Source organism: Melanotaenia boesemani, chromosome 24 (genome assembly GCF_017639745.1).
Source record: "Melanotaenia boesemani isolate fMelBoe1 chromosome 24, fMelBoe1.pri, whole genome shotgun sequence".
In the NCBI taxonomy this organism is placed as follows: domain Eukaryota; kingdom Metazoa; phylum Chordata; class Actinopteri; order Atheriniformes; family Melanotaeniidae; genus Melanotaenia; species Melanotaenia boesemani.
This window is the reverse complement of record NC_055705.1, coordinates 11,278,664-11,350,752: the sequence shown is the minus strand read 5'-3', so window position 1 is coordinate 11,350,752 and position 72,089 is coordinate 11,278,664. Positions and strand designations below refer to the sequence as shown.

Below are 72,089 nucleotides of genomic sequence, written 5' to 3'. Positions count from 1 at the left end.
CACTAACTTTGTTCTGCAGACAAATTCTAATTGGGTATTTATGATGGTCAACATCTCATTATTAGTCAAAATGGTAAATACAAGATAACTTTGAATTCTGTAAGGCCTTACATGGAAACAACTTTTACTTGTGGGGCTACAAAATAATGTACTGGGCTAATATAGCTTGTACCAGATTTGGCTGCCAAACACATTGTTGACACTTTTACATGGTTCAATAAAATTTGTGGAAGAGTTCATTTTTAAAAACCTGAGGTCCTCCAATCATTGTAAAGCACTCTGAGTGTCTAGAAAAGCGCTATAGAAATGTAAGGAATTATTATTAATTATTAATTATTAAATTACCATAAACAGTTAACATGACTGGTCCTGGCTCTGACCTTTCTCTTTCATCATCTTCCTCCTCATCCTTCTTGCTGCTTGATGGCTTCATCTAGGCCAGCAGAAAGCTACAGAGCTGTCCGGTGTAGCTCCTTTAATTTCTGTTTTCTTAATCTCTCTTTTTTTAGGCATGCTGCAATTGATAAAAGCCGAGACCAACAGTGTTATAGCTTAGAATAATGGTGCTTGGAATAAAGAAAAAAACTATTATTCAAATTATCAAAACCTGCAACAAAAGAGATGGACAACTTGAGAACGCTGTGCAACGTAGTTTATGAATACGTGGTGAAAACTTCACGGAAGAAAAAGTTGCGTTTGTAGTGACCACTTAGCCTAACATTTGGCAAGGTACCGCTGATTATGGCTAGTGCCAAGCTCAATAATTCGGCTAATTTAGACTCAGACGTTTAGCCTGTAATGAGACAGACAGGCTACTTTACAACAGGGACGAACAGTTTGGTATCAGGCTTAGTTTAGGAGCAAAAGGTGCCCTCAAAATAGTTCAGCGTTACCTGAGTAGTGGCAGGTGGCGTGGTGGGAGGTAACTTCGTGGACGGTCCAACTGCTGCAATGCACATGCTTATTATGTGCCTTGTTGGCACCCACTTTGCATGATCATGTTGCCAAAGAAACAACGGGAATGAAATGGGTGTACGCGTGCATGCGCATTTGTGAACGGGGTGTGTAATCGCATCTATATGAGGCCTCACAGCTCAAAGCTAAAAGAAACTGGATTTTCTGATCTGTTGAAACAAAGAATTTACATTTTGGCCTCAGTTTTAAGTGTTATGTGTGGGGGGAAATTAGAGACTGCTAATCACCTGTCCAATACATTCTCAACAGTGAAGCATGGTGGTGGTAGCATCATGATGTGGGGGATAGGGAAAATCAGAGTTCCTTAAAAAGGAAATTAATATATCTGAATAATTTAAGAATGACTTTATCACTGAATCCATGAATGAAAGTTAAAATTCTACATTGTTTAACTTCTTTTGGTGACTTCTAATTTGTTTACTCAGAAACGAGTGAGCAAGTAGCACTGAGCTTTTAGTTTTAAAGTTAAATGTTGTCAGAAATGAAAGTTCTTGGAAATTCATCAGTGTGTGTTTACACATCTACATTAAGTGATGCTTTTTGATGTAGAAATAGTGACTACATGATGCCATTTTATTGTGATGTTTTCAAAACATTTGCAAAAACCTTTTTCTCTTTTTAATTTGTTAATGCTTTTTTATTTTAGTTTTAGTGTTGATTCATTTCCTGTTTTATTGTTTTCTCAAAGTTTGTGTTTTTAAATGTGAGTCGTTTCTTATTATTATTATTTTCCAGATTTGTTTTTGTGTTTTTTTGTGTCATTGTTTGTTTTCCTGTTTTCATTTCATTTGTATGTGTCTTTACAAATTATGTTTATTTGTTTGTATGTTTTGGAAATGTAATTTTTCTATTGTAATGTTTTCTGTTTTGTTCAGCTCAGCTTTTTCATGTCTCAACAAATTTGTTTTCTTTCCTTTCTCCTATAGTGATGTTCACAAATAACCCATGATATTTACCTACGGTTATCCAGAATCCCTGGTAATCATCAACACCCTTCTTCCTCCCTGTACTGCATGAAAACCATGAGTTCGAACTGCTTTTTGAGCTGGTTCATGCTTGGACATTGCTTGAGCTCCTCATTCAATCACTTCAAATATAGGAATACAAAAATGTTTTTAATGCTGTGCAGGAGCAAAGACATTTTAAACTGAGTTTTCTCTGAAATTATACCTTTTATCTATTAGAAAAATTAGTGAAAAGAATATTTTATGGAAGTAGTTCGTGGATTGCTTTATATGTGTTTTTAGCTGTTTAAAAATTAATCATATTGGTTAATTTCAACATTTTGTTTTTTATTTAAGTAGTGGATTTGTGTGATCCTTGTATTCTAAATTATTCTCATTTTGTTCCCATTCTCTGAAGGTTTTCCTGAGATTTGGCTTTGAGATCTTGGGCTTTACTGAGTTTTGCACCTGAGGGCCACCATAGTATTAATTCTAAATGTCAGATGATAGTACTTGTGTTCCCATGTGTTGTTTTACACAGGATTTGTTTAAGGTTCTCAGGTGTTTTTCTAGTAAAACCTTTATTAACACATCAGAAAGTCAAAGATTTTTCTTTTAAATAAAAGGTTGTTAGAGATAAAAAGCTTTTCTTAGTTCACAGTTTGAAATACTGTTAACACCTGATTGTGGATGGTGGCCCTGCATATTCATGAGCAGTGCATGTGTGAGGGCCCACTGCTCTGTAAACATTACCTCATCGCTGTCATGCTGTGGTGGCCAGGGTCCCCATTGGTCCCCAGGTCTGTGGGAACTGAAGCCCACTCCATTGGCAGGAACAAAGGGCAGCCCTCGCCCCCTTGCCCCAGCCACTGCTGCCCCAGCCACCTCACAACAAAAGGGGCCACGGGGCCTTAATTCCCAGGCAACGATATAAATGGTGGCCCCCAACTCCTGAGGATGAGACAGAGGCTGAAAACCGAACAGGGTTGTTGAGGGGTGCAGGGGAGAGTAGAAAAATGGCAAAGAAGTCATAAAAGAGATGCCCCCAACACCACCTCCTCCAACTCCAAGAGATCCTTTTGTTGAAGGGGGTGAGGGGCCACAAGGGGGGTAAAGGGACCAGGGTGAGAAGAGACAAAGGACAGGTCGGACAGAGTCGTAGGGGTCAAAACCGCCAACCAACCCCTTCATACATCCACTGAAAGTCCCTATCAAACAGATATTCCATCACACACACACATTTCAAATGGTGGCCCCTGGAAGGAGACAAAGCAAGTTTCTCACACATCTGGAGTCAAAATAAAATAAACTCAAAACCAAATGTTTTCACTACAAAAAAATTGAGTGAAACAATCGGAAACTGACAACACAGAGATGATAGCTATGGTAAAAAAATTCTTCAGAAACACAAGACATTCATTTGTCATGCCTTGTTTCTAGTAGTCTGATGGATGTCGAGGTTAAAGCAGGCAGCTTGGATTAAAAGTGCATTTCTTTTAAGCAATGTTGACTTTAATAAAAACTTGTTTTCATCTTATTTCCTGTTGATCCTGAAGCTTAACTGCTTCTTCATAAGTATAAAGTCCCTGATATGTGCAGTGAGCTAAAATCGTGCCTGTGCGTGTTTTTTCTGAAACTATCTTGTAAATAGAGTATCTGGGAGACGAGTTACTGATCAAAGCTGAACAGTACATGATGCAAACATCACAGGAAACCAGAGGTTAGTGTGTGTACACATGGCGACCTCTGTTCCAAATATTGTTCATAAAACTGTTTTTTTGTGGAGCTGCAGACCTCTAGACTTAACCTTTTTAATAGAAGTGCATGGTTTAATTTAGATCTTCACTGCATTGCTGATCAGTTCTTTGATGACGCAAAGATTATTGACAGATGTACTGATTGATTTTGAAAAAAAAAAGTGCTTTTAGGAAATTAAATCTAGTTCAGTAATCTTTTTTTTAAAGAAATTGAACCAAATATTTTATAACAGATGAGAGGTGTGATGCTGTGCATCATATCAATTAAATTTGAAGTGTATTAACACATCACTATCAGTTATTATTTTTTATTTATTCTCTTTCACTGAACCTTTAATTACTCCAGTTAGGTCTATGTATGACAGATTAGAATACAATTGTCAGTGTTCACACAGTTTATCACCAAAAACTTCACAAATGCAGCAGAAAAAAAAAAAATAGAATTAAGATGGCTGAGCATCTTTGGATACAAGCCAACATCATACTTGTCTACTTTCATGAGATTGAAAGGATTTATGTCTTTTCTTTATCTAATTTAGCACAAAGAAAAATCTGGTCAGTTATTGAATAACAATGCTTAAATAAATAAGGATGGAACTCTCCCCCACAGAGGGGGATTTATCCAAGACTACCTCCAGAACTTGGTAGCAGAGAGGATGGAATGACCTGCCATACAGCCCTGATCTCAACCCCACTGAACACTAGTGGGATCAGTTTGGGTGTGCTGTCCATGCCACAGTGACCAGCACAATCACAATGGCTGACTTGTGACAAATGCTAGTTAAAGGACGTCATCCCACAGCAGTGACCAGTATGAGAAAGAGGTGCCAGGCTGTTGTGACTGTCTATGGCTTATTCTACGTGCTACTGAGGTCCCGGTTTATTGGAATAATAGTGTTAAACTGCCAATATGTCTTTTTTTTTTTTCTAACAGCTAACACCAAACAAGACTCCATAGCAGAATAAGCTGTTTTACATTAGAAGAGAAGCTTTAACTAGTGTTTCATGGGCTTGACCCACATACTCAACTCTGCTGCTCATCCCACATTTTCAATTTTCTACAGCAAAAGGCTTTCTAACAGTTTAATTATTACCAAGAAGCAATGTTGCAACAAAAAACTAATGGACCAAACCCAAAGTACATTACCTTACTTTTTGTGCTAAAGTTGTACTAAAAGTGTGTTTTAGCTTATTCTTCCTTATTAAATTTAACACATCCCTTCAACTTAGTGCCATTTCTTCATAATATATTATTGAATTAGTTGCTTACACGTAGCAACACTTCATCCTTCTCTCTGTAGTTTCATGTTTTAGTTGCTCAACATGAAAGGTTCATGTTTAGGAATCACCTTCAACTCAGAAAATTTAGTATTAATTTCTTTCTAATATTTCAGTCACATAAACGCTGATCATCTGCTGATTCTTGGTCTTCATCATATTTGAAACAAAACTAGTTTTTTTTTCCTTTTAAATGTTGACTGCTGTCAAAAAAGTGCAAAAAAGTGCAGCATAAAATCTTATGTTCATCCCTTTTTTTTCTATAACATGTTTTTAAAATTGTGAATTTTTTATTTTCTGCAGACTTTTTTATGTTTTAGCTTGTTTTCTGTTCTAATGTTGGATTTGTTTTTTTCTTTTTGTCTGTTGCATTTTGTAAAAATTGGTCTGATTTGGGTTTTGTTTGTTCTCTGGTTTTAGAAAAAAAAACAGTGTTTTCTGTGTTTTTTGATTTATTTATAGTTTTGTTTTAATTCTTATTTAAATGATGTTTCTGCTTTTGCTTTTTAAATAATTTAATTGTGTTTTGTCTGTTGTTTTTTTTAACTACTGAGGTTTTTTTCTGTTGCTGATATTCTTATACTTGTTCAATTGCATATTTCAGTCTAGAAAACATCTCTAAGCCTTAAACTCAATAAAAAGGATGACAAATTATCTTGAAAATGTCAAATTCTCTTCTAAACCCCCATTTTTTTTTTTTTTTTTTTTTTTTTTTTTTTTTGCATTTTTCTTTTGAATGAAACCATTCCTTTGAACACACACTGTTTTATTGGCTTGTGGTAGAGGTGCGTTCTCCAGGTCAGTGAAGTGGGCGGGCAGAGTGCAGGATAATTGGGGCTGTGTGGAATCTGGTGTCTGTAGCACTTCGGTGCTGCAGGTCAGAGACCCGAAAACACTGGCTCAACAGTTACCAATCATTTCAAACCCCCGGTCAAAGAAAAGCAACGTGGGCCAGCTTTCTCTCAGGGCCACGGCCTGTAGAGAATCAAAGGGACAGTGAAGCTCACAGGCCTGTGTGTGTGTTGTGAGTGTGTGTGGATTCCTTTTGAAGGGAAAGAAGAGCTCAGAGTCTCAAAGCTTCGACAATTGAGCAATTTTACTCCACTCTCGCTACATCCTATCTCTTTCCCTTTCACACACACACACACACTGTTGTCCCTTTCACTCAACAGACAATATATTTAACTTCCAAATAACTCTGATTTTCTCATAAAATTAAAGACAAAGCTCTCCAGAAAATTGTGCAAAATTGAATTTAACGTTGTGGCTCATCTTTAAACTACACATTCTATCAACGCAAATGGCAATAAAGACAATTTCAAAGCCATTTCCTCCCTGTTTGGTGTGTGCGCTCCCAGGCAGGGGTTTACCAAGGACTGAACCCCCCGCCAGCTCCCACACCCCACCCGACTTCTTCTTCTTCCTCTTCAACTGCACAACATTGTGGCCGCAGATTGTGTGGAATGCAATTAGAGCATCTAAATTAAGTAGTAATGGAGAACCTGGTCTCCCTACCAGCGTTGCCCTGGCAACGAGCGCTCACAACACCGCCTCTAGTAGTTTTGCTACTTTATCTGCAAAATGCACAATTGAGCTTTAAACCAGCTCTCTGACTGCAGGAGCTAGGCAGGCAGGGTGGAGGGCTGTGAGGAGGGGAGGATAAAGGATGCAAAGGAGGGGAGAGGATGATTGGGAGCGGTGGTGGTGATGGTGGGGTGGGGGGGTTGAACAGCTGCGTGCTACGAGGTTTCTCTGCATCTTGTGATATTGCCGGCCGTCAAATATTTATTCCACAAACTGTCTAATTCGGCATGATGCGCTCCCGTGTGCGGATGAGGGCCAGATTTCAAAGACCCCCTCAAAGGATGACGTGTGTTCGGCGAGCTTTGATTGCGCGGCTCCCCTCCAGTTGTAGCTCTACGTGACAGAGAGGAGAGAGGCTTCGCTTTGTAAACAGCCTGTAGTCACAGGGCCTTGTTGACTAATGTGACAAAAGCTCTGTGAATTGAAGGCAAGCAGGGGATTTTCATCACAAGCTGCAGATTTTTTTTTTTTCTTTTTTTTTTCCCAGAAATGGGATTAAATTTGAATGAAGCGAAAGGTGCAATCACACCTGCAGACAAAAAGTTTACTCTGTCGCATTCTTATAGTTTACTCGTGTTAAGTTCACACTTCTCAATTTACAAGTGAAGCAAGACTTGTCAAAATCACATGAAGTGCACAGATTTAGACGATTTTGACTGGTAAGGTGAGACATTTTTGTGGCAGGAAAGTTGAAAAACTTTCTTTCTGGCATAATTTCATTTCTCTGGTGTTCAGTTAAAACATACCTGCAGTGACTATGAGATTGGGAAGCATAAATGCATCACATGAACACTGTTGCATTCATTACGCAACGTCAGTTTTATCTTGAACGTAAAATGTTTTTTGCACTTGATAGAGATTCACGTGCTTGGTATTCAAATTGTACATTCCTCAGTGTATATTCGCCTGAATTAGTCAAAACACTTCCACCGGCTCCCCAAAACAGAACAAACTTTTTCCACTATTTTTGCATCACCAGCATGCAGGACTGAACTCTGCATGGTAACAAGGTTTTCTTTTTAGCTTTGGCCTCTAAATAATGCAGACCATCCTGCCACATTCAGTAAACTTAAGCATTCACATTTCAGCCACATTTTGGCTTAATGTAGGCCACTTTTGGCACTTATGACCTTGTTATGGTCCTTATTTGAGCCAAACATTTTCTTGCTGTCTATTCAAAAAAATCAAAAATTTCTAGATGACAGATCCCATTTTTTTTTTCTTCTATATGTCTTGAACTGTATTTTCGGAGCTCCACTAAATAAGTTTACATACATAAAAATGAAGAAATTCTCTTTTTTTTTTTTTTTATACTGCAATGTTCCATCTTAGCTCCCATTTCTTTAAAGTCACTATTATAGTCACTGCTTTGGTTATTGCATGAGTTAATTGTGACTTCAGTGTGACCGATTTCAAGTAATGGTTCGCAATTGACAAAAATGACGCCCCTGCACCAGAAGAGGCTGTAGAGGCAGTAAAATATATACATAAAGCAGTGTAAAAAAAAAAAAAAAAGAAAAAGTATTAAATTGCCATTAGATTTGAGAATTATGTATAATTAAAGTATAATGCGGGCAATTTTGGGCTGTTTCCTCATTACTTAAACAGTTGAAACATTTTACAATATTAGTTATTTAACTTTCTGTTGCCTTTTTATCATCTCTAACCAGTCTGCCCATTCTCCTCTGACTTCAACAAGACATTCTGGTTTAAACAACTGCTGCTCACTGGATATTTTCTCTTTTCAGACCAGTCTCTGTAAACACATATGTTTATCTACATATCTACATGTGTGAAAATCCCAGTAGATCATCAGTTTCTGACATACTCAGACCAACAACTGTGCCATGTTCAAAGTCACTTATGTTCCCTTTCTTCTCCATTCTGATGATCAGTTTGAACTTAAGCAAGATGACTTGACCATGTCTTTAGGATTAAATGCATTGAGCTGCTGCATTGACTGGCTGATTAACTAGTTGTGTTAACAGGCAATTGAACAAGAACACCTAAGAAAGTGGTCAGTGAGTGTATTTCTTACTTGTCATCTTTAAAGTAGAAGTCTGAAACTTCAAACCTGAGCCTGAACAGACCATCAAATATATACCAAACTAATTTTAAATTTCAAACCTGGGTCCGGGATCCATTCAGTATAAATAAATTACACAACATGACTGGATAATATACAATTACACAGAAAAAACACTGTAAAAAACAAAACTTGTGATCATACTTAATGTAACATTGTGCCTGCAGTGAAACATTTAACCCATCCTCTTTCCAAAGAAAGTTATGGAATATCTCCAAGATTTCTGTTTCTGCTCTGGGTTTCTGCCTTTTTACTGTATAATTAATGCATGTTCATTGCCATGGTTTCTAAAATCTCTGATCTGCTCACACAGACAAAAAGAGCTGTGGTAACAGAAAAGACCACAACCTGGTTTGGATGGACTCATGGAGGCAGGTAGACAATTATGCACTTGCAGTATCATTTCCAGATCTTTAAAAACCTTTATTCATACTGAATCCTATTATTTTATGTGTGTTATAATTAATCTGATGACAAGAAATGTGTTCACAAAATAGATGTTTTCTTGTATTAAAAGCTCAGAGGAAGCTGAACCAGATCATATGCATTGGCAGTGTCAAGCAACAAGCTACTGTATACATGGATCCAACTTAGAGAATATAACCCTACATCTTCATGCGTGCAAACAAGTAACAGGTGTTGTATATTGTTTGCTGGTAGTCAGTTCTCAACTGAGTGTGTGTTTTGTTGCAAATGAGAGTTAAGTGAGGAGAGCCTGGGTACCTCACGTCCTCAGGGCTTCAGTCCTGCAGACGTCAGTGAAATGTCATTTAAACTCCCACAACTAAAACATGTGCACACAAGCTGTTTTTTCCTAAAGTTTTCATACAACAGCTGTGTCCATTTAAATATGACCAGGTGCATGGATAACAAACATACAAACACAGGAGCACAGTGGGCAGGACACACAGGTGCTGTGGCACATCTGACTGTAGTCGTGCCAAGAGGACGTCCCAAACTGAGACAACAAGAGTGTGGCCCACACATGATGCAGGAGATCATGGCTCTCTGCTAAAGACTAAGTACTCCTGAATCGAACCCATGTGTTTTTTACATGCCTGGAAACTATTCCTCTTTGGTGGTAATTTGTACCTTCTGTTGAAATTAGTGACCTGCCTCAGTTGGAGCATACAGGTGTGTTTTGTGTGGTTTAAAGTAATTTGTCAGGTTTTAAATGACTGGCCTGTTGCTGGATTTCACACTGTAGACAGTGTCATAATTTATCTCTGTTTAATAGCTGTGTAAAAGTTTCCATGAAGCAAAACATCACAAACTAGAAGTTTTATAAAGAACTATGCAAAAAGTCATTTCTACTGACATAAAAACAAGAAGCGCAGACATTTAATCACACATGTTAACATAAACCTTAATCCGTCTACAAACATAGATCTCTATATACTTTAAATGGACTAAATACAGGAAGCAGAATATGATGCAAATGGCATTTTGAGTTTACTTCAGAGCATTGTGGGTAAACACAATCATAATACACATGCATCTATGATGACAGCCAGCTTGACCTGGATGGAAATGTGGTAAAAGTTCTGATAGAAATATGATCAACTCAAGAAGCCAAGAATTTTGATACAGCTCCATGTTTTGCTCTGTGGCAGAAACAGAAGTTCTGCTGCGTTTAACAATAGATGAGCCAGTTTTCCTCTTCCCCATCATCTCCTTTAGTAATTTTTGATGCAGCAACGCCTGTGGCTAGGAGGGGAATATGTTATTTAAAAGGTCCGGTTTGTTTGAGTTTCTGCAGAATAAAAGGAAACCCAGGCCAGAGGAATGTTTCAACCCCCAACTGAACGAATTCCCCAATCATAACTAGTCTAGTGGACCGTGGTGTGAATGCACAATGAAATGTACAGTATGAGTTTATACAAGTCTAAAAAGATTGATGTTTTCTTGTGATTTCTTTAAGTATTCTTCAGGAAAAGAACTTTCCAAAGCACTTCTTTGGATGTTAGCTGCCTTTTGTTTTGCCCTTGGTCTAGATGACCCCACATTTGAGGTCTGGGTTACTGGAGACGATTCACCACTCCATGAATTCTGTTGCCGCTGATTTTCAGTCAAGTTTTTGTGTCATTTAGTAAACCTCAGCCTTCCTTCATGTTTGTCATCCTTAACCTCTAAGGCCCAACCCATGAAATAATGGCAAGAAAAGTCTTTTTTTTTTAATATGTGGTCTTCATTTGGCCCTTTAACAATGGTGGTATCTTCCATTTATTACCATGTGATAGTTTAAAAATATAATATGGTTTTCTGCTTCTGGGTATCTATTAGGGGACAGAAGACAAGTATCAGATTGTGTTCAACAGGATTTTGAGCAAAGTTTATGCTATAAATTGAAGCAAAATGTCTCAGAAACTGTATGTTGCAAATATGTCACTTCAGGCCGTCCTTCCTGTTTCTCATCCTTAACCCTCTAAGGCCCGACCCATGAAATAGTGGTAAGAAAAGTCTATTTTTTTATATGAGGTCTTCATTTGGCCCTTTAACAAAATCTAAAAAAAAAAAAAAAAAAAAAAAACAGGATTTTGAGCAAAGTTTAAACCAGGGCTACTCAATTCGGTCCTACGAGGGCCGCAATCCAGCAGGTTTTCCATGTATCCCTGCACCAACACACCTGAGTCAAATTAGGTGGCTCTAACAGCCAATCAGGTTCTACACAATAACTCATTAATTTGACTCAGGTGTGGTCGTACAGGAATACATGGAAAACCTGCTGGATTGCGGCCCTCGTAGGACCAAATTGAGTAGCCATGGTTTAAACTATAAATTGAAGCAAAATGTCTCAGAAACTGTATGTAACAAATATGTCACTTCGGGCTCTTATGGGTTAAGAATGACTACTTGACCAACAGCAGATGGGTCAACCAAAGCTCCAGATTAATCTCTCAGGCTCTGCGTTTGTTCTTTGCTGGATTTATCCCTCTTTATTTAAGATGTCACTTTCACATCCCATTCATGTAGTGTCTTTAGTCTTGACAATTCTACTTTTGTCCTTAACTTGTCCAGTTTCCTTAAATATTTTAAGAACAACACTGCACAGCTTGATGAGATCTGCCAAGTCATCAGCTAATTGCTCCACAAAACATACTATTCAATGCCTGTAAAACTGTTATCTTTGCATATGACGTCTTAGCAACAGCCTCTTTATAACAAAGTACCTAAAGATCCATTTTAAAAAAGGCTCTATAATAAGTTGTCTGCTTTGTGTTGACACAACACTGGTTAATCCCTTACGTTAGGTGTCTTTTTATGCTGAATCGGTGTAGTTCATTGTTAAATCACTTAACAAACACAATGCATTCCTCTGATAATGTCCATTTATAAGGACTGGACTGGAATAAAGTAAAATAAGTAAAAAAGCAGCCAATGTCCAAAGAACAACTTTGAAATACCTTCAGAAAGCCTGGAAAAGTATTATTTTAGATGACTTTAAAGATCAAAAGAAAGTCTGGCTCACTGGAAGCAAAAATATAAAGAACTGGGGGTTGGCTCAATACTTCCATAAGTTTGATTTAAAATTCCCCCAAAAGAAGGTTTTATTTTGATGTTGCTGTACAAGAGACTCATTTTTCTAATTCTATTCAAACGATGTAACACAGCCTAGCTCGGTACATTAGGGTATATTTGTACTTATCAGTTAACAGGTAAGTTCACCACTGGGACAAACTCATTGGTGTTTTGCATCAAAAATGATCACACTTCATATTAGCTGCAGAGGTGTGAAGGAACAGACTGCTGTCCACACCAAGGATTGAGGCGGTATTTAGACAACGTGATATGTCTAACGCTTCATCATTAATGTTGTGACTTCTTTGGGATGCGTTAGATATAAATATCCACTATTTTTGGTGCTTGCTCATCTGGCTTGGTGAGGAGGTACAAAGGAAGTTTTGATGAAAGAAGAGGCATAGGAAGTGGTGAGGAGCCAAGTCGAGCATGCTGTTTTGGTTTTCGAAGCTCAGGATGGCAGCCAGGAAAGCTGGCCAAGGTGTGTTGCTGTGGTTTACTGGTGCAGCGATCATTGGGGGGCCTGCTGGATTGAACATCACACCGTTTCATCACTTTGGCATCAGACAGCCTGATGAGTTGTTGCCAAGACAGTTGGCCAGCGAAGCCACAATCCTTTGGTGTTTGTCAATGATGAAGGTAGAGGTCTCTCGTCTATTATGATAGCTTTTGGATTTGTATCAATTAAGGGTGAAGTGCTGTAGTCTTAGTCTTTGAAATCAACATTGGTAGATGATTTGTTTTGATGAAAATCAAATAAATCAGAGGAATCATCAAAGGTTCATACTGAGCTCTACTAAGATCACTAAATGCATATTTTGGGTGATATTACCTCATTAGTTTTCCATTATGTACATGGTATTTGTCAGAAATTAACAAGTTGAAGATGTTGCAGTCTGCTGTTTGTAGCACATAGTGCTCAAACAAACGTTTAATAGGAATTATATTTAGCTGTGTAGTGCTATATATTTTGGTTTCTCATAGTGTAGTGACAAAATAAACTATTTGAAACTTGAAACCTCCGAGTTATGAAAAACATAGTGAAAGTGTAATAAAATTTGTTCTTTATTCAGACAAAAACCAAAGCAGTTTGCAATCAAAGATGTAATTAGTTGTTGATCTCTGAGTTTGCAAGCTAATCAGCTAATTCAAATCATAGCAGGCAGTGTCAAAGAACCACCCGTTAACTGCAGAAGAATGTGTCAGTGTTGGACATTTAAAGAAGTTGCGCGAATACAAAAACGTATTCAAAAAAGTTTGCAAAAAGAGTAGGAAAAGTCTGCATTTGAGTCCCCATTTGGAGGCTGGTGTCAGGCGGATCCCAGGAAGAGCCGGACACAAACGCAGGTAACACTGAAGTCAAGCTTTAATAAAGCTTCAAAGTTAACAGAAGATGCGTAGAACGCAACCATAAAGCAGAATAACACACACAGCAGTAGTCCAGGACTGGGGCTTTTGTAGGGAGAAGACCAGGTGTACACTGATGATGATTGTGATTCACGGCAGGTGTGTCCAAGACGCTGAAGCTGAGGGATTGTGTTGTGGCCAGTGATCAGAACTCAGGTGAAGAGGAGCGCACCCGTGAGGAGGGTGCAAGCATGACAGCTGGAGACATGATGGTGGACTTTAGTCTGGGTCTGGGTTCAAAGTCCCATGTGAAACTATTAGACTTTTAATATTCTTAATGTCTCACTTAAACACACACATTGTGATAGGCTGCTGTTTTGTTTGTTTGTTTGTTTGTTTGTTTGTTTGTTTGTTTTTTAAGCTTAACCAGATACGCCCCCTACCAACAGTTAATTTGGCATCTATCTTGCAGCCTACCTGTACTCAGAGCTCTCTCCAGCCAGTAAAAGTCAGTCTGATGTTGACATCTGTCTTATCTCTTGATCTCACCCTTGGCCAAAATGACCAGTGCATTGGTATCTGCTCCTAGCACGTGATGCTACGTGTGATGTAAAGCGAAACTCAGCTCTTACATCACGTAACGTCACAGAAGCAAAAGTTACGAAGTGTGGTTTCTCAGCCTCGGGACGCTGCTGGTCAACAACAGCTCCAGTAATGTACATAATAAATGTCACTGTGTTTCAGTCCAAATAAATGTTAATGCCATTAGGCTGTAAAACAACAGTAAAGAAATTAAAAAAGAAAATTAAATTGGTTAAAAAAAGCATTCTCTCTGCTCCAGGGTGCTTCACAGATACTGGTCTCAAACAGGGCTTGTGAGACCAGTCCTGTATCTGGCACCATACATCTGTTCTCCAAACTTTGTTGAGCTTCCAAACTACAGCTACTCCCTCATGGCATAGGAGGTTTTGGTGATGGTCTCACATATTGACAGGGTTCCTTTATCAAAATGCCAACTTTGATGTGTCAAGCAACAGCAGCTGTGACAAAAAGTCAGTATATGATGCCATAGAAATGAGAATTGATTGTTTGACTCATTGTAATCAAAACATAAAGAAATGAAGTACTGGTTCCAGATTTTTGTACAGTATTATAGAAAAACTGGCCAGACAAGTCAAACAGCAAAAGTGTATTTAATCAGTCTTCTTCCTGCTAGTCAATTTTAAAGTTTCAGGCATTTCTGGCCATTTTTGCTCTATAAAGTTGATTGAATTTAGCATGCCATTTAATGGAAAGTTTAACATATTAAAACTATAAATCCAACTTGAATGAAAGCATAAAGACAATATAGATAAACAAATAAAACAAACATGGCAGGTAAATCAGTTGTATCTGATGAACAGTTTATACATGAGAGTCAACATTTTGCTCAGAGCTCTCACCTGATGCGGAGGAGGTGCAAGGAGGCTAGAAAAACAGCAAGGAGGGATGTGCAAGATGGACAGAATGTGTCGCTTCTTCTGTCTCCCTGCCTTGTCAGTTTTGACGTGGCGAGGAGTGTGAACCGCGCAGGCTTTGAGCAAACGTGCAGGCTTTCGGCAGCACATTCAAAGACGGCGGTCAGGGTGCGAAGAATGAATCACACATAAGTGCATTAGATACATGAAGACACACACACTAAAATTGCACATGTGAACATATATGCAACTAATCTAATAAAATGAGACTGTTTTTTCCTCTTATCATGGTGAAAAAGGTAGCTGAAAAGGCTAATTAAATGTATGCTAACAAATAAAAATTGCACACCCACAAAACGCCTGCAAAACCAAATATTAAACAAAAAAAGTGGCTAAAAGTTTATGCAGTTTCATGTTTTTGTATCCGCACACACAAATTCACTTTTTCAGTTACTTGAAAAACTAAGCACAAAACTTTTAACTTCTTCTACTTACAAAACAAAAAATTGATCCAGAGTTTTCATTTTTGTTGGGTTCGGTGATGTTTAGTATTTCTGACACCACTTTTGATACCAAAAAGCCCATAATGTACTTTTAAAAGTTAAAAAGAAATTAAAATGAAGGATGAGGATTGAGAAGGCAGAAACAGGAGCAAAATGAGAAAAGGATGAAAAAGCTTAGTTATAAAGTTTATAAAATATAATTGCAGGCTGCTGAGGGAAGCAGCAGACTCAAGTACTTGTTCCAAACTCTCTTACACTCACATAAAACCACACACTTACTTACAATACCTAGGGAGTGTGGATACGGTGCTCTCCTCTTTGGCCAGAGGCTGGTAAATAATGGATGTGTTGGTGGAAGCGCAGGCAGTTTGAAATGTAAATGTGACGGATGGAGAGTAGTGTGTGTACGTGCATGGATGTATCATGGGTTTGTGTGTATGTGTGATGCTGTCACTTGAGGGTGAGACTGGTTATGTGTTTTGAATGGTGATGGACCGTCTTCGCTGAAGAGAAGATGGAGAGGAAGTGTAGGTTGGAGGTGTGTGAGTACTTAAAGAGGAGTGAATATAAAGGGGAAGAACACAGGGAAGACAGAGAAATGGAAGAAGACGAAGATTAATGGAATAAAAACAAAGGAAAATGCTAATTATTTGTGCTTTGACCAAGACACCTTTAAGTAAACCAAAAGAAGATCAAAGAGATCCAAATGTACATTTTTGTAAAATTCCTTTGGAGCATAGACAATGAATCTCTGCGGTTCATACAAGTTTTGCAAGAGACATTGAAGCAGTTGTAACACAAAGTATGAATGCCGACTCCCAACAGCATCCAAAAACATAAGCATTTGTGTCACAAGAAAGTAGCCTTTGGCATATAGCAAACTAAGTGAAAAGTTTATCAGCATATTATCATTCACTGTGGTGAATTAACCCGTAAAAGAAATGTATTTAAATTCAACTAAAGTATTTGCCTAAACTTAACCAAGTAGTTGTCATCTGATGAGAAAACATTGGGAATGTCATCTGGTAGCTAGTTTCTGTTGTTGCAAAACACACAAATGTATATATTAGCACTCCAGTTTACTACACTTACAGTAATGCATAAAATGACAAAGCCCAGTCTTAAGAGAACATGTAATAGCTCCACCCATCCATTTTTATACCTGCTTATTCCAGTTCACTTGCAGGAGCTTTGCAGCCTATCCCATCTGCAGTCAGGTGAAGCGCAGGATGTACACTGGACAGGTCACCAGTCCATCACAGGGCCCATACAGAGAGACAAACAACCATTTAGATTATCATTCACCAATTACCTCAACATGCTTGTTTTTGGTGTGTGGAAAGAAGCCAGTGTACCCAGCAAGAATCCACCCATGCATAAGGAGAACATGCAAATTCCACGTAAAAAGGTTTGAAACAGGAACCTTCTTGCTGTGAGGCAACAGCGCTAACCACAACACCACCATGCAGCCCTAATGATACATAATAGGTCCATATGTCCAAACTGTATTGTAAAAAAAATGTTTTTTTTTGTACAGTATTTTTATCCTTTGTTCCTTTCCCTACAAATTAAGACATCCTAATTTTTTTAGTGGTTGTATTTTTTAAAAGTCGACTTTGTAGAACATATTTTTTATAAAGATTTGATTAATATTCAATGGCTGTGAAGAAATTTGATTCACATTTTAACTTCCACCCCACTAAAACATAAAACCAGTGGATGCATTGATGGAAACACTGACATCAAATGTCTTTCTCAAGGAAACTTTGATACGCAGTGTCGGGAGCCAAGTCCATTGCTCTTCCTCCTGAGTTACAGCTGCCAAGAATTTAGTGATATATCTCCAGTTCACTAAGTTCCAGTTAGTCCAGTTCATTATGTGCATTAATGTAAAGCCAAAGCTCATTAAAATGTACTAAAACCAACTAACTACATTGCTAGACAGTGTCTTCCTGAGGCACTCAAGTATCAAGATGATAACTTTGATCTTGTTTGGATTTATGGGGGAAATTCGGAGTCATCCAGGCCTTTATGACTTTAACACGTCTTTTTAATCAGACAAACTGATTAGTTTCATCAGACCTAATGACTAACTATAACTGATTACTATCTGCATAGCAATGGGAACTCATGCAATGCTGTTTTATAATGACGCAAACAAGAACAAAGCACAAAGTACTGGTCCTGGGGATGGGCCAATACCAATACCAATACTAGCATCGGAAATACTCGTTGATCCTACCAAAAGTAAGGGGAATCAGTATCGGCGAGTATTTCTGTCTAAACACCACCCAATGCCGTGGAACCAGAATTCATAATTCTTGTTTCCAGCCCAACACGACCACACACAGACACAGGAAATTCCATTAATGATATACTAGTAATCCTACAGTGACATTCCTGCTAATGTTACATGTTAAAAGGTTCTATGGGTTTGGGAGACTCTAATACTGAGTGTGTGTGAGGTTAAGACAGATATGTGATTAGATCAAAAGTATATGGATGGGGTAGTGAGAGTGAATCGGAAAATGAGCCGGCTAGAGAGAGGGTTGACGGTGTCATCGGTTTTTTTTTCCTAGAGCTGCTTGTTTGGCGTAACAGCTTGGTCAGAGCTTGGTCCGCATTGCCGGTTAAGAAATCAACGGGATGAAAACAGTATGAAGATGAATCTGACTGTTGTAAGAAAGCAGAAAAAGTTCTTGTCATAGAGACCATGTTCACTGTCAAATGCTGATACAATTTTGTCTGTCTTTGCACACAAGTGGGTCAAATGCAAGTGTGCAAATTTTGGGTATGCCTAACTAAGAAAATGTGGAGAGATCTCAAAAATCAACTTTAACTTCACAGATTTGTGTAGAATATTGTGGAAGCTAAAAATAAATAAATAAATAAAAATGAAAAAAATGATGATAGTCTGGTTGCTGTGTTTTGCCAAACAAAGTTTGGATCAGTAAAAATATAAAATGAAGTCATGTTAGAAAAAGATAGACATGCAAAGACTTCATAGCCCAGGAGGTGAGTTAATTTCAGTTTTTGAGCCTTTATTGCAGGGCTGTGCAGATCTAGTCCACAGGGGCAACAATGCTGCAGGTTTTAGATGTTTTCCTGCTCCAACACACCTGATTCAAATTAAACAGCTCCTCAACTCATTGTTGTGAAGTTATACCCAAGCATGATGACTCATCAATCTGATGTGCTGAATCCAACTGCGACAGCGACCCTCGAGGACTGACTTTGAACACCCCTGCTTTGATGGGAATGAACATGAAACTCTATCATTATAATCTGACATTTCCGTGGTTTTGTTTGAATCCAAAAATCTAGCTTAAAGATTTTACTCATTTCTTTTTAGTTAAGTCATCTTTTTTGGAAAGTCCTGCTTGTAATTTGGTGTAGAAATGAATCAGTATGCAGATATTTGCTTCAGTGTATCTTACTGTATGCTTAGGTTTATTTTTTAAATGACATCTGTCCCACATATTGCATCAGGAAGGTTATTAGCCCCTGATGAATTGTTTAGCTCCCAGTAAGAGTGATTTGTGTAAAACCTAAATCACTGGTCTAGTGCAGCAGTGGAAGTCTGTGAAAACATATGGCTCAGAGTGAGTCTGAGAAGAAGAATCCAGTGAGGAGATGCCAGCTGGCTTAAACATGATAGACTGAGGATGGAGGGAATAAAGGAAAAAGAAGGGAAAGGTTAAGAGAGGGAGAAGGGATGATATATGAGTGACTGGATGAATGCATTAAAGGAGGTACAGAGAAAAGGAAGCAAAGATGGATGGAGCTTGAGGTGGGAAGGTGAAACGAACAGGGAAACAAACACAGAGAAACTGGCATCTGTTGCCCTTCCAACCCCCGTAGTCACCATCGTCACCACTAGCTCCCACTGGTGCAGCACTAGTGTGTATTTCTGTGTGTGACTGTGTAGAGATAAGACAGAGGAGAGGGCCCATATGGTCTGAGTGGAGAGTGACAAGTGGCTGTCAGGGGATTCAGACAGCCTGGCCCTTTGCTGCCCTGCTGGCAGACCCACCTCCATCTCTTTGTTGGACGTCCACCTCCTGCGGGGCACTTGATCACACCTGTTTGTGGCCATTTATTTGGCATTTGGTATCCTGCATGAACAGGAATAAATGTCTTTGCACAAAGGTTACTTCAAACCAGTGACTTTGTTTCATTCCTGTGTTTTGTCTCCTACAAACAATCCCTGTTTTGTCAAAAAAAAAAAAAAAAAAAAGTATATATATATATATATATATATATATATATATTTATATGGATGGTCAGCAGTATTAAGGCCCATTTATGCTCAACACAGAAGATGGATACACAGACGATGGAGAGATTTGTCCATTTCCTGCTTTGGTTATGCACAAATTTGGTCTGTTATACAGAGCTAAGCTATCGGTCGCTAGATGCATAAGACGGAGGAATACCGCTGATTATCACGGGGGCCTTTTTGAGCAGAGTAATCATCATGCTACCAGCAAAAGAAACAAACAAGAAAAGAAGAAGAGGATGAACCAGAATTTTAAAAAAGCAGAAGAAGAAGACGAGTACAACAACTGTCGAAAATGTGTGAGTTGTTGAAGAAATGCTATGCAAGCATAAGGGTGGCTGGAAACAATCACTTTCTGAAACTAATGTTGGATCATAGGAGTGAAGTCGGACCTCAGCACTGCCCACTAGTGGAAGAATTGACATAGTAACCATGGCAACAAAAAACATGCATATGATGAATGAATAGGACGATGTATGACGTTAAAAATGGATGTCCATTTTTACGTACAAACGGGGGGAGCATAAATGGGTCTTTACATTTAAGTTGAGTTAGTTTGATTTGGCCATTCATATGGACTACTATTCTTGCCCAAGTAGACAAACTGATATGATCAAAAAAGTTGGCATGAGGGCATACATATCCAGGAATCCAAGCATAAATGTTATGACACTGCAGGATGTATGAAGAAGTTGAACATTGACTAAATATGTTGAGATTTAAACCGTATGTGTGGGGGAAAGTGATTTTAAAAAATGGCAGTTTTGCAAATATTTAGGCAGAATTATAAAACATCTTTGCGTTGTATGTACATAACCTTGACCAGAGTTACATAAACTGAAACTGAAAACATATTTCATTCAGATATATTCATATAAGGGACAACTAAAGTGCTTCTCAATTGTAACTGTAGAATGAGTTAAAAGGGATCAATGAAGTAATTAAATACATCCGCATGGTCTGTGACTGGAGGACCCGGATGTATACACTTAATAAGAAGTGATTAATTTTGCATGAGACAATTGAATTTGTTCAACCATGTATATTTGCATCACCCTCCTTTCCAGAGCTGTGTTTTTCCAGTTTCTGTTAATGCTCTATTGTTAAAAGATCTTTCCATGCTCTTATTGGTAAGTTTTGTGTCGACAGTTTAACGGTGTGCTGCATCATCAGCCGACATGTCTGCGGAGCAGCAGTTCACATCTAAACAAGAAAAAGATGAGAACACGTGACATGATTAAAGGCACTAAACAGCATTCAAGAGTGTGTATAAGGCAAAACAATAGTGGACTGACACGAAAAATTAATAGTGAGTCAGTATCAATAGAATAAAAACGTTTTTCTTTATTGCATAACATAAGGAGTACTATAATGCAATCCTTAGACCACTTCAGTTTACCTCTGCTATTTTATGAAGTAAAAGGGATTTATACTCACCAGCCTGTTAATTAGGTACACAGATTCAATAGCTTGGTAACACATATAGCTAATCAGCCAATGCATAGGCACTTGCTGCGGTTTAAACTGAGCATGAGAGTGAAGAATCAAATTTAAAGGAATTTAAGTGACTCTGAATGTAGCATGGTTGTTGATGTACTGGGATTTTTACACACATTCTTTGTAAACATCTCTAAAGTTTACAAAGAATGATCTGAAAAAGAGAAAATAGCAGTTGTGTGAAGCACAATGTCTTGTTGATTTCAGAAGTTGGAGGAGAATGAGCAAACAGCATCATTAATGCAAATAACAACTGGTTCTAACCAAGGTATGCAGAATACCATTTCTAAATGCACCAGCCTTGAAGCAGATGGGCTACAGCAGCAGAAGACCACACTGGGTGCCTTCTGTCAGTTAAGAACAGGAAACTGAGGTTAAAATCCACACAGACTCACTGGACAATAGAAGATTGAAAAATGTTGCTGGTCTGATGAGTCTCCATTTCAGCTCCAAATTCAGATAGTAGAGTCAGAATTTGGGGTAAACATGACAATGAGCTCACTGTCCTTCAGTGGTCTCCACAGTCACAGGATCTCAATCCAATAGAGCAGCTTTGGGATGTGGTGGAACGGGAGAATCTCATCCTCCTGGTACTAACAAGGTGTACCTAATAAAGTGGAAATTGGAAAATCCTGGAATTACATTTAACTTTTTGCACATGTTCAGCTTACAGTTTGCTGAAATACAGCTGAGTAATTTTTATAGTTTTTTTTTTTTCTTACAGCCTCCTATAGGAGGAGCTTTTTCTACCCATCAGTCTCAGACAGTTGTCATTATTAACTGTTTGAACTAATTTAACACCTTCTGTGACATTGTGATTCCCGTATGGGATCCAAACTGTGTGCTCATACATCCAGACTATGTGTGGTAAAAAAAAATGCACCCTTGTTTCTATTATCCTTTGTTTTTACTGTAGGAAAGTGCTTTCTACCTGGTTAAAGTACTTTTAAAAGATCTTTGTGCATCATTTACTTGATAGACCAGATGTTTTTATCATTCCCAGATTTCGGCATTTCAATAAATAACCACATCAGAAACAGTTGGTTAGCTGTTAAATGCATGAGGGAAACTTTGCTACTTATTGTACCATCAGTTTTTCTTGGGTTTCTTTTTAGGTGAATTAAAATTAATATGAAGGGAATTATTCTAAAACTAATGCTTCCAGATATGCATGCCATGTTCTTTGTTTCTCCCTGTCCCACTTTTCTACATCTCTCTCCCAACTCTCCAGTGTTTTGCCACTACATGTGTGCTGACCGCCTGGTCTGTGAGGCCAGCGCAGGAATTGTCGTAACCAGTCAGTGTGTGTATTATCTGTCATTTCTGAGCCATGGGACTCAGTTTAATGGATAAGGCCTGCGGAAATCTCCGACTGGCGGCCTCTTTATATCTTTATGGGTCATACACTCATCTTCCAAAACACCCTTAATACGTTTTATCTCTTACACTCCCTATTTTTCCTCACTGAAGTGGACACACACACACACTCCTTATTCTAACTGACTTGTCCTTGATTTCTGTGATCTCGTGATGATTTTTTTTTCTTTTTTTACCTTTTTCCCAAGGAATTTCCTGCTCGTCCTTTCTGAAATTAGAGGAAATGAAGGATGGGATTGTGGGGCCTCTAGGCCGCGACCCTTGTAGTCCCAAAGCAAGGCTCCCTGGGATTTGTAGGCGCTTCAGGACTCAGGGACACCGGGGGGTCTTCCTCATTGGGAGTAATGGCATGTGAGTGTAAGAGAAAAAGAGCAAAAGAAGAAACACTGAAGAGAGAAATTGGGTGTGAAAACGGGGGAGGAAGGACACGTGTGTGATACAGAGGGGAAGTGAAAGTGTGTGTGTGAGAATGACAGAAAGAGCGAAAGGGGAGAAATTGTTAGTGAGAAAAAGAGCAAGTGTGTGTGAGGGACAGCTCGTCCTTCAGGCTCACCTCGGCCCCCCGGGGGTCTGTCTTCTCGGCGGCAGTGGCGTTTTACTGGCCCCGGCTGATGGCCATGAAATGGCGAGAAATTTATTGCTTGGGAGCCCATGAGTCTGAAGGCTGAGAGGACATCGTCTCACTTTCACTTCTGTCCATTTTTTCCTCCTTCTCGCTTCCATCATCACACTTACTCCCTACACTGTTCAGCTATTTTCTACAGTTATATTATTAAATCCTTTGTTTTTCCCTCTTTATTAGGACATGATTAACGTTTCATCATGATTTTGTAGTTTTATGTATTTATCAAGTAATTTTTTTTTTATTTTTATTTTTTTAAGATCGCCTCTAAATCTGTGGAACAGTTCATGTCTCCACTACTCAGGCTGATATATAACTTGTATTCTCTTCATATGTATATATATATATATATATATATTATAGACCTCTTGTTTCAGCTGTGAATTTGATTTGATTGAAAACAGTTTTGCTGTTTAAAATTTGCCTTAGAAATCAATTCAACCTGAACCTTTACGCTTCGTGTTGTGCTTCATACAGTTTTTACATCCTGCTACATGTACCATACATGTAGTAGATTTTCATGCAATGAATGGCAAGTTCCAGACCCTTCCTTCACAAAGTTTCCACAGTCTATACATTTTTTTTTTCTACATGTACCATGTCACACATAGCTTAATGAATAACAGTAAATGTTTAAGGTTAGAATTAGGATACGTGGCTCAACTTATATCTTAGAAATACATTCTTAGGGATACAAAAATATATTTGGTTACATATTTCACAATCTATGGGTCTGGATTCCCATCAGGTCAGCTGGATTTTTCCTGACAGAAAGCAGCAGCCTACAGATACGTTGCCACTTCACATTTTATAATTTTAAGTTTCAAATACAAACAAAAAGCACTAAAAAAAGTCTAAAAGTATACACTATCAATAGTCAGTTCTAATAATGCAGAATTCTTGTCTGAGGGGAAGCTTTTAACCAAAAAACCTTAGTCATTTTAAGACTGTTTGAAAAGAATCATTCACATAAAACAAACCAGTTTCATTCTGACTGTGCAGTCATCTGTTTTACTGATGATTCAACCAGAAAAGTTCCGCGTCATCTTAGTGTAACTATGAGTCATAAAGCTGAAGGTTCAAGCTCCCCTTCTTTTAGAGCTCTGGTGTTTTGTTTACTCAATGATCCTGACAAGTCAAACAAGACAAATACTGAACAAAAACCATTTTCTTGGCATTAGTTTACAATTTTAAGATGAACATTAGCTGAGATTAAGTCATTATATCTCAAATAAGACAAAATGCTAGTGTCATTTTGTACGCATAAATTACTCCAGTCAGAAGAAGGTTTAAGTTAGAATAGTAAAAATTTTATTAATAAACCTCAGTACCCGGAAATCCTGCTACCCTGGCATCGCAAAGACAAAATGAAGCCTGTCTATTGTGGTCTACTTTTATTAAAACAAAAACAGGTGTATGTAAAGATTGAGATGAGGTGTGCAGCCATAGATCTCTTTTACTTTAAGAGGTGGGGGTGGGAGTATAAAAGGATTAACAGCTCCAAATTCATAATTTGAGAATTGTCTCTGCAGGAACTTATTCACACATATGAAGGGCATATCACATGTGCACGCCTCTAAACACACAGCATTTATCTAGCAACACCTATGTACAAATGTATTTTATATAAAACATTTTACATGCTTTGGAATGCACATATGAACAAACACAGGAGAGAAACAAACTTTTTTAAGGATTTGAGTCTTTTTGTCTCCATTTCATATCCTCTTGTAACCCTTACTGAACTGATCAGTGTTTGACTGAGCAGGCACTTTAAAACTATTGCTTGGCAGAGCACTCGTCATATTTTCTGGCATCTGGAAAGAGAGAAGCATGTCATTGCTGCGGGATTTCGGAAAAATGTCATACTTGTAAAGCTACGCTATGTCAGGAGGCAGCTCACACTTATCCTGAGGGGATTTGTAAGCAGCCACAAGCATAGAAAGCATATCTCACTGCAGAAATAAAACACTGACACTCAGCTGACTAACACAAAAAATGACACAAAAGGGGCACAAATATGCACACGCAAGTTGACTTTTTTTAGATTTTTAACATATTTTGGCTGTAAAAAAATTGTTCTAATGTTTTATATATTAAAAATATTCAATTCAGTCATTTAAATGTCCAATTTGTCTTTGTAAACAGACTTTATTGACCATATACTTGATTGAAGTTGAGCCACTAACTTGCAATTTGAGATGGTCATGAAATTGTGACTTAATTTAATCTTTGAATGCAAAATGTTAATTAGCTCTTGAGTTGGATTCTGACTATTTCAAACTATAACTCCTTGGGGAGGTGAGAGTGATCCTTAATGCGTTACTACTCAAAATAACATATGTTGTACAAACTTAAAGACTGTAAACACGAAGATTGTTACAGCTTCATGGCATTCGCATTTCTCAGATTGATTCAGGACCATGGATAGAGCACACGAGCAATGATGAAAGTTTCCATGAAATCAGATTAAGCTGTGAAAGATTTTTACATTAACTCTCTTACAAAACACCTACATACTCATATCAGGCCTAAAAATGGCCTTTAAAAAGGGTTGCAGGTAAGTTTTCTTCAATTTCCTGCTAAATTGTTTAAAATGTTGTAGTATATTGGCATGGTGGAATAGTGAAGGACAAAAGAAGAAGAAATAAAATATCTATAACAGGTGAGCAGGATCTAAAAGTCACAGAGAACCATCACAGTGCCTGAGAAATTAATATGGACCTTCAGTTTATTCATCGTTGCTTCATCAGAAATTGTCTCCATGGAAAAATAGCTGTCAAGAAGTCGTTCTTCTGGAGGGGAAACAAGGGGAAAAGGTTGAGGTACACCAAATGACATAAGAACTGGACTGAAAATCAGTGACAACAGATCTCATTTAGTGCTTCCAGACAGACATCGTTCATTCTGGCTCTGGGACCATTCTGTGGTCTCAGAACTTGGTGCTTTCTGGAAACCCCACAAATTTTCACATCAGTTTAAACAGAAGCAAAGTGGGAGGACTTTACACCAGGTTAAGTAATTGGGGAAGCAAAATAGTGGATTGCAGATAGATGTTTCCTTTAATGTCTTAATTTCTGTAAAATCCAGGGGTGGGAGACAATACTCAGTCAGCCAGCTTCTTCTACGGTTGTTGCTGCAGCAGAATCTGAATTCTGAGCTCTGTTACCGGGTTTACTAGTCAATGATCCATCATGCTCTCCAGCAGCTCTAAAGATGCACATGTAACACCATATACAGAATTTTTTTTTTTTTTTTTTACTTTTGCGGCATTCCTTATTTACTTTCTTAAGCTACTGTTATTTTGGTCTGGCATTCGGGTGAACTCAGCCCTTATTTACTGATGGTTAACTTTTAAACTTATCAAAGTGGTGCAAGCTCAGTTTGTACTTACTATACTGTATTTGTTTTAATGTCTGCACTTGTTTCAGTAAATCACGGCACCTATTTACCAAAAAATAAGAGATGGTACAAAACAATATTTTTTGGTTTCATAACTACACAATGGTGGCATGTTCACTGCCTGTGGCACTACAATCTCTCAGTGATAAGAGGTTCTGGTCAGTTCATGTGTTTCCAGGCTGTTTTTTAAACTCTGATTGGCACTAAAAATAAATAAATAAAGGAATGAGGATTCATTATTATCAAGAGAATAAACTTTGAATTTTTTATTGTCAGAAATGTAGAACTATACTCAGATGTGAAATGCTCTGATAATTTTTCTGTGTGCTGCCTAAAATAAGCAAGAAAGTGTGTGTATGTGTGCGAGTGTGTATATGTCAGTACAGTCTCAAGCATGTCAGCTGTGAAAGGCCTCTACATGCCGTTTGAGCTCTCCTGAGTGAGAGAAGTGTGACAAACAGCTCAACAGGCTTTGGCACACCAGCTGTCCAGAGGGGACACACATGCAGCCCAGAAAATTCACACACACACACACACACACACACACAGGTCCATTCACATGCACATCTAAGCATAGGACTGTTTGCACATGCTTCAATGCACAAACACAGTGCACACACACACATGCACAACGTTGGAAAAACACACAATAAAATACACACTGCTGCCAAACGTGGCGTGGTAATCTTTAGTAATGCCACTGGTCCTGGGGGCAGAGCATCTAAACGGTGCCAACGACCACACAACATCAGAGCCTCAGCACCGTGCCTTCCCACAGTTCCTCTCTCCGCAGGCAGCCAATCCGCTGTCGGACAGGAAAAATTGACTTTTCTGGCCGTGCTTTACCATCTGAAAGCCCGGGAGACACGATGCTGCAGGGAGGGGAGAGAGAGTGTCACAGAAAGTGTTTGGCTGAACATTGAAGCGACCTGCTGGTTTTTAGTTGCTATGGTGATATTGATCAACAGGCATTAATGTGTAAAGTTCCTCATTAAGTGGTAACTTGTATAATTTTTTAATGAATTTAAGATCAGTCAGAAAAATCTTTGACTTGCAAGCTTTTGTAGAGCAGCAAGCTCCTTGGCTAATCTGGGGAGCTAATGTCTGATTGGACACCCCATGTGCCTCGTCAGGTTATTGACAGGTCACTTGAGAAAAAGAACAGAAATGTCTTTCCAGACATGCATGCACCACCAATATCACTAGACCAGGTAGAAGTAAAATTTAAAGTATTTTTTTATATTTAGTGTTTTTGTAAAAAATATTGACATCTGATTTAAAATTTGTAGAAGAGATTTGACACATGTATTTACAATTACCAGCGCTATGAACTTATTAGCATGAAGCAACATAGATGTGCTTATCTAGTTATATGGTACTACTATATAGGTTTTAAGTAGTAGTAGGACTTTAACATGGTAATACCAATTAATTAATCACAAAAAAAGTGTTTAATTGCAGTTAATTGCAGTTACAAACAAAGGGGAACGTTTGTCGTTGCACAGTTTCTAATACACAGATTACAGCGACACACACACATCAGAGCTTAGGCACTATATTTAGCAAGTTTTCAAACCCTTCTAGTGATTCTATTTTTTTAAAAAAGCAACTACCAACAAATCTAGAGAATTTTTCAGGTGATATTGGAGATTTGTGGAGACTGATGAGTGTATGATAAAATATTTTAAAAGTTAAAAGTAACATGTAGACTCTTAATTAAAGAACAGTCGGAGCTACTAGTTAAAATATTTTCTTTCTTTTTGTGTTTTTAATAGAAATACAATTAAATGCATTTTCCAGACATCACCAGAGTTTACAATATTAATGTCTGTGTCTTATTTGATTCAGCTGCCCACTAAAATACAATTAAATATTTTTTAAAAAATGCTTTTAGGGGAAAAATTGTAATGCGATTAAAATGTCAATATTCAAGATTAACTAATTACAAATCCTCTAATTAATTAGATTTTTCTTTTTTAATTGAGTCCCACTCCTAGTTTTAAGATAATGTGGGAAAACCATGTCATATTAAGTTTTCAATTAGTAAATTTTCATCAATTCAGTTTGTCAAGATTTTCACATTGAAGCTGAAAATAAACTACAAAGAATGCTCAGTACACTACAAAGTATACCTCAGTATTTAAGTTTCTTAGCATTGTCTAAGCCTACATGATCCAGTTTAATTTTAATTGGTGGCTATTAAGGTTCATTTTAAAGCAGCGACTGCATGAAAATATGGAGAAATATATTCTGTAACCATACTTATTTTGTACTGGAAGCTATAAGAAGAAAAAGAAAAGGAGATTTTTTATTTTTATTTATTTATTTTCTTTTTTTTCTTCCTTTCTTTTCTTTTTGTAAAGAGGAAGTGTCAACAGCCCCGACAGCTACCAACATGGAGCTAGCCACACCAGGATGCTATCTACAACCAACAATCAAAAGTAAACCAGAACTGCTAGGGGGAGAAGCCATTGATCCCACAACTAGCACATCAAGCTCCACACACTGTGCCCCAAAACAACCAACTTACTTCTCTATGAACCTTTTTGAACTTGTTGAAAATATTTCTACTTGGTAATCCATATTGTTAATGTAAAGATGTTTAATTTCTTATGTCTCTCTAATGTGACCACAGTTATTACAGCAGTTTATGTGAGTATGTGTGTGTTAGAGAGGGAGAGACACAATCCTTTTCTTTCTTACTACATGCTACCCTTGCCCACCCTCTGGTCCCCGCGTGAATAAAAGTGTATCTCTGCCACTGGTAAGCATACATCAGCGTTCATCTCTAGCCATACTAAACCAGGTATATGAGAGGGGCTGTAAATGCAGAATGGCTGAAGGCTGAACACCCATTCAAGGTTGAAAGCTGGTTGTGAACCAGACCAGTTGAGTGGGTAGAAAGAAGGAAGGCTCAGCAAAAACACCTTGCTGGCTTCAGGCTAAATTACGCTCAAGATCGCCTTCACCTCCTCCTTCTGGGTCATGAATCTTGCTGAGCACCTGAAGAACTGTCATCTTTTAATTTGATTAGAAAAACTGCAGCATAGCTTGGTTAGGTTTTTATGGAGGAGAACATTACCCTCTTTTCTTCTCTTATTGAAGCGTTGGAGCTGGAAAACGTAAGATGTATGTGGTCAGTTAGTAAAGCCATTAGTTGTGGGAGGGTACAGGTTATACGACAGTCAGGTGGTGGTGGAGTGAACCTCAGCTGGTTTCCTCCCATATATGTCCGTGCTGACCTTCCTCCATCTCCTCGTTTCATCCTTCCCTCCTTTAGAGAAGCTTCTGGTAGTGGAGGAGGAGGACAAAGGGGGAAAGGGCCTGTCAGGAAAGGAGTGAAATGTGTGTGTATGCGTGCAGCTTAGGGAGGGGTCGATATGATGAAACTTCAGTGTTGTCGAGATGGATTAGCTGAATGACTTTGAGGGGTTTGTTCTCTTGTCTTTGAGCGCACAGCCAAATCACTCCTCTCTTCTTCTCCTGCTCATCGCTCTCTTCAAATCTTCTTGTCACTCTGTGAAAATGTGTTTATTTACATTTCTTTATGCAGGACCCCTCATTAAGACTCAAGAACAGCCATCCCAATGCACACATACCTATCTCAAAGCAGTTGATCAGAACTCAAAAACAGACTGTTTTGTCTATGCTAAAAAGATGCATGGTCCAACTTTCAAACAGGTTTAATGAAATTCCCCAAAGTAAGTGTTTGTGCAATATTGCCAACAAACTGACAAACATCTACTTCACTTTTTATCTCACTTAAGGAAAACAATATGAGGACACTGCAGGCTTGTTTTAGATGGTCTAATGGTTGGCTCTTGCCCTTGCTGCATTTAGCCACTGTGTGCAGACATTTCTCCGAGCCTACTTCTCAGACAGGTTGTTCACCAACTGAGAATTGGCTAACGAGTAAAGAGACATGTCGAATTCTGAGTTTGAGTCTTCTATTCAGATCCGACTGTGTGCTGCTGTCTATCTATCTGCAAGCCGGCCGCCAGAGCTGATTGAGGCCAAACATGACAGTTTGTGGGATTTTATTAGATGGGCAGTGGAGTGTGTAGGAACTCAACTCATAAAATACCTGCCAAGGTTAGTTGCAACAAAGCTGTATCATGCTGCACAGAGCAAGCGAACATGACTGAAAATAATACTTCATCTTGGAGAGAATACTTAAGACAAACATTTAAAGATTCAAAAGGTTGTGCATCTTTGAAATGCAAGAAAGCAAAAATCAATATAAAGAAAACAATTTGGATTGGATGCAAGAAATACTCTTTAAAAAAGAAATTGATAATGTGAAAGAAAACCAACAGGAAACCCAACAGCAGTAAAAAAAAATAAAGAAGAAGCTGTGCTCATCCCCCAACATGTTCCCAATTCCATAACAATCCATAAATAAAGCCTACTAGAACATGAGAAAATGATCATGTTGTGCTCACATGAAGCTATGGCAACCAGTGAAATGGCCTTAATGACTGTGACAGTTCAACCTTTCAAAGCCACCTAAAAATGCACTACTTAACTTTTACCAGTTTTTCCGTCTTTTTCGACAGCTTATTCGGCATCCATCTTGCATCCTACCTGTACTGTGAGCTAAACAGTCTTATGTTGACTCTTGTCTCATCTCTTGCTATGACTCTAGCTCTCTTTTATTTACTCTCTTCTTCCAAAAATGTCTTCTAATGTTTCTTTGTTGAATCAACTACAGTGTGCGTTCAAAACGGCCGGTTTGTATACATCAGAGTATTAAGGTCAAAAAGTTACGAAGTGAAAGGTTCATTCACACCAGGGTTGCCTGCTAGACACGGTACAATTAGGGTTTTGGTTCAGTTGGAGGTTTCAACATCCTTCCGTCCGAGTTTGCTTTCACACTCCATGTATTTAAACAAACCAGACCTTTTAAATAACATATTTCCCTCCACACCAGAGGAGTGTATCAAGAATTACTGAAGAAGATGATGAGACACGGCGGAGAACAAAACCCCATTTATTGTTTAATGCAGGACAGTTTCTATTTCCACACTATCAGTGTGAAACATGGCACTGCATCAGATCGTAACAGTCCTGGGTTGATCATATCTCTATCAGAATTTAAGCAAACAAACTGGGATTCAAATCAAAAGGTCTGATGTGAATGTCCCCGAAACCCCCTTTCTTCCCCATTCTGATGCTCAGACTTCAAAAAGTCATCATCATGTGATTGGCTGATCATTTATTTGCATTAATAGAAACTGATCAGGTAACCTAATAAAGTGAACAGTGAACACTGGTCTGACTTAAACATCTCACTATGGCCCATGTATACAAACACAGCAATTAGCTGCTCCATCCAGCCACTTCTACTTCCTGAAGATGACTTTTTATCCTGTTAAACAACAGATTTGAGAATATTTTTTGCTCCAAAGTGAAAACAGTTTTTAGGTGGGTTTCCATCATGATGCTCATGTGACTAATATGACCATTTTATTTGAGCATATTGCAGAAAACATGGCATCTTTCTAAATTTGTACAAAGTTGAAAAGTTCAGTGATGTTTCCTGCAGACAACCAAATTGTTCTGTTTTCTTGCAGCATTTTGTAAAATGTTTTACTTTCTGTTGTTGTGTTTTCCAGAAATGGCTTTATTTTGCTTTTTGTTATCCTGGTTTTTTTTTTCTGCGTAGGTTATTTTTTTCTTGTCATTTTTCAGTTTTGGTTTTGTTGTTATGTTTTGAACCACAAGACCACCGAATTATGCAGACGTTGATACCAGCCAATCACTGAGTTTGTGTCAGTTTTAACCTGATGATATTTTTAACTCTTAACACTTTCCACCTCTTCAGCGGTGGTCTGAAGAAGAGGAGGTTATGTTCCTTTGAAGTCAGTTTGTCTTTTTTTCCCCCAACCTCCCATTTCCAGTGTTTTCCACTCCTTTGACATATTTCTTCTCTTTCCTCGTTTCATCTGCATTCCTCCTCCTCTGCCTCCTCTTCTCTCCTTCCTCCTTTTTCTGCTTCGTGCCACTTCCCTCCCTGTCTCTCAGTGTGTGATTGATGTTGTAAGGTAGCATTAACACTTCTCATGCTGCTAGTACATGGAAGGAGGAGGAGGTGGCATAATGTACATGAACGATTGATTACTTTGCTGCTCCTCGCTGATGACTTCTCCAAAGATGGTTCCCTGGGAATCGATAACCACTGCTTCTTCTTTCTTGCCTCCCTCCCTCCCTCAAACTTCTCAAGACAAGGAGCTCATGCAGCCCTTATGAAGGAAAGGCACATTTGCATATGGAAAAATAATTAAAACAAACAAAGTGAAGCTGGGACCCCCTAAAGAGACGAGCCAGGAGGAGGAAGTGAATAATGTGGGCATAGAGACGGGTTTAATTGCTCCACATCGAGTTTGTGCCATTTATCTTCAACTCTCTGGCTCCGCCACAGTTTAATTTGTCACCTTAGCACAGATGAGAGTTTATGTAGGGGTTCACAGGATATGTTTCCAGGTATGCACCCAGACTCCCATGGCTGCATTCTACTGTCATACTTTAGGAAAACGGAAAGCTTGACCATTGGCGTGGAAAGATGACTCGGAGCTCTCCACAGTTCGACCCACCCTTTCCTTTTGGGTACACACACTTTGTCACTTCATTTTAAAGGTCTATAAAGAGCTGTTAGATAAAAGGGTTCAGTTTTCAGAAAGATGTTCTGTTCTTTTGCTGTCTGTCTATCTCTAAAGCAGTCATTATGCTCTTGGAGCTTCCACACTGACTACTTAGTTCCTCCTCTCTCATGTGTGTGCATGAGAGTTTAAAGTGTGTGATTTGTTCACACGTGCTCAGTGTGTGTGCCAATCTTTGTCTCATTGTGGGTGTGCGGCGCTTTTTGAGCGGGCTCCCCGCTGACGCCGCGGGATGTGAGTCGTCACGCGCCGAGGCCTGTCTGCTACGTTAGCGCCGCAGTGGCTAAAACTCCATTTTCAGCAAAGCGTTTGAAGCCAGAGGATGAAAGACAGCGCTCTCTCTTGCCTCCCTCTTCTGACGCCTCTGATGGACATCTCAATGGTCAGCCACTTCTTTAATTAAAGGCACACATGAAAGAGTACTGACCTGATGGTGCTCTGAGCAGATAGGAGCAATATGAGTGTTAGTGAACTCAGTTAGGTCTTTAAAGACAGAGTGTGTGTATATAGCTACTGTATGCACACATGTGTTTTAGTCAAGGATGTCATCAGAAACAGAAATTTTTTAAAATCCTAACACAGTCAGATAATGCTAAAGATTTTACCAGAATGAAAGCTGTCCAAATACGTGAATCACATTGTGATTGTACTTATCACCAAAATGTAGGATCCACTTTGGACATTGCTTTGTTTAGTACAATTAAAATGTGTATTATTTTGCCTTTCATTTTGATTTCTACTTTTTTTTTCTGAGGGGCATTTCCTAGTTGAGGATGGTACTCTGAATGTCTCTAGCTATGACAGCTGGTGGCAATGTGGACGAAACCAAATAGGTTTTAGGTATTGGGATGAGACAAATATAGGTTTGTGTGTTTTATTTTTACACATCATTGTAAAATTAGCTCCAGCCTTGATTTTTGTAGGGTTGTTTTGCATCTTGAGGTCTTACAGACTTAGAACTGGTTAGTAAAGACAGATTAGTCTGTTTCGTTTTAACTTTGCTTTTTGTTAAATGATTTGACCTGAAAAGTATTCAAAGCTGATGTGCAATGGAATTATAATTATGTCTTTGGCAGTGAATAATCATTCCCCATATTTCAGCTCATCAAACCACCAGAAACTGTTGATGTGGATCCTGACTGATGAGATTTAACCTCCTAACCTCAACACTACTGTTCTGGACTATCCTCCCAAACACAGGCTGGGTCATTTGCTTATGCAGGAAACATTCCATAATAACTTTTGAAGAACATGCAACCTCCAGGGGCTGTGAGAGCAACGGCCCATGAATGGTTGCCTTGCAAAAAGAATGTATTTTTATACCAAAATCATGAATTGTTTTCCAACGCTGAGCAAGAAGTTTTGATTTTCAGCCCAAAACCAAGTAATATTTTTTGACCAAGCCAAACAAATATTGTTGAGTTTATATGTAACCAAGGCATCCAGCAAAATGACATCTATGAAGGTAATAATTGTATTATAAAAAGAATATATTATAGCCATGATCATTTAGATTTAATCAAGTGATGTTAATGGCTAACCAACTAGGAAGAGATGGATGTGTTTTATAAATATATTGATTTAGCTTAAACACTTGATCGTGATCACAGGTTTTATGCAGTTGATACTTGTTAGTGATAAAAAGCACTGCTACTAACGCATCTTCAACCCTCCCACCTTTCTTTCTTATGAGAATTTTGTATCTTGTTAAAGTAAAGACCTGAGAATTCTGTGTGCTTTAATGTCCTTCTGTCACTGATGTAAACTCATCTGAGTTGTATTTTTCTGCTTCCTGTTGAGACTATATTTTAAACAGCTGCTTTAGGCTTTTTGCCAAAAATAATAAAAAATAAATAAATAAAAAAGAATGTACATATTTTTAAAAAGACTCTATTGTTTTTTAACATTCTTTTCCTTTTGAGGGGTGAAGAAGAAAGAAATTGCTTGAAACTGTGTTACTTTTTCTTGTTTCATATGAAAAACACCCAAATGTTTTTAGTTGGTTGTGCATCCATTTCCAAATTACGTTCTCAGTATTTAACATCTCCATATTTGTGAGTGCTTTTGGGTTTTCTTTCTTTCTTTCTTTCTTTCTTTCTTTCTTTCTTTCTTTTTTATTTTGTTTTTGCTTGATTACATGGGTGTTTGTGAGGTCATGTGACTTGTGTTCCCAACGAAAGTTCAGCTGTAAATGTGAAAATGCTAATAAAGTTCAGTAGAGAAATAACAACAACACACCTCAGGTGTTATCAGAGCCTTTACAACATTCTGTGGAATAGCAGAACAGCTCTGTAAAACTTGCAGTATAAATATACAAAATATTGTCGTTTGGCTGCATGTTATACTACAGCTGTGTCTCTCGGTTTCTCAGTTCTACAACAAAATTAGCTGATTTAACCAAAGCTGGCATTAAACCCTCCTCAGCAAGAGTGAGCTTGCATGTTTTTTTTCCCCGCCTTTTCAGATATTTGTAGTCTACATTAGGATTCAGCCAAAGCAGCCCGGTTCACACTGTAAGGAACTCAACATCATCCGAGCTGGCTGTAGCTGCGGGCGAAAACAACAAAGCTTTAAACGCACGCTGTGGAAGAAGAAACGCTTTCAGTCTCTCAGAGCTCATTCTAATCTTGAGCTTCCTGTTTTTGTTGCTTTGCGTGTGTGTGTAAATTTATGTGTGTGTGTGAACCTCCTTGCTGTAACAGTGCTGGGTGCTCCATGTGTCTGCTTGCTGGATATCAGGCATCCAGGGATCCTCAGAAGCCGGCATTACCAGTTAAAGACATTTAAGACAATTCTACCACAGATGTGTGTGAGTGTGTTTGTGTGTGAAAGACAAAGAGAAAATACAGGGAGGATGATGGGGGGGAAAGATGGAAGAAGAGCTGCTTTTAAGTAAAATTGAGAAATTTTTTCTCCTCTTAAGGAAAATCCATTTTCCTTGCCTCTCGTCTGGTTTCAGTGGGTTTATTTTCAGGACACTGCATTCATACTTTTGTTGCCACAAAACAAGCAGCACTTGTTTGTTGTGGGTGTCTATTATCTTTTAAAGTTTGCAGTGTGTAAGTTCACAATTGTCAGGTCCAGAACCCCTGAAAAAGAGAAAAGCACTTAAATACTTACAACAAACTTGTCAAGTCCAAAAATTCTGCTTATAAAGAGCTTCTGACCAATTTCTGGGAGCAAATTAGATATCTGTAAAGTAACAAAGAGACACTGTAGAGGAATGGTCTGTATAAGAAGTGCCGTTCAGGGGTTGGAGGATCTTTGATTCCAAAGTCTTTCTAAAGGAAATTATCTGCTGAGGCCTTCAGATGAAGATCACACTGAGCTGTGAAAGCAGTGTTGAGTTAAAGATTAAAGACTGAATGATTTGAACTTGCAGCTTTGCAACTCAGCAGATACATTTTGTGTTAGCCAAAGCAAGACTGCCTGACTTCCATCAGGTCTCATTAAAACTCTTAAGTTGGCAGTCTGTGAACTTCTCAGGATTCCTCACTGTCCACTGTCCCTTCAACAATATGCAAAAGAGCTCAACGTGTACGTTTTGATTGCTTTATTATTGGCTATCTCTGGGCATTAGAGGTTTACCTTTTTGCAGGTTGTCAGCTACAAATGAACATCTAAACTATCCTATAAAAAAACGTGGACCATAGTTTGTTTCATGATGATGTTACGACATTCATATTGTGATGTGAAGTTAATATTGTATTTATTTGAACTCACCGACATGCAGTTGCATGTTTTATTTAGTCCTCAAAAGTTCCAAACATCTTAGTACTGTTAATCAGTTTTAATGGACAAAGTGTGGTGGTTAGCTCTGCAGCCTCATAGCAGGAAGGTACCTGGTTTGAGCCTCAACTAGGCGGAGGTTCGAACACTGGCCTTTCTGTGTGGAGTTTGCTTGTCCTCCCTGTGTATGTGTGGGTTCTCTCCGAGTACTCCGGCTTCCTCCCGCCATCCAAAGACATGCATGTTAGGTTAACTGATCAATCTAAATTCTCCCTAGGAGTGAGCATGAGTGTGAATGTTGTTCGTCTCTCTGTGTTGGCCCTGCAATGGACTGGTGACCTGTCTAGGGTGTACCCCTTGTATCAGACTTACCTGACATGTTTCAACCCTTCCGTCTTTACCATCAAGACATGACTGGTATGTGTAACAGATTACGTGAACTATCGTTGTAACAACATCGTGAATGTAGTTGGATTAATAATATGTCTTTTTGTCCCCAAAAACCCAACTAAGTAAGGTAAAATAAGCATTTATTTAAAAAAAAGTACTTTTACAACTACTTGCACGATTGGTTAGTTTAATCCACAAGAATTAACTGTATTTGATAAAATTGCTGTAAAATGTGCTGTAATCATAATGAGGGTTCATCCATAGCAGCATGACAGCTGCTTCCTTGGACTGTGAACACCACGCTGACCTCCCTGATATCAGCAATAGAGAAGCAATTCATTACCACAGATGCAAAGGCATACAGAATAAAAGGCAGCAATCTGTCGTGCTTTGAAGAAATTAACTTGTTCTTTTATGTCTTACCAAAAATAACCACATTTATCTAGCCATCTCTGAGGCATTGTCTGTCAATAGTTCACTACCATTATTTAAAATCAGGTGTACTGATACAATCACCACCAAAAGACAAAGCTAGAAATCAAAGGAAATTCTTTACATGAAAACCCAAATCCCTGCCATACATTTGAGATAAATACAAACTTAGCGATGGTCTGCAGTGACTGAAGTCTTGCTCACATCAGCTAACTGCAGTTAAACTAAAGCTAGCTGATTATTTGCATGATTAATTAACTAAAACTGGCTACATAAAATAACACTGTTTGCTTAATTCATTACAGAGCAGTCAGCTAATGCCTCACAATTCTAAAAAAAGAGTCATAATTTCATCAACCAACTGGAGAAAATGCTTCTTAAACAGCAAGAATAATTGGGGTTCAATGTTGTAACTGCTGTTGTTTGGAACTACCAGCAGCTCCATGACTCATATGACTTCCACACTACTTGCTTTCTATAAAAATTAATGTGCTCTGTTACTATGGGAGTTTTGTTGCTCTCTATATTTTACACCACTGGCCTAAATCATGATACTTTCTAAACTCAGGCTAGTAGTTTCAGTGTGATTTCCCAAAACCAAAATATTAAATGTGCTTGCTATCATTGGTTGGGGGGTATCATTAACATCCATGAAGTCCTTCACTAAGTCTGAAATTCTATAAACATGTTTCGTTCTACTTGCGACAAATTGCCAGATGTTCTCTTTGCAAACACGATGTCCACCTACTGAAACAACTGTATATGTATGTTGTTTGTTCGTAACTTTTAATTAATATAAGGATGACTTTAAACATATCACTACCACAAGCTGAAGGAGGGAACAGCTCACTCAAGCAAATCCACATTTGCTGACAAGTTTTTCCTTAAAAAGCCACAGGTTTTCATAAGAAGGATGAAAGAGGTTTCTCATGGTGGATTTATGACATGTTCAAGGCCATTTTATGACAACTGCTTTTTCATTTCTGAAGCATCATTTATGACCAAATACCAAAGCAGGATCAGGGCTAAGATTTAATGTGACTTTGCACAACTTGAGTGACTCACTCTAATGTTGCTAGTTGATTTCTGCAGAGGATGACAACACAGGGAAACTAATTATTTTCATAAACCAGTGTCGAAACATCTGCCTTATAAATGTTTTCAGATCCTACTTGAAACAGCATGTTTAAATCATGTTTGTAGCACCATTCATAAATACAGGTCAGCATTCGTATACAGAGAAGTATGCAGAAGTAACAGCAGGAGTTAATGCTAGTGTAGCACAATTTATGGGGCTGAGGCCATTATTTTGGTAGCTGAAACAGAGACAACTGGTTCTAAGTTGGGCACTGGCTGCCAAGTAACTTTGGAAACACTTTAGTGAAAGTTACATAACACAAAAACACTTTTACGGAAACACTTTTGTGACTACTTGATTGGTTTGATTCAATTACTTTACTCTTACAATGGACGATTCCGGTTTATTTGACCCTACTGACTGGAAATCCTTCACCTTTGTTTCTTAATTGCTCCTCCAAACTCAAAATGAAGGCTCTTTTGGTTGTTTAAATCATCACACATCAAGATGCATTTATAGATGACTGTACTTATTAAGAAAAAAAGACAAACAAAGCTTTAAAGTCTTTTATGTTGGTGTGGATCAGCAATAACCCCATTATACATGATATTCAATATAACCTGAGGGTTTGTGTTATTATCTGGCAAGCCTTTTCTAGGAATGCTTGCACCAAATATTGAGTTTTTAAAAGTTTGCTTCACTCAGCTGTCTCATGTGTCAGCAGCACCTTTTCCCCTCCAGGGGACAGCAGGACGGACACTAACAGATTGGACCTCCCATATGGCAGCCAGTCCCATCCTGTGATAAATAAACTGCTGGCTCTTCTGACCTCTGTCTGCACTGAGCTCGAAGCGAACATGTGCTGCTGCTGGATGTGAAGAACTCAGCAGGGGAGAAAAGGTTCCTCCTCCTTCCTCTCTCTGTTCCCTCCCGCTCCCTCCCTTCCAGTCCAGCTTTACCATTTTCTCTTCTCCACTGGAGTCAGCGGTCCATCTTGTGCTGCAGATTGCCTGTGACAGCCGCACTATTTCAAGTCAACGGTTTGAGCTAAATTGAAGTGAGCAATACCACCTGTGCCTGCTGAAGGGCCGCTGTGGTTCGAGCTGTTGCTTCGCCGAGAGGAACCAGGAGGAGGGGGAGGTGAGGTGAGCCAGGCGAGGGCAAGGAGGGGGGCAGAAAAGCTGCTACCTGCGACCATCAAAGCCTCTGTTTCACATCCAATCTGCCCAGCTGGCTCCCCTGTGAGGAAGGGGGTTGTAGCTCCAAGCAGAGCTGGATGTTTGCTTCTTTCTCTCTCTCTCTCTCTTTCTCTCTGCAGGTGCAGACCTTCTTCTCTTTATTTTCCTGGATTTCTGTCTTTTCATCCCACCTCTTTCTCTTAATTTACCCATCTCTTTCACATTTTTCCTCTTCAAACTCCTTTACACTGTGGAATTTTTTTCAAATGTGTCAGACCGAAGCTTACGTTGCAAAAAGATCTGGAGTCCTCATTATAACCAAAAGCCAAAATTAGAACAGTTAAAGCTCCACAACCCCCCCGCGATGACTAACTACAAAGTAGCATCAGTGATCTATAATGACTTGATTCAGGGTTAAGTAACTGCATACAGAGGCCCATAGCTGCCCTCAAACTGGCCTCTGTGTTGGCAGAGCAACAGCACAAGAATAGATGATTCTTTGTGGCCACTTCACTGGCCTTTTTCTTCATTTTGATCGAGGAGAAAGTTGTTGCTGTGACATAGTTTAAGGTTAAAGAAAAAAAAACACAATACTAACAACCAGTTATTTATAAAGGTATGTTGTTAGTAGTATACTTTAATCTGTGAGAACCATATCTTCTACATTATTTCCTCTCTGTGTCAGGATTGCATGCTAATCTGTGGGCAGGCAAACACTCTGATTCATCTTAAGCTTATAAAACACATTGTGCAACTTAGATTTAAAGATGTAAAAATTCTCAAAGAGGTCAAAAGCTTTTTTTTTTTTTGAAGGCAGGCACAAGGAGATCAATCCATATTTAAGATGCTGAGCACCTAAATTTCCAAAAATAGGTTTGTATAATTGGTGTGAGTGAAGGCAAAGTACCACATTAATGCAGAACACACTAGGTTGGTAGTAAGAATATAACAAATAAATCGCATTTCTGTTTAAAGTTTAAAACTTTGTAATCATGTTAAAAATACTGATAATTGGGATTTATGTGGGTGTGTGTAAATTTAGAGTTGTACTGGGTGTGCTGCATATGTACATATAAAATCAATATCTAATGGGCATGATTTTTTAAACTAAATTCTAGTGTTTGAGGCTGGCTTCAATGAAATCTTTATATAAATGCCCTCACTTGTGTATCTTTCTATATCTGTGGCGATCCCACAAAAGAGAATAAATATAAAAAGTACAAACAGAGCCATTTTTGGAGGTCTTAGGAATTTATTTACATCTCACAGTAGGTACAAATTACACAGACTTCATACATGGTATTAAAATTCCAGAACTTTTCTCGTAAAATCCCATAAAATTTAATTCACCACCTCCTCACAAAGTCAAACAGCATTAAGTGCTTTAGCATATGTTCAACCCACTTTGTAAAGTCTGGTTTAGTTTTGCTTCACTTGTTTCTACACACAGCTCCAAACCCTACAAATGGCAATACATATGTAAACAAATAACAACAAGCGTAATTAACATAAAAGTTTGAACTTGAGCTCAGCTAGCTGAATTTAATGGAGGAAACATGCTACCAAATTTTGGGTAACTGTCACTCACTTTATTTCTGACTGAATGGAGCAACTCAAGTCACAAATCTGCTGAATAAGCAGGAAAAACAAGCTTCTATTGAGGTGTGTTTTTCTATATTTTAGGTTGTAATAGCTGGAAAAAATTGTTTAAATTTATATTTTCCTCCATGACGAGTCCTGTCCTCATACATCTCTTCAACTGGCAAATTTAAGGAGGAGTTTAAGTGTTTTGTTTGCAAGTATCTGTGGAAAATTGGGGCTTTACATTGTTATAAGCCTGAGTAAAAGTGTTTAAACATATTTGAAATTGGCATCCCAACTAAATGTTTGAAATAATACAGAGAAAAATTAAACATTTTATCATTTATTATTTCTTTTCATCACCGAAGCAAAGCACATCCTTGTGGATCATTAAGGTGGAGATTCACAAGACAGCAATTGGCCGACTGCCATGATTTAAAGACCAAGACAGAAAAAAGAAAAAGAAACAGTTTTTATTTGGATAAGATGGAATATGTTGGTATATTTATATTGACTTTTTGATTTTTCAGCCTTCCAAAGCCCAGCAGACATTTACTGAAGTGCTGCACAGTTTTAAAGTTGAATCATTAATCATTACAAACTGATATGTGGATAAAAGTACACAAACCCACACACTTTTTTTTTTTTAAATATTATTTTAAACTCAGCATCTCAAAGTTTGACTTCATCTAAGACCAAATTTTGAAACTAAATGTGGGAAATCATGCAGTAGACAACTATGATGCACGTGTAAAAAGAAAAAAAAAAATTCTCAAGTTGTTTGTTGAGGGTTGCTTTAATCATTTTTCATGTGAATTGTCTGTAAGTCATAGATAAAAGTCTTGTTACTGCTCCTAACCACCTCGTTTTTTCCTCTGTTACTTGATGACATCACCATGAAACTCATTTGCATAATGTTTTTCTTGGAAAACCTCAAACAAATAATGAAAAACTTCCTCAAGTCTCACCACTTTGGATTAATTATTTGCTCATTAGGTTCATAAAGATTATGAACATGTAAATGAGCATAACATTTTAGGACCATCTCAAGCACTTTTTGTAGAACTAACATTCATGACTAAACACAGCAAAGTTAAACTAATAAAGCCTATTTTTGTTTTATCCATTAAGAGTTCATCTCAATTGAAACCCTCTAAAACAGAGAAAAACATCTAAAGGACGTTATATGTACAGTATATAATAAAATGTTGGACAAATTCATAAGTCAGCACCTTTGTAGATGGAAATAAGACATTTCTTTGCTCCTTTAATCGTCCTTACTGACTGACGAGAGAGAAGTGGGAGGGGTGGTGTGCTACTGTCTGAGTTTAGCCTCCATCCTCCTCCTCCTTCTCCTCCTCCTCCTCCTCCTCCTCCTCCTGGGCAGGATACAGTAAGCATCATTTAGCGGGGAGAGCGGTGAAAACAGTGTGGGGTTAGCCACGAGGTCGCCACACTTACTGCACGACCGAGCTCATTTCCACTGCTGTCCACGGCTCTGACTTCCCCTCCGCCAGCAAGAGACAGCAGAGGAGAAATGCAGCCAATGAAATGGCTCATTCACTTTCTGATCACAGCCCGCCACTCTCTGCCTCAACACACTCAAACTGACACACACACACACACACACACAGACGTTGCAGGCTGGCTTCATTGTGAGGTTATTTGCTGTTTCTGTCCCTCGCTTCCCGAGTGTGGTGAAATATTTCCTCAGCCCTGACAGTTCACTTTCTGCCTGCCGTCTCTTTTCACACTCACCAGATTTCACTCAAAAGGAGTTTGTTTGTTTAAGCTAACTATGCATCCGTGTCCTGAGATTAAACCAGACGATTTACTTTCATTTCTGCCAACAAAAGTAGAATAAACCAGTGTGAATTAGTCAGTGTCTAAGTATTCCACAATCATGCTAATCCCTTTCTCTAACTAATCTGATTAGCACAGCTAATGATATTTGAATGAATAACCCAAATGAATCTAGTTGTCATAAATCTTTTTTTTTAATACACAAGCTTGTATAGTCTTTTTTTTTTTTCTCTCTCATTTTCCTTTTCTGCAAACACATGCACAGATTTCTGTGCAGGCGTCCCTGAAGGCATGGCAGTGTCGAACCAATCAGCCGTTGTTGACTTGTACCTCTGCCAACTCTCCCTATGAAGACGTCTCATCAGCCAAATGGTCAAATACCTGAGAAACACAGCGTGCAGTGCATTTACTTGCATGTGAAGCGTTGAGTTAATGCAGCATGAGTCCATTTACCATGAATGCAAATGAGGATTACAGCTGGATAGAGTGAAAGTGGCAAAAAGTGGTTTGTTGTGACAATATGATAGCCTGGTATCCAATGATGTGAAGCAGCTTTTAGGAAAACTGACATTTTAACCACATTTTTTTGATTTAATAGGAACTTGTAAACCATTATTTGCTTCTTTTATGGGTTCAAATTAGAGTCAGTAAGATTTTTAGTTTGTAAAATTATTCCTGCGTTTTAATTTGCAAATCAAGTGCTAAATTTTTCAGATATATTTGACATTTTTACACACTTTAAGGACCTGCAGAGGATTTAAATGCAACAAAGCTTTTTATTGGTTGGTTTGATTGATCACAATCCAATCAGTTTCAACTATAAATTTGAGGATTAAAATCCCAATGTTACTTTATTCAAAACGTTACTGAAGGTTAAGATTTTACTTTGCAGCCCCTGTGCCAAAGGTTTGACTGCAATAAAATTTTAGCTTGTTTTTGATTCTCTTTCTTTTTAGTTTTTTTGTTTTTTGTTTTTTTTGCCACACAAGATTATGAAAACAACAATGACTCTGCAAGAAAAAGCTCATTTCTGAAACTGTTTTTAATATTTTATAAATAAAGATAAAGGTCAAACAGACAGGCGTCGAGCTCCCTTGACAAAAGATCGATTTTGTTCTACAGAACAGGATTTTATGCCTGATTGTTGAGTGTTTTAAAGGGTTAGGTCGTGTTTTCCTACAAATGCATCTTTAACTTTATGACTTCTCTCTAACTTCATATGTGACTGCTGATTTTTTTTTTTCTTTTGTTATTTAACAGCTGGAAAAATGCTTCCAGTTTTAAGGGTTTCATGCCTGCTTTTCCAAACTGGAATTCTGCTGTGGATAATATACTGACTACGGGTAAATACCTCAAACAGGACAACTTCAAAGAAACCAAACAATCCCTTAAATGTCTGGTTTGCAGTTAGCATTGTACTTAAAACATGCATTTTTATTGATTTTGATTCAGTTTTACTTTTTGCCTTATTACTGACTGCAAATTCTTGTCTCATCAAACATCCTCAGTTTAAATCTGGTTTGACATAAGGAAATGTATTTTTCTTCACCCCTCCTAAGCTGTTTGTAAATATCCTAACAGAAGCTCCAACACAGTTAAAAATATATGAAAACAGAATACAAGGATTTGCAAACTTCCGAACAGCCATATTTTCTTTCCATTAGAACATAAACAACATATCAAATGTAGAAAATGAGACATTGTATCATTTCATGGAAAATATTAGCTAAACACATCTTAAAAATGTTGAAAAAGGATGATGTTTACGATTGTGTAGCATCTCTTCTTTTGGGGGTACTGAGACCAGTATTTGGAGTTTTAGGAGAAGAATGTTGTCTCATTTTTGGCAGTCTTGAATTTCATTGCTGGATTTTTCATTTCATGACTCTACAAATGTTTTCTTACTATTGGTGAAAGGTCTGGACTGCAGGCAGGCCAGTTCAGCAGCCGGACTCTTCTCCTGTGAAGCCATGCTGTTATGATGGATGCAGGATGTGGTTCAGCATTGTCTTGCTGAAATCTGCAAGGCCCTCCCTGAAAGAGACATTGTCTGGATGGGAGCAGATGTTGCTCTAAAACCTCCATGTACTTTTCAGCATTGATGGAGCTTTAGAGATGTGAAGGCTACCCACGCCATACCATCAGAGATGCAGGCTTTTCACCTGTCCACTGATAACAAGCTGGATGGTCCCTCTCCTCTTTAGTCTGCATCCATGGTTTCCAAAACAAATTTCAAATTTTGATTAATCTAACTACTGAACAGTTTTCACTGTGCTTCAGAGAACTGTCAACATGCCCAGAGAAGACAGTGATGTTTCTAGATCATGTTCACTCACTATTTTGTATTGTAGAGTTTTAACCAGCATCTGTGGATTTCAGGGTGAACTGTCTTCACAGATAGGGATTTGTGGAAATGTCCCTGAGCCCGTGCAGAGATTTCTAGAAGAGAATCATGAATGTTATAAAATGCGCAGTCAGAGAGCCTAAAGGTCAAGAGCTTCCAGTTTTGATTGCCAGCCTTGTCCCAAGCGCACAGAGATTCCTTCTGGTTCTCTTAATCTTTTGATGATATTATACACTGTAGGTGACAGAATCATTGCAATCGAATATGTTTAGAAGCATTTTTTCTGACAATTTTTAGATGCAGTTTGTTGTAGATTGGTGAACCTCTGCCCAGCTTTAAATCATTGAGTCTCTGCTTCTCCAAAATGCTCTTTTTTTATACTGACTTGTTGGCAATTAACCTAATTAACTGTCAAATGATCTTCCAGTTGTTTTGGATTTGTACCAGTTATTTCTCCAGCCATTTCTTGCCCCTGTTCAAATTAATATTTTCCATGAAATGGTAAAATGTCTCAGTTTCAACATCTGATATGTTGTTTATATTCTATTAAGAAACAAAAATATGGGTTTATGAGCTCAGCAAACCATTGCATTTTGTTTTGAATTACATTTTACAGTGTCCCAACGTTTATAGAATCAAGGTTGTACTTCAGTTCTTTAAATAACCCTTTTCTATGTCTTTGTGCTGCATATAGTTTTGTAATGTTAACAGAAGGATTTTCTCGCACCATTCCTTTGCTTCTCTTGCTCATTTGACTTCTAACCTCACTCTCCACTCTCCCTGCTACAAATCGTTCTAGCTTCCTTTCTGAGCTTGTCTCCACTCCAGCTTTCTCTTGTGTGGCCCCAATGTCTCATCAGGGATCAATACCACCACACGCCACAGCCCTTTACTCACACTCCAGCCTTGCAGTAAGGGATTGCAGCGGGTCAATGCCCAGGGTCCCACTCGGCTGATGGCCGTTCGTTAAAGAGCGGTCAACATGGCAGAGCTCGGTATTAGCAGTGTCAGGCCTGATACTCCCGGCGGGCCGCACTCTCCTAATGACCGTCCAGTCAATAGCCGTCTGCCCTCAGTACTGGCCAATCATATTGACATGTCTTGTTGAGACATTGAACCAATGAGGAAGTTTCAACTGTGGGGTTACATTGGTGGAAGTACATGATCGCGATGTGTTCACAGATATCATTGATTAACTTGTAAGAAAAGACTTTTGCATTCTGGGATCAAATGTAAAAGGAAGTGTTGGTCACAGTGACTTGTGGTTTTTTTAGATGGGTAGGGGTAATTATGTTTTCTCACCAGGTGTGTTAATACAAAACAAGCTTGACAATGCTGATGTGGATCGGTTTGCTTCTGTGACAAATTCATCTATATATCTGCTGGTGAACTTTCTGCTTTTTCCCTCTTTCCTGTTTTGGGGTGAGATATTTTTATCTGCTCTGTGGGGTTTCTTTTTGTATTTCTACCTCTGTCTCACTGCTTTTGTCAGCTTGTTGGCATTTCTGTTTGCAAAATAAACCAAACTGAAGATATTTGCAGGAGCTGTTTGACAGTTCGTTTTTATAGGAGGGTGTGATTTTACTCCCTGTAACATTTTAAAATGCCCATCCTTCGCTTAAAGCCATCCATCTGTCTGTGGCTGCGTTGTTGTTGTTGTGTGTGTTTGTGCAGGAAGTGGACGGGTTACAGAGATGAAAGAGGATTCTGGACCACGTGGCACGGGCCACACTGGATCCTCAGTCCTCTGTGTCTGTCGCCGAGTCCCCCTTGTCCATCCATCTGTCCGTGCAGCCTCAAAGACACGTTTGTCCCAGCCACAAGGGTCATTCACAGCACATATTTACAAAGATGCAGAGAGAAAGATGCACGCCCTCTTCTGAGTGGACAAATGGACACTCTGGGACTAAGTGAAGCACTTCAGGGCACTTTAAACGCATCGTACAATGAAAGAGGAGGACTTTGTTTTTAATCTAAAGAGCAGCTAGAGGACAAAAAAGGCAGAGAGCTCAGCTTTGGGTGGTTTATGTTTATTGCACAGTTTAAAAATGGCAGATAAAACAAAGACATAATGCATGCACAGATTTATTGCAATATTTTAATCATAATAAAGCGTTTTTTTTTTCCCTAAAAACATTCATTTTGGCTGTTCTCCATGTATCTATCAAAAAGACTGTTAAATATGCCCCAAATTTGGAGATCTGCATTTTCTACTGGACCGTAAACTGATCTAATTAAACATTTGCTGTTTACAAGACTCAGTTGCCCTGGTAAGCTTGGTGTTATGTTGCAGGGACAGAACAAAAGAGCAATAAAATTGATTTTCATTGCATTACAAATACAAGAAAATCCTTCAAGTACAGCAGAATGCCTATACATTATAAACAATCACATTCCGGGTCTTAAATAAATGAAATTGTGTTTATGATTTAGAATGCCTAGTTACATAAACTGATTTCAGCTCTGCTCACATGAAACATCACATCTGAGAGAAACTGGAGTATTTTCGGTGGAAGATGTGACAATGTGACATCATGCTGAGGGAAAGTGAACAGGAGCAGAGATATATTCCAGAAAAAAATGAAAAAAAAAAAAAAAATCTACAGCTTCCATCCCTGAGCTTCACTGACTAAAATGTCTTTAGGTGGTGAGGATTATGGATTAATCTATAATAACTAGTGAAGGAAAAGAGAAAGAGAGAGGGAAAAAAACAGCCTCCAGAGTCCCCTATACTACCATACCAGCATGAGAAGTACTGCTTCATCATCTAATGTTCCCACTAATATTCCCAAATTATATCATTTAGACCTGTATCAGCGCTGGAGAATTAATCATCATTTCTCTGACGCTGCCCATCCTCAGAGTTCATTAAATAAACTATTTCTCCGGCTCTAATTTCTACAAGTCGTCGACATTTCTCTGTGGTCCCTTCACCCGGCCCCGCCCCGCCTTTTCTTAATAATCTGTTTATCCGTAAGTGTCACATTACATTTGCAAAGCAGCTGGGGGGACCACTGCCATCTTGTATGGAGGGGCTTCAGCATGATTACCCGGCCTGGTATTTGGCGTACTCTCAGACTCGTCAAATCCTTTGATCTGAACTGTCTTCATAATCACTTCAAAAAGTCTTCCTGAGAGCGTGAGGGCTTTACAAATGGGCTTCACTCTGCTATGCTTGTACATGTGTGTTGATTTTAGTGTCTTCTTTTGTGTGTTTATGTGTAACAGGAGAAATATGTTATAGAAAATCATGAAATCACTACTGCCCCTGTATTTTGTACATTTTGGTGGTGAAGGTGTGCATTTCAGCTAATTATACGAATCTAGTCATGTAACTGTTTCCATTCATACACTATTTATAAGCCAAACAAGCAAAACAGATTAGATTTAACAGTATTTAGAAATGTGCTTGTAGTATGGACAATAGATCCATACTACAAGCACATTTCTAAATACTGTTAAATTTCCAGGAAAGGAAAATGCAATAATTTGCTATTTTTTAACCCCTAAATTCAATTAAGAGTAATATAAATACATTTTAAATATTAAAAAGAGAAGTTTTTTTGCTGAATTTTTTAAGATATGTTAAACATCTTCCAGCTCGTGAGATTAATTTCAGTGGCATGAATGGAAAAGTGAAGGGACAGCAGAAAAACATTGAATAGCTCTCGATTTGGTGTTGTGCATGCAAAGTTGTGGATTAGCATCCTGGACCATCTACTCATCCTCCTCATTTTTCTATTCACTAGTGAAACAAAGGTGAAGCTATTCTTTGAAAACCTGAATCAGACAAGTTTTTATCATCTGGTTTAAAACGAATAATCAAGATCGTACTGTCACCACAGGGGCAGTATAGGCACAGTTCAGTAGAAGAAGTAGCTGCCCAAACTTAAAGCTAGAAACTTGGAATATTTTGAATAATATATCAAAATGTACTTTTTTTGCCAGAACTAGTGAGTCATATCATTTTAATCTCTGTCAGGTATGATATGATTCACATTTTTTTTATTCACCCAGTACGTATTGTGTATTTCAACTAGGCAAGCGAGCAAATAAGCCTTTTTCTTTGCACATTAATGGAAGTGTTGCTCAGTTTAACCACTGGCACTCATGTTTTCTGATTCACATTCACACACACATCTGATTTGGTTCGACTTTGTGGCCAAATCTAAAGTGCAGAATGTTTAGCAAGCCTGTGGAATGTGGCTTTTCTCATTTAGCAATGTTAAAGTAATGATGTACTGAATGCAGACTAAATCTGTTCTGAAAAATTGTGAAGCTGTGATGTTTTAAAGTAACACATGCTGCTTTTCAGATTATTTTTTTTTTTTTTTTTTTTAGGGAGGTTCTTGCATATTTGGGCAAAACATGCCACATTTGGCACTCATTACAGCACTGTGTTTCTGAGGCAAAATAGTCAAGCTACTAAATTGCCCTGTCCAGCAAAACAAAAACTACATCAAACTACCAGCGTGTGTTTAAATTGCATTACTGGCATCAACTGATTATAAGCAAATCATTGCTGTCTGTTTTTATTTACACAGCATTCCTTTCTTGATTACATTATCCCTACTAAAACTGCGTGCCATATATGAATTGTCATGTTACTGTTCATGCAGTTAATATCATCAGCAGAGCGGCACTCCTCTGAAATGATGAGCTCATGCAGGGATGTTGTGGGCAGACGACCTTCCTCAGAGTGCAAACTGAGGTTTGCTGCAGAACATGACATAATGAAGCACTGCAATGTAATTCTACCTTGAGCAAAGCACCTGTGTGGGTGTGAGTGGCCTTGCAATTACACCACAGTTTTATAGCCATTTCTCACTTTCTCTAGTCTGTTCAGTCCCACTTAGATTTGTTATATCACTATCACTGACAGAGCTGTATGGATTTAGATTAGTCATATATTGTGGAAAAGAAAGTCAACCCGTTTTTCAATTGAAAGGTTTTACAGATCAAGTTATAATACAAATTAATCACCTGGTTCTACTATTTATTTAACAAAAACTAAGCCAAAAATCGGGGCCTCTTTCCGGTGGGACGTGCCAGGAACACCTCACCAGGAGGCATCCTAACCAGATGCCCGAGCCACCTCATTTGGCTCCTCTCAATGTGGAGGAGAAGCGGCTCTACTCTGAGCCCCTCCCGGATCACCGAGCTTCTCACCCTATCTCTAAGGGAGAGCCCGGCCACCCTGCGGAGAAAACTCATTTCGGCCGCTTGTATTCGCGATCTTCTTCTTTCGGGAACTACCCACAGCTCGTGACCATAGGTGAGGGTAGGAACGTAGATCAACCGGTAAATGGAGAGCTTTGCCTTTTGGCTCAGCTCCTTCTTCACCACGACAGACAGATGCAGAGTCTACATCACTGCAGACGCTGCACCGATCCGCCTGTCGATCTCCTGCTCCATCCTTCCCTCACTCGTGAACAAGACCCCGAGATACGTGAACTCCTCCACTTGGGGCAGGACCCTATTGCAGACCTGGAGAGAGCACTCCACCCTTTTCCGGCTGAGGACCATGGTCTCGGACATGGAAGTGTCTCATCCCAGCCGCTTCACACTCAGCTAGGAATCGCTCCAGTGAGAGCTGAAGATCACGGCCCGATGAAGCCAACAGAACCACATCATCCGAGCAGAGATCCAGTCCTGAGACCACCGAACCGGATCCCCTCAACACCTCGGCTGCGCCTAGAAATTCTGTCCATAAAAGTTATGAACAGAATCGGTGACAAAGGGCAGCCTTGGTGGAGTCCAACCCGCACTGGAAACGATTCTGATTTACTGCCGGCAATGCGGACCAAGCTCTGACACCGACCGTACAGGGACCGGACAGCTCATACAAGCGGGTCCGGCACTCCATACTCCTGGAGTACTCCCCACAAGAGTCCCCGGGGGACACGAGCAAATGCCTTCTCCAAGTCCACAAAGCACATGTAGATTGGTTGGGCAAACTCCCATGCCACCTCAAAGACCCTGACGAGGGTGTAGAGCTGGTCCACTGTTCCAGGACCGGGACGAAAACCACACTGCTCCTCCTCAATCAGAGGTTCGACCGGAAAGAGGCCCCGAGGAAGACCCAGGACACGCTGGACGGACTACATCTCTCAGCTGGCCTGGGAACACCTCGGTATCCCTCTGGATGAGCTGGTGAATGTGGCCGGGGAGAGGAAAGTCTGGGTTTCCCTGCTTAGGCAGCTCCCCCCGCGTCCCGACTCCAGATATGCGGCAGAAAATGGATGGATGGATAAGCCAAAAATCCAAATTTTTGGCATTTAATTCTGGTCTATTATTCTTCAGTGTAAGTGTGTGTGCTGATATGCTGTGTTTGGTTATCTCCAAACATCTCCACTTTGATCTGGTCTGTCCAATGCACATTTCTCCAGAAGTCTTTTGGTTTCCTGAGAGTCAGCTTGCAAACCTGAACCATGCTGGCATTTCCATTTTAGCAAAGGGGCTTTCTGTTGCAATTCTTCCAAATAAGTAATACTTGAGTCTTTTTTTCTGACTGCACGCATGAAATTTAACATTTACCATAGTTACTGAGGTCTGTAAAGTCTGAGATATATCTCCTGGGTTTTTTGCAGTCTGATCTTGGGCTCAACTTGCTTGGACATACACTTCTGGTAAGATAGGCAGCCAGTTTGAAACCGTAGTTAAAGGCAGCAACAATTGCATCCCTAAGATTATTGCTTATGTATTTCCTACTTGGCAATGTTGTTAACATACACCTAAATGTTGCAGAGCAGCTGTTATAGATGTGCTCACATTTCTACTTACCCTCTTAATTCCTGTGGAAGTAAAGAGGGTGGACTTAGTTTTCCACACACATTTTGTGCCTTTTGGCTCAGTTTTGGGTAAATAAGTAATGACACAGTGTAATCTGTTGTAGGTTTGTTTTTTTTGTTTGTTTTTTTTTTTGTTTGTTTTTGTTTTTATCTGAGGTTGTGTTTAGATCTTTTTAAACCATCTTTTTACATTGTTTTTTTTTCACCATTATTTTAGTGGATCCAGATACATGAATCTTTAGAATTGCAACTGCATTAAGCACAGTCGTCTTTATTCCTTTTTTTCTCTCTGTAAGCTACATCTTCATATCGTTCTCTCTGTGTGTGTCAGTGAATCTGTCTTTTTAAATCTGGGTCTACAACCTAAAGAGGCTCCAGTTGAAACACACAATGCTGTTTTCTTCAGTATATTTTAATGTCTGAGTCCTGTTGTCCCCTTGAGTTCCCTCTTTCTACATCTGGGTGTAATTGTGCTCTAACTCTGTGCAAACTGGATGGATGGGTATGGAGGTGCAACCCCATGTCTGTGGCAGTGGCAGGGGGAGGTGAGAAGGTGCAAGAGAAGCACACCTCCCCTCCCTCCATCCCTCCCTCGCTCTGCGCTTCAACAATAGCATTTGCATATTTTTATACTCAGTCTTCCTCTGCCTCTCTCTCAAAGAAAACAGCCTGAAGCGTGAATACTCCAGCAGCAGGCATGCAGAGGGAAACGGAAGCTGGGGAGACGGCGCGTCCGCTGTTGCTGGCGGAGGAAGATGGTGCCAGCACACACGCGTTTCACACTTACACACAAGGCAAGGCCCTTACCTCCAGAGGTTTTACATCAGAGGGGGAGGATGGGGGACAGAGAAGAGCATCACAGGAAGACCAAACTTATACTGTATGTGTTTATGCGTATGTGTAAAAGGATTGTGGTTCTCCTGAAAAAGGAAAAGACAAAGAAAAAGGCAGAGATTACAATCACATATCCACACTGCATAAGTAAATTAATGTATCAAAATGGAATTATGAAATATTCTGCTTTCACTAACCAAATATTTCACCTCCAAGCATAAAATACTGCTTATTCTATCAAAATCTATCATGTGTGCATGGTGTACTTGTCGAATTTGGAACCTTTTATGGTAATTTTCCCTATTATTATGTACTTATATGCAACACTTTTCCACACACGACTGACTACAAAGCATTTTGCACACTGCATTTCAGGAGAAATTATTTCCTTATTTTGTCTCCTATTTGTCTACCAGCTGTAGTCATCTTTCATGAATACTTTACAAAAAACACTTTTTGGGAGGCCAAAACTACATCGGTGGGGCTGTTCTTTGATTGGTCCATTATGGAAGCTGTCTGAATGTTTGCTGCAGCATACAAGCACCATTATTTACTGTTTTTTAGTCATTTACTCATTTTAACAGTATATCATGTTAATAACAGCAGAATAAGAATTTAATGAATGCAACACCCACAACTATCCTGCTATAGATTTTAATCTTTACTTGCTTTCTCTTTCAGACGTCATCAGGGGGCAGCATCCATTTTCATAATTATGCAAACATCAAGCTTTATATTTCTGTTTTCTAATGACCAAAGCCCTGTTAAAACCCTTTAAAGCTTCGTTTTAGATATTAATCTACAGAAGGCAACATTTTTTCATGTGTAGACAGGATGATCATATAATTCTTTATTTTCTTGTCTCTCTAAGAAAAGAAAATTATACATAATTGCTGCACAAGTGCTAATGAAAAGAGCATGCAATACCTGTTTCATTTTAATAATTCAGAAGAAACTCATAATAGTGTTTCTGCTGCATGTTTGTCAGAGTTGCTTTTATTAAATGAACCCTCTGGGACCCTCAGGCCTTCTCATGGCAATTTTTTAAAAGAACTCTACAATCAGAACCAGAACATTGTGGTCAACATGTGGATCAGTTTGAAGTCCAGAGCACAGCTGAGATTAGTCTTTTTAAGGCTCTATTCTATTGTATTTAATTTTTTTTTCTTTAACACCCTACTCCCACCATCCACATTTTTATTTGTTCAGTTTTCAGCATTCCTCACAGACATAGTACAGAGTTTTCTGCTCTTCTTTTTGGCTTCTATTCTTATAACATCTGTGTAGTTTGAGGTGTGTGTTGGTGTGTATGTGGATGGGTGTGTTGGTGATTTTATGCTGGGTTGTTTTGGAAGTCTGAATGTACCGGCTCACTAAATTTAAGTGAATATGTGTGCACATATGTGTGGATATCTGGGGAAATCAGGAGGCTTTCAGCACTTTACACTGAATTTATATAATCCAGAACTTTCTATGAAAATCAAATTATAAATTAAGTTTAATCGATTAAGTGTATTTATAAAGAGCTGACAAGAACCACAAATAAAAAAAATAGAAAAAAATGATAAAAAAAAATAGGATATCTAGTAAGTTTACAACAATTCATCACAATAAAGTTTGTATGCTACATGAACATTGTATTTGGAGCAACAAACAGTATAATCAGTGTCTTTTTGCCTTTGTCTGTGTTTAATTTCTCTATAATTCAATTTTCCAACTCATACTCAAAGGACACTTTGATTTCAATCATTCATTTTTTTCTTTATTTATTTATTTCTACTTTGGAACTGATCATGCTTTTACCTGGAAGTTGAACTTATGATTACAAACTACAGCTTTGTTCTTGTTTGCTGTATTTTCTTTGTATTAATTCTGTTAGTGTTGTACAATGAAAACAAAGATTTACCTTCAGTTTTATTTTAAATTAAACCATTTTGAAATGATTTAAAGGAATTTTAAAAAGCACTGTACACAAACCTGAAATTGGACAGTATTCATTTAACATTTAAAATATAAATGAAGTCTATGTATGTATGTATGATAAAATATATATTTCCTTGCTCCAACACACCTGAGTCAGTTTCATTTAATTTAAGTAAGCAGCAACTATTTAAAATGTTTAACATTTAAGCTAATTTGCACATGCTACCTTAAGTTACATGACACTTCTTAGCAAAACACAACTCTTCTCAGCAGAAATGGTCTTTCATGGAACATTTCCTGGCCTGTCCTAATATGTCACTGCCCTCCGTCCTTTGTGTTACTTCCATGTATCAGTTCAGCTCAGCTCTCGGTCAAACCCATAAAAACTTTTACATTTATTCCTCCAAACACAGTTTGTGTCCACTGGCTCTTTGCTTTGAACACATTTCCAGTTTAAAGAACCGTTAACTCAAACAATATGTGGCCATCGTTACTGAGCCATAGCAGCATACAGCTAAGAAATGTCAACAATAGAAACTGCGCTGCACATAAGAGAACAAAACGGTGCCACCCACTCAGTTTGATTGGCAACTTGCTCTACAAAGTGCAGTTCAGAGATACAGTACAACAGCAGTGAGCCATCGATGAACCATTCTTTTTCCCATCTTCTTAACAGAGCTGCTTTATTTTATGTGATATCTGAAATTGAACTGAAATTTTCTTGATTCAAGTCTAATTGGCTTGTTCTTGCTGGTTAAATAAAATATGTTCAAAAGAATGTCCGCTGCCTAATGACAGCTGCCACTACATTCTGTAAATATTATCGTATAAAGCACAGGTCTTATGCAAACTCCTGTGGATGCAGTTTTATCTGCATAAAAAGTCTTTAAGACCTACTATGAGATTACTAAGGAAACAGCAGCATTACATAACGATCCCATTCAGTTTTAAGCTGGAGGAGAACGCATGGTGTAGGCTAAACTAGAGTTTCTGTGGCAGATGCTGACGCTGCAGCGAGACGTGAGTTAGTCATTGTTGGGAGGATTTGTTTTTTGTGAACTAATCCAAAAAAGGTCTCAGACAAACACAGCCATGCAGAACGTGGAGGACTGAATTTAAAAAACAGTCACCAACCACAGGCGTCACCGCAGAGAATGCTTTGCTAAGCTTTCGTCTCACACCTACACTGTGAAGGTTACATTCGGAGGATAACTAGATGCACAGCACTGTGCACAGGAGAGCTGCGTGTAATTTCATTTTGCATGACACCCTGCATTATCTAAAGTTCAGGCAGACAAAGGAGGCGTCCCCATGGAAGACCTTGATTTGGCAGTTGTGTGAGCATAGTGCAAGCTTTCAGTCTTTTCCCCTGTTTCAACAATCAGCCCTGATATGGTTTGAGGCAATATATATAAATACCAGCATGTGTGTTGCCATATGTTGCAATGAAAAGTTGTGTTTTGTCCCTAACTGATGACACATGATGCGTTGAATGTGACACTACCTTTCACACAGTGTGAAAAATACTAAGAAAGATGTGAAAATTGTCTATATCAAGGCAGAAAACCTGCTCAAATTCTCAGAAGTGTACTTTTAATTTGATTATCCTCAGTTAGAAAACACACACCTAAATGTGCCATGCTGCAAATAGGGACACACTTATGTAGTACACATACGCACAAGCTACATGAGCTGACAACCAAAACCTAAAAGCTGCTGAAGGATATTTGACCTGACAGTGCATGTTGAGGCAATTTTCCAACATGGTCAAACAACAAAGTTCTATTGTACTCCATTCTGTGCTTCATTGTTTTATCCCTCTAACAACTCTGCATTTATAGTAGCTACCCCCAACATGAAAAAAAAAAAAAAAAACTTACCAAAGAAGTTTACAGACTTACTCCCCCCACCAGTTCAGTGACATACAGTGTTTCCTAGTCTGGTTTTGCAGGCCAAGCTAACGCCTTCTGGTGAGTAATGTGTAGTGGGTGTGAGCTCAGAGGGGTCGACAGCCAGCATGCAATCTCCTCAAAGCCGCTTTTGTGATGCTGCTGGCCTGAACGCTCACACCAAGCCTGGACAAAAAAGGCGGGAGGAGATGGCGGGGGGGTGGGGGGATAGTAGCCCAGGAGATTGTGCATCAAAGTGCGCTCAGTCATACTTCCCTAAAGGCTTTTGCAGTTGTCACATTTCCAAATATCACGTCTGGTGTCTTTACTTGTGATTGTCATATGAAGGAGTTAAGAGGTTGTGAAGAAATTTGTGATTTGTGAGCATGAAAAAGTTGAAGCAGTCAAGAAGTGTAATTAACTCACAGCTTCACTTGTCAGTTGCTGAAAAGTTGACGGAAATTAGGATAATAATTAATGATACACTTCAGCTAACGCTGCTATGCTACAGTAGCTAGCACCAGCCACTTTTACACTCCATAGCTATTATCATTGATATGCTAAAGCACCCCAGTCTCATTTCTGGGTATAATCTTGGGGGAAGACATTGCATGCTGATATACTAACTGCAATAAGTCCAAACCATGTTTTTTCAGAAACCTAAACATGTGGGTTTTTTGCCTAAACATAATCAAATGACAATGAAAACAAACAATACCAAATGTTTGTTTCAGTATAGCAAAAGCAACCTTTGCACTCCGTATTTTTTATGTAATTGTCTTCTACTATTATTTGATTGACTTTTAAGACTCCAGCTTATTTCTACTGATATTATCCTAATCTCTTGTATTGTTTTGGGGTGTCTTTTGCAATTAATTAGCAAGCTATGAGTAGCTAGTTATTATTAGCTGCCCATTGTAATTTCTGGGCATGTTCTTGGGGCAAGAATCATCCTGCAATCCTGTAACCCTAACACCTACTTCTATGAATCCCAACTCTTTTCCACATCTAAACAAACCATGACACAAATCAAATTCTGGCAAAAGAGAGAGACAAACTTTAGTCTCCTCAGTGAAATTAAAGACGTTTACAATAAGGGCTCAAAAATACAGTGACCAAGTTTTCTTCCTCATTTACTTAAACACAGCTTTTGTGTCACTGTTTGATGATATCACAGTAACATTGATACCTATGAAAATACACAGAACAATCAGGGAATAAGAGAAAACCACAACTGATAGCTTGCATTTATATATATATATATATAAAATGTGGGCTGCACGGTGGTGTGGTGGTTAGCACCGCAGCCTCACAGCAAGAAGGTCGCCGGTTCGAATCTCAGCTGGGGGGAGGTTCAAACCTTGAGGGTGGTGGCCTTTCTGTGTGGAGTTTGCATGTTCTCCCCGTGTATGCGTGGGTTCTCTCCGGGTTCTCCGGCTTCCTCCCACTGTCCAAAGACATGCGTGTTAGGTTAATTGGACACTCTAAAATTCTCCCTAGGAGTGAGTGTGAGTGTGCGTGTGAATGGTTGTTTGTCTCTATCTGCGACAGACTGGTGACCTGTCCAGGGTGTACCCTGCCTCTCACCTGTTAAAATGCTGGGATAGGCTCCAGTTCACCCGCGACCCGAAATGGAATAAGCGGTCAAGATAATGGATGGATGGATGGATATATATAAAATGTATGGAGTACTGAATTGTCACCAGATAAATTGTCCTTTGTTTTGGTTTGTGAATAAGTATATTACTGAGCTAAAACTGAGCATATCATCACCTGTTGTTGCAGAGTTAGGCCCACTTGAATCAACAAATCCATTCTCCTCCTGTGCTTGTATAGAGGAACGAGGGAATAAGTCTAATTAAACGATCCATTTGAGCTGTAACTTTAGCTCAACTAAACTGACTAGAATGGCTCAACACGTTATGACTTAATAAGTGGGGAAACAAAACATACACTTCTCATGATTTCACAATCACTGTTGTGCTTTGAGCATGTTTAAGGGACCTGTGTTTTGTTTTTTATGTTTTCTGCATGCTTGAATATATATATTAGAGGAACACATTTTAATAAACCCATTTCAATGGCAGAAAATCGCCAATTATTTAAAATATACAAGTACTTGTAGCAGCAGTTCTCAGTATTGTCGGAACTTGGAAACCAAGCTATCAATACAATAATGGAGTTACATTTATCTTTCATGACTGTATTAATATATATTATTTATTATGAGGACTTCTTACCTAATGTTCCTTAGGTGTTGTTTGGGTTAAACACAAAAAAAAATCCAGATTTTTCTTATGCAAGACTATCAAGCTAATCCTTAAACTGGCTTTTTGGTGCAATTTTCAGAGATTCAGAGAAATACAGTTAGGTTCTCCAGGTCTAGGAGATCCATGCAGTTAGGATCAAGCCATACACATTGGCTGGTGGTTGCCGTGTGGAAAATTGGAAAATTAAATCTACTATAGGAAAACAGCTCAAGCTTTAATGTAATAACTAATAAAATTCAGTTGTTTATAACAACAGCAGCTCAGCTAAATACCTCCAACATGGCTAAAAGAGCTGAATTGCGTCATCTAAATGTCCTCAATTCTAGTTCATGACTGTTTCTAGTTACCCAGTTTGTGTGTATGTGTGCAGAAGCTGTAAGCTGAGGGAGAGGAGGAGGAGGAGGGAGGCCCATCGAGAAGAAGATGTATGTAAACCCATTTCCAAACAAATGGGCCTGACTGCACGGCAATGCAGAGAGGTGTCATAAGCGTCCAGCGTGCATAATGCCCATATGAATCAAGACTTCCCAGCTGCTGAATGTGACCACACAAGCTTGCGCATGAATAGCACATGTCAGCCATATCATCAACAACAGTCGCCCACCCCAATGGCGAGTCACCATTCAGAAATCGAGAGTGTTTGTTGCTGTAGATGCCTTGAAGTTGGAGCTAACTAGCAACACTTTGATGGAGAAGCAGCAGATTATAATTCTAGGAGTGTCGAAATGTGGCCAAAGGACACACAGCAGCCCTTTGGAGGCTTGTCAACAAGTTTAGATTTACTTTTAAAGATATTCAGCACAATCATGTAGCATACCTTGATCTCTATTTGTATAATCAGAGACTCTCTTAAAACACAGACCCTCTCATATAACTAACCCAGGTTAGGGAAACCACAGAAGCAGATAGAGTGATTCCAAAAACTTGTAATTTAACCAAAAGGCTTTCAAGATTTTAAAACTATTCTACATAAATTTTCAAATCAGCTGTAAAAAAAACTGTGGCTAATAATTGCAGCTACTTCCTGTTTTTTTTCGAGCACTCTTCATGCACATCCTTTACTTTTCCCTCCACCCAACCTGCACTGGTCCCATTAGACCTGTGCATTTTCTGCTCATTTGCTAAGCATCATGGATCATCAGACAGATGCTGGGAGATGCTGGCAAACAGTTGGGTCGTCTATCTCTGTGTGTGGATCAGACTTGCACCAACTACACAGATGTAGCCTTCTGAGCTCCACAAGTGGAGCATTCCTCCACATGTAGAAGCACATGGCCCATGTGTTGTGCCCCATGAAGGCAGGCAGGCTTCACCCCGAGAGGCCTGGCTCTGAGTCAGGGCCCCGCCGGCGACTCCGGCTGCCCCTCATACCCCTCCTAGCATGCATGGCAGCAACACTATATGTGTCTACAAACAAACAAATGTGCATTTGAGAGAGCGCATGATGGCTCCACTGTAGCAAGGCCATCATTTATCCCTGATTGGGACTGAATTTGTGCTACAATGTGGTGCCCATAAAGACAGAGAGGAGACATTTCCTCCCCATTTGCCTCATGAATATCAAAGACGAGGCACTGTCACCACAACAACGCATGGAGAAAAAATTACAGCCCTATTATTTTATTTGCATTACCTGTAATTGGCAACATATTGGGTGCTGTATGTATTGCCTTATCAGCAGCAGCATGGCTGTAAACATTTGTTGATTTATTAGCCATCGAGGCTTTACCCAAACATCACACATAATTACTGAGCAAATAGTGCAAAGACGGTATCAGGAATTTGTTGCTGCTTGTGGGTTTTCCAGCGGATTGACAAGACTTAGCAGAGAGAAAACAGGCAGCTTTGGTGTTGGAGGTTGAATATATCCATCACAGATGGAGGATCTTAGGGGCCGGTGTTTTTTTTATTTTTTTTATTTATTTTTATTCTTGCTTCTGGCTCAGATCCAGACGGGCCTATAGCCTCGATGGGGAATCAAAGAATGGCTGTTATTTGTACACCTTTATATCCAGAGTCACTCCTGTCTGGGATTTGGTTAGTGTTGTTTTTTTGTTTTGTTTTTTTCTACCTGAGCACTTGCTTCCATCCAATTATCTTGTTTGTCTTCTCAATGACCCCTTCTTCTTCCTCCTCCTTTTCCTCCACCCTATTTTCACAAAGTTAGATAGAACTAGATCCATTAAGTTAAAAAAAAAAAAGCTACAAATAAATAAATAAGAAGAAGTAGTGGGAAGGGGTTACCCTAGGTGCACCAATTCTTCTGTTATCCAATTTTACTGGGATTTGGAGTGATTTGTGCCTGGCTCCCCGAGGGAAATAAATACTTTGATTAATGTAATCCTGGACAGGGAGGTGCCACAACCCCCCCTCCAGCTTTTGCTCTATCCTCGGGGACCGCCACTGTTTAACAAACAAAAACAAAAAGCTGAGACTATGGAGTGGCATGAACAGAATGCCACAAATCAGCCTGCTGAAGCAACTCCATTGATTTGATAGCGGATTTGCTGTATTTATTAATTACTCAGCTTAATACACAATATCATTCTTGATTAGCATGTGTAATGCAGTATAATAAAACAGAGAAACACCAGCATTTGCATAAACAATAAAAAATTATTTTGATGCCACTCCTGGAGGTAGGAGGAGGTGCCTGCATGGGTCCATACTGTTTTATGTTTGCATGTGTGTGACAGAAAGAGGGAGGGATGTAGCAAAGAATGAAAGCTCCCAATAAGCGATGGGTGGTGGGATGGGACACACAAAGTCTCAGCGAAACACACACACCTTTCTCCTTTTCTTCCTCTGAGTCAGAAAGCTGCACTTCAGTCTATCTTTGGCGATCTGTCGCCCATCACTCACCTCCACACTAGCCGGCACGACAGTGGTTTTAATGCCGTTTGTGTGTGTTGTGCAGCCACTTGCCTTAACTGTGTCATTTAATCCCCAATTGAGATTTCTAACATTTAGATTCTTTTTTTTCTCTCTTCCAAGCAGCTGGATTTTCTTACTATGCTAAACTAAGCAGCTCTTCAGGTTTTCTAAAGATCTACTAAAGCTTTTCTTTGGACATTTTCCACTTTTTAACTCATTTCCAGTTCAATCTTTGTACCTGACCCTTTTCAGAGAAATGTCTTCATTTGTTTAGCAGTTTAATACAGACTTGTGAATTTCTCAAGCATTAAAAAGCTCCTAACTCAAGGAATGAACGAGTGTTTTGTCAACACATAACAAACAACCTAGCAAATGATCCATTTTAAATGTGACCTTTTGGGACTTTGCATCTATTAAAAATGCCATTTTGACAGACATAAAATAGTATTTTTGCACCAACATGATGATCAGTCTTTAAAACACTTGGGGGGACTGAAAACGTGGAGGACAGAGGAAAAAGTGTGAGGCCTTGCTTACAGCAGATAAAAAAACAAATCCTGGACCTGACATATGCATGTGGACATCCTGTAACCCAGAGGCTCATCAGAAATGGTCTCCATGGAAGGATGGCTGTCAAGAAACTATTCTTAAAGAAGGGAAACAAGGTGAAAAGGCTGAGGTTTGCCAAATAAGACAAGAACTGGACTGAAAGTCAGTGGCAACAGGTCATACAGAATGATGAATCCCCCCTTAAAAAAACACCGATACTCATTCTAACAGATTAAAACTAAATTAATTTAGTCTAATCTACACTATTATTAACTAAATTATTTTGCTTTCATTGTTTAAAACAAATATTGTAAGTCCAAAACTAGCTGCATTTAAAATAAAAACACCAGATTATGACATTTGTCTTTATTTCTAATCTAAAATCAATAAATGTCGTGCTGATACATGTCTGAGCCATCAGTGCACAGTGTTGTGATAACACCAAACATCTAATCTTTACCTGCAAGTCGGAGCGTTTACAAGCTGCAGGCCTGATACTGGGCAATTAAGTAGTGGAGTGAGAGGTTGTTGGAGGATATTAATAAAGAGCCTCTGTCTCGTCTGAATGGGCCGAGAAGGGAAAAAAATCCCATTCATGTCTGAAATTGAAAGCATGTTTAAAGCCTCACTGTAGCTCATTTAATTAACGGTATACATTACCATTTAAGTGCTGCAAGTTGGATTTAAATCAACGTTTGGCCTGACACACTCAACGTATGTCGGATTAGCGGCTGGACCGAGGGGAAGCAAATAAATTATGTTGCCCACAGGCAACTTTAAGTACGCCATAATTAAAAAGCGGCAGGAATTGCATCAATTTAATCTGTATGTGGCTGCGGTGGCAGCTACAGCACACCTTCTGAGGCTGACATAACTCTGCATGTCTGAAAATCAGCCTTCAAGGAGGGAAGACAATAGCGTAATGCGCACAAATTGATTTTCATTAATTTGGTGTTATTTTGCTTCTGTGATCAAATCTCCTTTAAAGCCTCACCTCCAAGTAAAAAAAAAAAATCCAATTTTTGCTACTTTTGAGGTTCTATGAATCTGCTCGTAACCAACAGCCTTCACTGTTGCAGCATGACAGAACAGCTGCATGATGCTGCTGCTAGAGCTGCTGCTGATGATGAAGAGCAGCACTGTAACACTGAAAGGCCGCTCACGCGTGACAGAGAAATTACAACGCGCCAAATTCCCGGGATGATTCAATCCAGTCCAGATTTGCTAATAATTCCTGAAGTTGCAGGTTACTCATATGTTTACCACAAACAACCTGCTGGTCCAGAGTTACAGTATAGGTTGCAGGCTGCTGCAGACGGTGGCTGGCTTAAAACGGGGCCTATACGGATCAATTTGCATATCAACTAGGCGGTTGTGACAATCACGTGCGTGCGTGTGTGTGTGTGTGTATATATATATATATATATATATATATATAGGTTTGAATAGATTATTTTAAAAATGCCTAATTTCATTCACAGCTTTAGTACTGAGCCTCTTTTTTTTAATTTGCAGTGTTTGACAACTAAAATTACAGCAGGCGATACTAAATCCAGCCATCAATTCTACTAGTGAAAGCAGCCATAAAACACTGAGTCTCCAAATGAGTGGCCTCAGTCAGACTGACATAAGTATGTGAAAAGATTTCGTAAAAGTCAAATACAAGTGGCTCAGTTTTAGTTTTTATGGCCATAAATTAAGTTGTAAGTTGTGGTTTGAAAAACGTGTAAATGCGACATAAAATGTGCAGTTTTTTTGCAGCGTAAGCTCAATAAATGTGCATTATTTGCATCACGAGTTAGCGCGACACCTGGCGGCACGTACGCTTCTTTTATCCATGTTTAAATGCACCTTAGCAGCGACTGATAATGCAGCCATTAATGCGACTCGGTAATACTGGCATTCACAAGCCCATAAAGTGGTGGGTTTATTTGTTTGGTCGTACAGATATGACGATAAATTGCCAAGTTTTGACTTTATAAAGTAAACTTGCTTAAATTAAAATAAACCCATTGAATGTCTTCACACTGGCGTTGCTGTAACGCGTTACCGTCCAGCACTGGTGCTTTTCATCTCGACTCCAGTGCACAAACATACAGCTTAATGCGCCCTGTGTTCCCCTTCTTTTATTGGGCTCACCATGGCTACCGGCTGCGGGGTTCAGAAATGCAACTCCCCATCAGAGAAGGAGAACCCGTGAGAAAAGGAGGGGGAAAGAGGGGGGTTATAAGGAGTAGCAAAGAAACTTTTCTAGATCTTTCACATTCTCGGTGATCAGCCTTGAGAAAAGACGCAGAGAAAGTTGTCGCACGATTAAAAATAATATTTTTTCTAGAGCTTGGGAATAATTTTCTGTGACCAGAAAGTGTAATTTCGAGTTACCTTAAAAGAGCTCCAAAACAAGAATAAATCCAAACTAATCCAAACAGCTCAGCACTATAAACTTTAAACAAACTTTGCAGCAGATGATCGATTTATATTAAACGATTTGCTGTTGCCAACGCAAACCCTCTGGAGGTTTCAACCGAGTGGTCTCCGCTTCTCTTTCTCTCCCTCTCTCTCCCTGTTTAAAATGTGATTGATTGCGCTTTTCTTCGGTGGACATTCACTACAAAACAGCGCAGTTTCTCCATCTGTCCGCTATTTATTTGAAGAAAAGCTGGAGGTGGTGGAAAAAATGTGCGTGGGGGAAAAAACGCAAAGAGCGGCGCGTTTATTGGGGAAAAGGAAAAAAAGGACATCGTTTGCAATTCGTTTTAAAATCTAAGATATAAGAGGGAATCGGCGCAGAGGTGGGCTGAAATGTCATTTGCAGGCGGCACAACTGCAAGAATGCGCGAGGAAAAAGACGACAACTCGACCGTTTCTCGAAAAATAAACCTTCCCCGATAATTGTTAACTTACCTTGTGTCCAAGAAAGTAGTAAAAATCGCTTCACTTTGTTCATAAGGAGCCTGAAAATGGTTATCTCCGTTTCCTACGACTCGCTGCTCCCTAAGATTTTCTTTCCTCTGCCTCAACTGAGCAGGAGCCCTCCTCGGCTTCCGCTATTATTTTCACTAAAATATATGAAAATTTATGCAAATGAAAATCAGCACTAACTGTTCGTCTCTTGTTATACTTGGGGATGATTTTTTTTTCCTCTCCCCCCTTTTCTTTCAGTCTCTCTCCTTTTTTTTCCTCCCTTTGCATACAGAATAAATGAACTCCCCCACAGCAGGGAACTTTGGGACCTTTTTTTGTATAATAAGCAAATAAATAATAAACACATCATATATCAGAGAGAAGTGTTTGCATCGCCGCGCGGTGATTTCGGGGAGCATCCCTGAGCTGGCTTTTGACTCTCCTTTCATGTATGTTGTACTTTTTTTTATATATTTGAGGCTTGTCTCGTCTTCTTCTGCGTATGTCACGTTTCCGCTGGCCGCCTGAGACGCCCTTTCAAAGCACGCACTGTGGATTTGAACAGCAGTAATTTAGACAGAAATCCTCACTGTATATTAATGAATAGAGGGGCCCCCATGGCTCTGGCCCCTAGCCTGCCTATTCAGTGTAAACAAATCCACGAGGCTCCCTTTGGTTTTGAGCCCAGTCCAAATTTAATCTGCTGGGATGAGAAGAAGTAGAAGAAGGGGACTGGTGTGGTAGCTTAATATTTGCCTTTCTGTTAGAGTCATCTTTTTTTGGTTTGGGGAGCTTATGAGGTAATGTTTGGGGTGAATGCGTGACATGCAGCTCTAACCTCGTGTAACATAAAGTTAATCCTGTCAGAAAATCACCTGCCACAGGCCTCGTTCTAGCCAGGTGGAACTCTGGTATCTACCATAATGCGTAAACTAACAAAGGCCCCATTCATCTCAGGGGTTATGTGGTCATCTTGAGGGATGGTGCTACATCTCTGGATGTTTCTCTCTCTCTCTCTCTCTTAAACAGACGTTTCCAACACCACTAGACCCCCACCCTTCACCAACACCCCCAGGGACTGCTCAGTGTGCCCTTGTTTTGGTTGCCACTTTCTTTCTCTGTCACCATGCCTCGGTGAGGTTGTTTCCGCATGGAAGCGTTCCCGCAACCTTGTGTGCGTTAACTCCTCAAGAGCCGGTGGTGGTCAGAACATTAACAGAGTCAGATTTCATCAAACGTTTCCCTCATTTTCTTTAAATAGTACCATAAAAACACAAAGTGTCTCATCATGAACCACGTGGAGTGTTTCCTATTTTTCACAGGGGTGCCCCATGAAGGAATCAAACCCTTGACAGTCTCTGTAATATTACAAAATCAGACAGGTCTAAGTGTTGCCAACAGGTCTTTCAAATAAGAGAATCATGCGTGTTTTTTCATGGGCTTTGAATATTTTAACCAGAGAAATAAACTCATAAATAAACTTTTTATTTACCTCTGTTTGTGTACTACTACCTCAGTACTATTTACTACCAAGTTGTACACCCCGTTTTTGTTTGGACTGCAATTAAAAATCAGCCAATTGGAACAGCCGGAAGGAGGGCTCGTGCGCCCGGAGCCACGGCTGGCGAGATCTGCCAATCACGCCGTGGGTAACCAATCAATGCGCACGCACGGGGGGTAAACATCGCGTCTCCTCTGGCTTGTGGGTGAGGAGGAGGGAGTGAGGGACGGGGGGGGGGGAGAGATGGGAGAGGGGCGGGGCCACGCTGCCTGTCAGGGATAGAGGTGGACGAGAGATATAGAGAGAGAGGTGGAGAGAGAGAGCCAGCGAATGAGAGGACAGGCTCGCGAGCAGCGCCGCGCACTGTTCTGCTGGATTGTACTTGAACGGGAGTTTGCGGTTTGGCAGGTTTATATACATCAAAACAGAACAAAGAGACAGTGCTATAAAAGAAGCGAGGGGAGAAAAGAATAAAGCGAGGGAGAAATATCTGCCACTGAATTACAAAAGAAGTGAGGACTCTCTGCTAATGTTTTTCCACATCCAAAGGGGACATAAACTGGGACTTTGTACATTGTGGAGAATTTGGGTGGCTTTTTTGTTTTTTGTGAGTACCAGAAGTTTGTTTGGGACGCCGCTTTTTCCCTGTATATTTGAATTTTAATGTCCACAACCCCAACGCGAAACTTTCAAGACGGACTGCACATGGTTTCAAAGGGCTTTTGAAAAACCTGGAATTTTATTCACCGATGTCCACGCTTAAGTGTCGCCACTAGAATGTTGTAATTACGTGCGGATTTTATGCAGCTTTCTTACGCTGTTTTTGAAGCTTTTTGCGTCTTTACGCATGGTATTTGCAAAAAAAACTACCCATACTTTAAAAGTTTGAATAATTCATGAGATACAATTTGCCTGCTCGAAAGAAGTGACTGTAAAAGGGAGGGGGGTTATCCACAAACATATTCATAAGGGTTGACGGAATGGCCACCGCGGCTTCCAATCCTTATCTACCCAGCAATAGCATCTTATCGTCCGGCTCCATCGTGCACTCTGACTCCGGAGGTGGTGGCATGCAGCCTGGCAGCGCTGCGGTTACCTCCGGGTCTGGGGGTTACAGGGGAGACCCCTCGGTTAAGATGGTACAGAGTGACTTTATGCAAGGCGCAATGGCAGCGAGCAACGGGGGACACATGCTGAGCCATGCCCACCAGTGGGTGACATCTCTCCCCCACGCCGCAGCGGCCGCAGCAGCAGCCGCTGTCGCGGCAGCAGAAGCCGGCTCGCCCTGGTCGTCGAGTCCCGTTGGGATGACTGGGAGTCCGCAGCAGCAGGACGTGAAAAACTCGGCCAGAGACGATCTGCACACAGGCACCGCGCTGCACCACAGGCCCCCCCACTTAGCTCCTCATCAGACTCACGCCGGAGCTTGGGGGAGCACTACTGCGGCTCACATCAACTCTATATCCGGGGGACAGCAACAGCAACAGTCACTGATCTACTCTCAGCCAGGAGGGTTCACTGTGAACGGAATGCTAAATCCTGGCAGCCAGAGCCTAGTGCACCCCGGGCTGGTGAGGGGAGACACCCCAGATCTGGACCACGGCAGCCACCACCACCACCATCACCACCAGCATCCGCATCACCAGCACCACGGTGGCGTCAACAGCCACGACCCGCATTCGGACGACGACACGCCGACTTCAGACGACCTGGAACAGTTCGCCAAGCAGTTCAAGCAGCGGAGGATCAAACTGGGCTTTACGCAGGCGGACGTCGGCTTGGCTCTGGGCACCCTTTACGGGAACGTTTTCTCTCAGACAACAATCTGCAGATTCGAGGCTCTGCAGCTCAGCTTCAAGAACATGTGCAAGCTCAAGCCTTTGTTAAACAAGTGGCTTGAGGAGGCCGACTCGTCCACGGGAAGCCCCACCAGCATCGACAAGATCGCGGCCCAAGGGAGGAAGCGAAAGAAGCGCACGTCCATCGAGGTGAGCGTCAAGGGGGCTTTGGAGAGCCACTTCCTAAAATGCCCCAAACCGTCGGCGCAGGAGATCAGCAGCCTGGCGGATAACTTGCAGCTGGAGAAAGAGGTGGTTAGAGTGTGGTTTTGCAATAGGAGACAGAAGGAAAAACGGATGACGCCCCCAGGAGTGGCGCAGACGCCGGAGGATGTGTACTCTCAGGTCGGCAATGTGAGTGCAGAAACACCGCCCCCCTCCATGGACTGCAAAAGAATGTTCAGTGAAACATAGAAACAGCACACAAGAATATTTTATATGAAATTAAACTGATTAAAACAAAGAAAAAAACAGACAGACTATCGCCAAGATAGCCAAACATTTTTTTGATACTGTGATTGTGAGAATGAGACTGCAAATGTGTTATCTATATTTTTCATCAGAAAAAACAGAAAATAAAGAAAAAAAGCAGCAACCTTTTCCCCCCTTTTTCCTCCCAAAAACAACTTTCCCTTCAGAAACAAAACGCACCTTCTTCCAGGCCCTAAATTGTCTTAACCTAAAAGGTTCCTTCTGCTTTTTTCTTTCAGGGGCATTTTTTAGTAGATTACTTAAAAGATGCAAGTGAAGCGAGCGACCAGAGGGTGACAACTACAAGTTCATTCCACCAGGTAATCTTGGCGCATTGAGTCACACCAAGAAGAAACCAAGTATTGTTGTGATTTTGATTTTTTTTAACTCTTCCCCTCTTGTCCAAAAACAAACAAAAAATACTTTTACTTCCCTTCATTATCATGTGTTTGATTGAAGAAACAAAGGAGCGGACATTTTGTACATTTAGAAATGGGACTTGAACGCCCCACATTTTTTTTTTTCAACATTCTGAAGAAAATGTGACATCCACGAAGCTTCCATCAACGATTTTTCCTTTCCTGAGATCTTTCACACACAGAGAGACACAAACACACACACTTGGAGGATTAGGAATTTTGTTTTCTCCCCCATTCTCTCTCTCTCTCTCTCTCATCTCGAGGCCCTCATGAGCCCAGAAAGAAAAAGCAAGCAGGACCAGGACTGTCTGTCCCCGCCTGATCTCAAAGATCACCTCTTTCACCTGCCTTTTTTTTTTTATCCTTCTGATCATTATTTAATGGACTCTGACGCCGTGAGTGGATTTTTCTCCTTTATTCATATTATTTTTTTTCCAACAAATAGAAGAAAAATACATAAAAAGACATTTGAAAAGACTTGAGCTGCACTTATTTGAGGAAGAAAATCTGAAAAATCTGTTGCCAAGTGTGACTGAATGGGTGCTGTGGATATATTAATGCTGCCCTTTGTACGCAGTATTCTTTGGTAGGTTTTAATAAACAAACAAAAAAAAAAAAAAAAAAAAAAAAACTCTGTAAAGCCGGCAATATAGATCACTAGATCAGATACTGATCTGATTTATTTACTTTATATTTTTCATCAAAATGACTTGTTTTAATATTTTATTCGGAATGAATTATTCCAAACGGTAATTTATTTTCCCTCCCTAAGTAACTTGTGTAAGAAGCTTTCCCCAGTTTTGTTTTAGTTCTTTTATTCTTCTATTTTTTCTTTTTTTTTTTTCTTATTTTGCCCTTATTTGTTTCCTTTTGTATTCTTGAAGGAGCACAAATCACCATAAGCTGACCGTTGTTAGGTAATAAGGGTATATTTTGATGTGATCATTTGATTGTAATTTAATTTCAGTAGTGGTTCCGTACGAGCTGATTGAGACACAATAAATTTGTTAGAATGAACCGCAGGTATCTGTGTTCTTGGACTTTATATTCTCTTCATTGATTTATTCATTTGAAGGGTGTGTTTTTGCTGTTTACTGCATGCACAGCAGCCGAAGCTAATGCAGAAAATGGAGGACTGTGTTTTCCCGAGCTTGCAAGAATGTCCCTGTGAGCAGTGCAAAGCAGACGAGGGTTTATCAAGAGAAAAACTATTAATATAATCAATCGGCGCATTATCATGTAATCTGGAAATGTAGCATCGTGGTTTGCTGAAGGCCTGCACAAAAAGAAAAAAAATAGTTTGTTTACATCTGCTCCCTCTTCAGAATCTAAGCTGCAGCCTGTAGAGGAAAAAAAAATGTATATGTGGATCGTCCATGTTGGAAGGTTTGCATGTTATGTAATATTCAGATCACATTATACTGATAAAGACATTTGTATAATTTGAGTTAATAATAGCCCCTTGCTGTGGGTGTGTGTGCACGGTTTCTGACTAAAAACAAAACTGTTTATTGCTTCGTGCACCTCCATCACAAGCCAAGCCCAAGCGGTGCGGCTCTGCAGGTGTGTTTTCCAGTGAAGAAGGTCTATAACTCGGTGAGCTGACACGTTGTTTTAGGATCGGGGGCACTGGGTCAGAGCGCTTATTGATTTCTTTCTGTGAGTCCACCAAGCTCAGCCTGCAGGAGGGAAGAGGTGTTAAAAATCATAAAGCTTAAAGCTGAATAAAAAAAAATGCCTGTGGAAGGACGCAAAAAGAAGACTGTGTATACTTAGAGTTTTTTAAACAATTCTACATCATAGCCTCTTTAAGCTCCAGTGTTTGTATTTAGTTTAAAACGCGACTATTTTCAATCACAGCTACAAGAGTTAAAAAAAAAAGAAGAAAAGAAAAAAGAAAAGAAAAGACGTATCGCTGGATTTCTAACTTCCCCCCCTCTTCTTTTTCTTTTCTTTTTCTTTTTCTTCTTTCTTCAGTTGTCTTGCTCGCCTATTCAGCAAAACT

The 72,089-nt window shown here is 39.4% G+C and overlaps 1 protein-coding gene and 1 long non-coding RNA gene across 2 annotated transcripts; one reads left to right on the top strand and one right to left on the bottom strand.

The window, feature by feature from the left end:
• Window positions 1–52,924: 52,924 nt before the first annotated feature.
• LOC121635764 lies at window positions 52,925–65,939 on the bottom strand. The gene is made up of 2 exons (XR_006009528.1): window positions 65,856–65,939; window positions 52,925–53,532 (listed from the first exon to the last, which is right to left on the bottom strand). It is a non-coding gene; the product is annotated as an uncharacterized LOC121635764 (long non-coding RNA).
• Window positions 65,940–67,729: 1,790 nt separating this feature from the next.
• pou3f3b (POU class 3 homeobox 3b) lies at window positions 67,730–71,101 on the top strand. The gene is made up of 2 exons (XM_041978282.1): window positions 67,730–69,548; window positions 69,905–71,101. The coding sequence occupies exons 1-2, from the start codon at window positions 68,337–68,339 to the stop codon at window positions 70,001–70,003; spliced, it is 1,311 nt and encodes a 436-aa protein (XP_041834216.1). The 5' UTR covers window positions 67,730–68,336; the 3' UTR covers window positions 70,004–71,101.
• Window positions 71,102–72,089: the final 988 nt, after the last annotated feature.

Bases quoted from the DNA above. Each gene is read 5' to 3' on its own strand.
- pou3f3b (XM_041978282.1), top strand. From the start codon at position 68,337: ATGGCCACCGCGGCTTCCAATCCTTATCTACCCAGCAATAGCATCTTA. The intron at 69,549-69,904 runs GTGAGTGCAGAA...TTTTTCTTTCAG, and splicing joins TGTACTCTCAGGTCGGCAAT to GGGCATTTTTTAGTAGATTA.